Source organism: Channa argus, chromosome 10 (genome assembly GCF_033026475.1).
Source record: "Channa argus isolate prfri chromosome 10, Channa argus male v1.0, whole genome shotgun sequence".
Classification (NCBI taxonomy): domain Eukaryota; kingdom Metazoa; phylum Chordata; class Actinopteri; order Anabantiformes; family Channidae; genus Channa; species Channa argus.
Window position 1 is genome coordinate 1,342 of NC_090206.1, and position 72,089 is coordinate 73,430.

A 72,089-nucleotide genomic window follows, 5' to 3' on the forward strand; every position below is an offset into this window, starting at 1 on the left:
ACTGAGTTGTTCTGGGTCAAATATGAAGGCAAACCCACTTTCCTTTCAGTATTTTGCTGCAATTGGCAGAAATCAGCTGATTTGGCCTGAAAATGCTTTTAAGGGCATAAAAACTTACACTCTTGATTTCTGGCTAAATAAAAGCTGTTGCAATGATATTTCCATGCTGAACTGAGTTGTTCTGGGTCAAATATGAAGGCAAACCCACTTTCCTTTCAGTATTTTGCTGCAATTGGCAGAAACAAGCATATTTGCTCATTCGGCCTGAAAATGCTTTTAAGCGCATAAAAACTTACACTCTTGATTTCTGGCTAAATAAAAGCTGTTGCAATGATATTTCCATGCTGAACTGAGTTGTTCTGGGTCAAATATGAAGGCAAACCCACTTTCCTTTCAGTATTTTGCTGCAATTGGCAGAAACAAGCATATTTGCTCATTCGGCCTGAAAATGCTTTTAAGCGCATAAAATTTACACTCTTGATTTCTGGCTAAATAAAAGCTGTTGCAATGATATTTCCATGCTGAACTGAGTTGTTCTGGGTCAAATATGAAGGCAAACCCACTTTCCTTTCAGTATTTTGCTGCAATTGGCAGAAACAAGCATATTTGCTCATTCGGCCTGAAAATGCTTTTAAGCGCATAAAAACTTACACTCTTGATTTCTGGCTAAATAAAAGCTGTTGCAATGATATTTCCATGCTGAACTGAGTTGTTCTGGGTCAAATATGAAGGCAAACCCACTTTCCTTTCAGTATTTTGCTGCAATTGGCAGAAATCAGCTGATTTGGCCTGAAAATGCTTTTAAGGGCATAAAAACTTACACTCTTGATTTCTGGCTAAATAAAAGCTGTTGCAATGATATTTCCATGCTGAACTGAGTTGTTCTGGGTCAAATATGAAGGCAAACCCACTTTCCTTTCAGTATTTTGCTGCAATTGGCAGAAACAAGCATATTTGCTCATTCGGCCTGAAAATGCTTTTAAGCGCATAAAAACTTACACTCTTGATTTCTGGCTAAATAAAAGCTGTTGCAATGATATTTCCATGCTGAACTGAGTTGTTCTGGGTCAAATATGAAGGCAAACCCACTTTCCTTTCAGTATTTTGCTGCAATTGGCAGAAACAAGCATATTTGCTCATTCGGCCTGAAAATGCTTTTAAGCGCATAAAAACTTACACTCTTGATTTCTGGCTAAATAAAAGCTGTTGCAATGATATTTCCATGCTGAACTGAGTTGTTCTGGGTCAAATATGAAGGCAAACCCACTTTCCTTTCAGTATTTTGCTGCAATTGGCAGAAACAAGCGTATTTGCTCATTCGGCCTGAAAATGCTTTTAAGCGCATAAAAACTTACACTCTTGATTTCTGGCTAAATAAAAGCTGTTGCAATGATATTTCCATGCTGAACTGAGTTGTTCTGGGTCAAATATGAAGGCAAACCCACTTTCCTTTCAGTATTTTGCTGCAATTGGCAGAAATCAGCTGATTTGGCCTGAAAATGCTTTTAAGGGCATAAAAACTTACACTCTTGATTTCTGGCTAAATAAAAGCTGTTGCAATGATATTTCCATGCTGAACTGAGTTGTTCTGGGTCAAATATGAAGGCAAACCCACTTTCCTTTCAGTATTTTGCTGCAATTGGCAGAAACAAGCATATTTGCTCATTCGGCCTGAAAATGCTTTTAAGCGCATAAAAACTTACACTCTTGATTTCTGGCTAAATAAAAGCTGTTGCAATGATATTTCCATGCTGAACTGAGTTGTTCTGGGTCAAATATGAAGGCAAACCCACTTTCCTTTCAGTATTTTGCTGCAATTGGCAGAAACAAGCATATTTGCTCATTCGGCCTGAAAATGCTTTTAAGCGCATAAAAACTTACACTCTTGATTTCTGGCTAAATAAAAGCTGTTGCAATGATATTTCCATGCTGAACTGAGTTGTTCTGGGTCAAATATGAAGGCAAACCCACTTTCCTTTCAGTATTTTGCTGCAATTGGCAGAAACAAGCATATTTGCTCATTCGGCCTGAAAATGCTTTTAAGCGCATAAAAACTTACACTCTTGATTTCTGGCTAAATAAAAGCTGTTGCAATGATATTTCCATGCTGAACTGAGTTGTTCTGGGTCAAATATGAAGGCAAACCCACTTTCCTTTCAGTATTTTGCTGCAATTGGCAGAAACAAGCATATTTGCTCATTCGGCCTGAAAATGCTTTTAAGCGCATAAAAACTTACACTCTTGATTTCTGGCTAAATAAAAGCTGTTGCAATGATATTTCCATGCTGAACTGAGTTGTTCTGGGTCAAATATGAAGGCAAACCCACTTTCCTTTCAGTATTTTGCTGCAATTGGCAGAAATCAGCTGATTTGGCCTGAAAATGCTTTTAAGGGCATAAAAACTTACACTCTTGATTTCTGGCTAAAGAAAAGCTGTTGCAATGATATTTCCATGCTGAACTGAGTTGTTCTGGGTCAAATATGAAGGCAAACCCACTTTCCTTTCAGTATTTTGCTGCAATTGGCAGAAACAAGCATATTTGCTCATTCGGCCTGAAAATGCTTTTAAGCGCATAAAAACTTACACTCTTGATTTCTGGCTAAATAAAAGCTGTTGCAATGATATTTCCATGCTGAACTGAGTTGTTCTGGGTCAAATATGAAGGCAAACCCACTTTCCTTTCAGTATTTTGCTGCAATTGGCAGAAATCAGCTGATTTGGCCTGAAAATGCTTTTAAGGGCATAAAAACTTACACTCTTGATTTCTGGCTAAAGAAAAGCTGTTGCAATGATATTTCCATGCTGAACTGAGCTGTTCTGGGTCAAATATGAAGGCAAACCCACTTTCCTTTCAGTATTTTGCTGCAATTGGCAGAAACAAGCATATTTGCTCATTCGGCCTGAAAATGCTTTTAAGCGCATAAAAACTTACACTCTTGATTTCTGGCTAAATAAAAGCTGTTGCAATGATATTTCCATGCTGAACTGAGTTGTTCTGGGTCAAATATGAAGGCAAACCCACTTTCCTTTCAGTATTTTGCTGCAATTGGCAGAAATCAGCTGATTTGGCCTGAAAATGCTTTTAAGGGCATAAAAACTTACACTCTTGATTTCTGGCTAAAGAAAAGCTGTTGCAATGATATTTCCATGCTGAACTGAGTTGTTCTGGGTCAAATATGAAGGCAAACCCACTTTCCTTTCAGTATTTTGCTGCAATTGGCAGAAACAAGCATATTTGCTCATTCGGCCTGAAAATGCTTTTAAGCGCATAAAAACTTACACTCTTGATTTCTGGCTAAATAAAAGCTGTTGCAATGATATTTCCATGCTGAACTGAGTTGTTCTGGGTCAAATATGAAGGCAAACCCACTTTCCTTTCAGTATTTTGCTGCAATTGGCAGAAATCAGCTGATTTGGCCTGAAAATGCTTTTAAGGGCATAAAAACTTACACTCTTGATTTCTGGCTAAAGAAAAGCTGTTGCAATGATATTTCCATGCTGAACTGAGCTGTTCTGGGTCAAATATGAAGGCAAACCCACTTTCCTTTCAGTATTTTGCTGCAATTGGCAGAAACAAGCATATTTGCTCATTCGGCCTGAAAATGCTTTTAAGCGCATAAAAACTTACACTCTTGATTTCTGGCTAAATAAAAGCTGTTGCAATGATATTTCCATGCTGAACTGAGTTGTTCTGGGTCAAATATGAAGGCAAACCCACTTTCCTTTCAGTATTTTGCTGCAATTGGCAGAAATCAGCTGATTTGGCCTGAAAATGCTTTTAAGGGCATAAAAACTTACACTCTTGATTTCTGGCTAAAGAAAAGCTGTTGCAATGATATTTCCATGCTGAACTGAGTTGTTCTGGGTCAAATATGAAGGCAAACCCACTTTCCTTTCAGTATTTTGCTGCAATTGGCAGAAACAAGCATATTTGCTCATTCGGCCTGAAAATGCTTTTAAGCGCATAAAAACTTACACTCTTGATTTCTGGCTAAATAAAAGCTGTTGCAATGATATTTCCATGCTGAACTGAGTTGTTCTGGGTCAAATATGAAGGCAAACCCACTTTCCTTTCAGTATTTTGCTGCAATTGGCAGAAATCAGCTGATTTGGCCTGAAAATGCTTTTAAGGGCATAAAAACTTACACTCTTGATTTCTGGCTAAATAAAAGCTGTTGCAATGATATTTCCATGCTGAACTGAGTTGTTCTGGGTCAAATATGAAGGCAAACCCACTTTCCTTTCAATATTTTGCTGCAATTGGCAGAAACAAGCATATTTGCTCATTCGGCCTGAAAATGCTTTTAAGCGCAGAAAAACTTACACTCTTGATTTCTGGCTAAATAAAAGCTGTTGCAATGATATTTCCATGCTGAACTGAGTTGTTCTGGGTCAAATATGAAGGCAAACCCACTTTCCTTTCAGTATTTTGCTGCAATTGGCAGAAATCAGCTGATTTGGCCTGAAAATGCTTTTAAGGGCATAAAAACTTACACACTTGATTTCTGGCTAAATAAAAGCTGTTGCAATGATATTTCCATGCTGAACTGAGTTGTTCTGGGTCAAATATGAAGGCAAACCCACTTTCCTTTCAGTATTTTGCTGCAATTGGCAGAAACAAGCATATTTGCTCATTCGGCCTGAAAATGCTTTTAAGCGCATAAAAACTTACACTCTTGATTTCTGGCTAAATAAAAGCTGTTGCAATGATATTTCCATGCTGAACTGAGTTGTTCTGGGTCAAATATGAAGGCAAACCCACTTTCCTTTCAGTATTTTGCTGCAATTGGCAGAAACAAGCATATTTGCTCATTCGGCCTGAAAATGCTTTTAAGCGCATAAAAACTTACACTCTTGATTTCTGGCTAAATAAAAGCTGTTGCAATGATATTTCCATGCTGAACTGAGTTGTTGTGGGTCAAATATGAAGGCAAACCCACTTTCCTTTCAGTATTTTGCTGCAATTGGCAGAAACAAGCATATTTGCTCATTCGGCCTGAAAATGCTTTTAAGCGCATAAAAACTTACACTCTTGATTTCTGGCTAAATAAAAGCTGTTGCAATGATATTTCCATGCTGAACTGAGTTGTTCTGGGTCAAATATGAAGGCAAACCCACTTTCCTTTCAGTATTTTGCTGCAATTGGCAGAAACAAGCATATTTGCTCATTCGGCCTGAAAATGCTTTTAAGCGCATAAAAACTTACACTCTTGATTTCTGGCTAAATAAAAGCTGTTGCAATGATATTTCCATGCTGAACTGAGTTGTTCTGGGTCAAATATGAAGGCAAACCCACTTTCCTTTCAGTATTTTGCTGCAATTGGCAGAAATCAGCTGATTTGGCCTGAAAATGCTTTTAAGGGCATAAAAACTTACACTCTTGATTTCTGGCTAAATAAAAGCTGTTGCAATGATATTTCCATGCTGAACTGAGTTGTTCTGGGTCAAATATGAAGGCAAACCCACTTTCCTTTCAGTATTTTGCTGCAATTGGCAGAAACAAGCATATTTGCTCATTCGGCCTGAAAATGCTTTTAAGCGCATAAAAACTTACACTCTTGATTTCTGGCTAAATAAAAGCTGTTGCAATGATATTTCCATGCTGAACTGAGTTGTTCTGGGTCAAATATGAAGGCAAACCCACTTTCCTTTCAGTATTTTGCTGCAATTGGCAGAAACAAGCATATTTGCTCATTCGGCCTGAAAATGCTTTTAAGCGCATAAAAACTTACACTCTTGATTTCTGGCTAAATAAAAGCTGTTGCAATGATATTTCCATGCTGAACTGAGTTGTTCTGGGTCAAATATGAAGGCAAACCCACTTTCCTTTCAGTATTTTGCTGCAATTGGCAGAAACAAGCATATTTGCTCATTCGGCCTGAAAATGCTTTTAAGCGCATAAAAACTTACACTCTTGATTTCTGGCTAAATAAAAGCTGTTGCAATGATATTTCCATGCTGAACTGAGTTGTTCTGGGTCAAATATGAAGGCAAACCCACTTTCCTTTCAGTATTTTGCTGCAATTGGCAGAAACAAGCATATTTGCTCATTCGGCCTGAAAATGCTTTTAAGCGCATAAAAACTTACACTCTTGATTTCTGGCTAAATAAAAGCTGTTGCAATGATATTTCCATGCTGAACTGAGTTGTTCTGGGTCAAATATGAAGGCAAACCCACTTTCCTTTCAGTATTTTGCTGCAATTGGCAGAAACAAGCATATTTGCTCATTCGGCCTGAAAATGCTTTTAAGCGCATAAAAACTTACACTCTTGATTTCTGGCTAAATAAAAGCTGTTGCAATGATATTTCCATGCTGAACTGAGTTGTTCTGGGTCAAATATGAAGGCAAACCCACTTTCCTTTCAGTATTTTGCTGCAATTGGCAGAAATCAGCTGATTTGGCCTGAAAATGCTTTTAAGGGCATAAAAACTTACACTCTTGATTTCTGGCTAAATAAAAGCTGTTGCAATGATATTTCCATGCTGAACTGAGTTGTTCTGGGTCAAATATGAAGGCAAACCCACTTTCCTTTCAGTATTTTGCTGCAATTGGCAGAAACAAGCATATTTGCTCATTCGGCCTGAAAATGCTTTTAAGCGCATAAAAACTTACACTCTTGATTTCTGGCTAAATAAAAGCTGTTGCAATGATATTTCCATGCTGAACTGAGTTGTTCTGGGTCAAATATGAAGGCAAACCCACTTTCCTTTCAGTATTTTGCTGCAATTGGCAGAAACAAGCATATTTGCTCATTCGGCCTGAAAATGCTTTTAAGCGCATAAAAACTTACACTCTTGATTTCTGGCTAAATAAAAGCTGTTGCAATGATATTTCCATGCTGAACTGAGTTGTTCTGGGTCAAATATGAAGGCAAACCCACTTTCCTTTCAGTATTTTGCTGCAATTGGCAGAAATCAGCTGATTTGGCCTGAAAATGCTTTTAAGGGCATAAAAACTTACACTCTTGATTTCTGGCTAAAGAAAAGCTGTTGCAATGATATTTCCATGCTGAACTGAGTTGTTCTGGGTCAAATATGAAGGCAAACCCACTTTCCTTTCAGTATTTTGCTGCAATTGGCAGAAACAAGCATATTTGCTCATTCGGCCTGAAAATGCTTTTAAGCGCATAAAAACTTACACTCTTGATTTCTGGCTAAATAAAAGCTGTTGCAATGATATTTCCATGCTGAACTGAGTTGTTGTGGGTCAAATATGAAGGCAAACCCACTTTCCTTTCAGTATTTTGCTGCAATTGGCAGAAACAAGCATATTTGCTCATTCGGCCTGAAAATGCTTTTAAGCGCATAAAAACTTACACTCTTGATTTCTGGCTAAATAAAAGCTGTTGCAATGATATTTCCATGCTGAACTGAGTTGTTCTGGGTCAAATATGAAGGCAAACCCACTTTCCTTTCAGTATTTTGCTGCAATTGGCAGAAATCAGCTGATTTGGCCTGAAAATGCTTGTAAGGGCATAAAAACTTACACTCTTGATTTCTGGCTAAAGAAAAGCTGTTGCAATGATATTTCCATGCTGAACTGAGTTGTTCTGGGTCAAATATGAAGGCAAACCCACTTTCCTTTCAGTATTTTGCTGCAATTGGCAGAAACAAGCATATTTGCTCATTCGGCCTGAAAATGCTTTTAAGCGCATAAAAACTTACACTCTTGATTTCTGGCTAAATAAAAGCTGTTGCAATGATATTTCCATGCTGAACTGAGTTGTTCTGGGTCAAATATGAAGGCAAACCCACTTTCCTTTCAGTATTTTGCTGCAATTGGCAGAAACAAGCATATTTGCTCATTCGGCCTGAAAATGCTTTTAAGCGCATAAAAACTTACACTCTTGATTTCTGGCTAAATAAAAGCTGTTGCAATGATATTTCCATGCTGAACTGAGTTGTTCTGGGTCAAATATGAAGGCAAACCCACTTTCCTTTCAGTATTTTGCTGCAATTGGCAGAAATCAGCTGATTTGGCCTGAAAATGCTTTTAAGCGCATAAAAACTTACGCTCTTGATTTCTGGCTAAATAAAAGCTGTTGCAATGATATTTCCATGCTGAACTGAGTTGTTCTGGGTCAAATATGAAGGCAAACCCACTTTCCTTTCAGTATTTTGCTGCAATTGGCAGAAACAAGCATATTTGCTCATTCGGCCTGAAAATGCTTTTAAGGGCATAAAAACTTACACTCTTTATTTCTGGCTAAATAAAAGCTGTTGCAATGATATTTCCATGCTGAACTGAGTTGTTCTGGGTCAAATATGAAGGCAAACCCACTTTCCTTTCAGTATTTTGCTGCAATTGGCAGAAATCAGCTGATTTGGCCTGAAAATGCTTTTAAGCGCATAAAAACTTACACTCTTGATTTCTGGCTAAATAAAAGCTGTTGCAATGATATTTCCATGCTGAACTGAGTTGTTCTGGGTCAAATATGAAGGCAAACCCACTTTCCTTTCAGTATTTTGCTGCAATTGGCAGAAACAAGCATATTTGCTCATTCGGCCTGAAAATGCTTTTAAGCGCATAAAAACTTACACTCTTGATTTCTGGCTAAATAAAAGCTGTTGCAATGATATTTCCATGCTGAACTGAGTTGTTCTGGGTCAAATATGAAGGCAAACCCACTTTCCTTTCAGTATTTTGCTGCAATTGGCAGAAACAAGCATATTTGCTCATTCGGCCTGAAAATGCTTTTAAGCGCATAAAAACTTACACTCTTGATTTCTGGCTAAATAAAAGCTGTTGCAATGATATTTCCATGCTGAACTGAGTTGTTCTGGGTCAAATATGAAGGCAAACCCACTTTCCTTTCAGTATTTTGCTGCAATTGGCAGAAACAAGCATATTTGCTCATTCGGCCTGAAAATGCTTTTAAGCGCATAAAAACTTACACTCTTGATTTCTGGCTAAATAAAAGCTGTTGCAATGATATTTCCATGCTGAACTGAGTTGTTCTGGGTCAAATATGAAGGCAAACCCACTTTCCTTTCAGTATTTTGCTGCAATTGGCAGAAACAAGCATATTTGCTCATTCGGCCTGAAAATGCTTTTAAGCGCATAAAAACTTACACTCTTGATTTCTGGCTAAATAAAAGCTGTTGCAATGATATTTCCATGCTGAACTGAGTTGTTCTGGGTCAAATATGAAGGCAAACCCACTTTCCTTTCAGTATTTTGCTGCAATTGGCAGAAACAAGCATATTTGCTCATTCGGCCTGAAAATGCTTTTAAGCGCATAAAAACTTACACTCTGGATTTCTGGCTAAATAAAAGCTGTTGCAATGATATTTCCATGCTGGACTGAGTTGTTGTGGGTCAAATATGAAGGCAAACCCACTTTCCTTTCAGTATTTTGCTGCAATTGGCAGAAACAAGCATATTTGCTTATTCGGCCTGAAAATGCTTTTAAGCGCATAAAAACTTACACTCTTGATTTCTGGCTAAATAAAAGCTGTTGCAATGATATTTCCATGCTGAACTGAGTTGTTCTGGGTCAAATATGAAGGCAAACCCACTTTCCTTTCAGTATTTTGCTGCAATTGGCAGAAATCAGCTGATTTGGCCTGAAAATGCTTTTAAGGGCATAAAAACTTACACTCTTGATTTCTGGCTAAATAAAAGCTGTTGCAATGATATTTCCATGCTGAACTGAGTTGTTCTGGGTCAAATATGAAGGCAAACCCACTTTCCTTTCAGTATTTTGCTGCAATTGGCAGAAACAAGCATATTTGCTCATTCGGCCTGAAAATGCTTTTAAGCGCATAAAAACTTACACTCTTGATTTCTGGCTAAATAAAAGCTGTTGCAATGATATTTCCATGCTGAACTGAGTTGTTCTGGGTCAAATATGAAGGCAAACCCACTTTCCTTTCAGTATTTTGCTGCAATTGGCAGAAACAAGGGTATTTGCTCATTCGGCCTGAAAATGCTTTTAAGCGCATAAAAACTTACACTCTTGATTTCTGGCTAAATAAAAGCTGTTGCAATGATATTTCCATGCTGAACTGAGTTGTTCTGGGTCAAATATGAAGGCAAACCCACTTTCCTTTCAGTATTTTGCTGCAATTGGCAGAAATCAGCTGATTTGGCCTGAAAATGCTTTTAAGGGCATAAAAACTTACACTCTTGATTTCTGGCTAAATAAAAGCTGTTGCAATGATATTTCCATGCTGAACTGAGTTGTTCTGGGTCAAATATGAAGGCAAACCCACTTTCCTTTCAGTATTTTGCTGCAATTGGCAGAAATCAGCTGATTTGGCCTGAAAATGCTTTTAAGCGCATAAAAACTTACACTCTTGATTTCTGGCTAAATAAAAGCTGTTGCAATGATATTTCCATGCTGAACTGAGTTGTTCTGGGTCAAATATGAAGGCAAACCCACTTTCCTTTCAGTATTTTGCTGCAATTGGCAGAAACAAGCATATTTGCTCATTCGGCCTGAAAATGCTTTTAAGCGCATAAAAACTTACACTCTTGATTTCTGGCTAAATAAAAGCTGTTGCAATGATATTTCCATGCTGAACTGAGTTGTTCTGGGTCAAATATGAAGGCAAACCCACTTTCCTTTCAGTATTTTGCTGCAATTGGCAGAAATCAGCTGATTTGGCCTGAAAATGCTTTTAAGCGCATAAAAACTTACACTCTTGATTTCTGGCTAAATAAAAGCTGTTGCAATGATATTTCCATGCTGAACTGAGTTGTTCTGGGTCAAATATGAAGGCAAACCCACTTTCCTTTCAGTATTTTGCTGCAATTGGCAGAAACAAGCATATTTGCTCATTCGGCCTGAAAATGCTTTTAAGCGCATAAAAACTTACACTCTTGATTTCTGGCTAAATAAAAGCTGTTGCAATGATATTTCCATGCTGAACTGAGTTGTTCTGGGTCAAATATGAAGGCAAACCCACTTTCCTTTCAGTATTTTGCTGCAATTGGCAGAAATCAGCTGATTTGGCCTGAAAATGCTTTTAAGGGCATAAAAACTTACACTCTTGATTTCTGGCTAAAGAAAAGCTGTTGCAATGATATTTCCATGCTGAACTGAGTTGTTCTGGGTCAAATATGAAGGCAAACCCACTTTCCTTTCAGTATTTTGCTGCAATTGGCAGAAACAAGCATATTTGCTCATTCGGCCTGAAAATGCTTTTAAGCGCATAAAAACTTACACTCTTGATTTCTGGCTAAATAAAAGCTGTTGCAATGATATTTCCATGCTGAACTGAGTTGTTCTGGGTCAAATATGAAGGCAAACCCACTTTCCTTTCAGTATTTTGCTGCAATTGGCAGAAACAAGCATATTTGCTCATTCGGCCTGAAAATGCTTTTAAGCGCATAAAAACTTACACTCTTGATTTCTGGCTAAATAAAAGCTGTTGCAATGATATTTCCATGCTGAACTGAGTTGTTCTGGGTCAAATATGAAGGAAACCCACTTTCCTTTCAGTATTTTGCTGCAATTGGCAGAAACAAGCATATTTGCTCATTCGGCCTGAAAATGCTTTTAAGCGCATAAAAACTTACACTCTTGATTTCTGGCTAAATAAAAGCTGTTGCAATGATATTTCCATGCTGAACTGAGTTGTTCTGGGTCAAATATGAAGGCAAACCCACTTTCCTTTCAGTATTTTGCTGCAATTGGCAGAAATCAGCTGATTTGGCCTGAAAATGCTTTTAAGCGCATAAAAACTTACACTCTTGATTTCTGGCTAAATAAAAGCTGTTGCAATGATATTTCCATGCTGAACTGAGTTGTTCTGGGTCAAATATGAAGGCAAACCCACTTTCCTTTCAGTATTTTGCTGCAATTGGCAGAAACAAGCATATTTGCTCATTCGGCCTGAAAATGCTTTTAAGCGCATAAAAACTTACACTCTTGATTTCTGGCTAAATAAAAGCTGTTGCAATGATATTTCCATGCTGAACTGAGTTGTTCTGGGTCAAATATGAAGGCAAACCCACTTTCCTTTCAGTATTTTGCTGCAATTGGCAGAAATCAGCTGATTTGGCCTGAAAATGCTTTTAAGGGCATAAAAACTTACACTCTTGATTTCTGGCTAAATAAAAGCTGTTGCAATGATATTTCCATGCTGAACTGAGTTGTTCTGGGTCAAATATGAAGGCAAACCCACTTTCCTTTCAGTATTTTGCTGCAATTGGCAGAAACAAGCATATTTGCTCATTCGGCCTGAAAATGCTTTTAAGCGCATAAAAACTTACACTCTTGATTTCTGGCTAAATAAAAGCTGTTGCAATGATATTTCCATGCTGAACTGAGTTGTTCTGGGTCAAATATGAAGGCAAACCCACTTTCCTTTCAGTATTTTGCTGCAATTGGCAGAAACAAGCATATTTGCTCATTCGGCCTGAAAATGCTTTTAAGGGCATAAAAACTTACACTCTTGATTTCTGGCTAAATAAAAGCTGTTGCAATGATATTTCCATGCTGAACTGAGTTGTTCTGGGTCAAATATGAAGGCAAACCCACTTTCCTTTCAGTATTTTGCTGCAATTGGCAGAAATCAGCTGATTTGGCCTGAAAATGCTTTTAAGGGCATAAAAACTTACACTCTTGATTTCTGGCTAAAGAAAAGCTGTTGCAATGATATTTCCATGCTGAACTGAGTTGTTCTGGGTCAAATATGAAGGCAAACCCACTTTCCTTTCAGTATTTTGCTGCAATTGGCAGAAACAAGCATATTTGCTCATTCGGCCTGAAAATGCTTTTAAGCGCATAAAAACTTACACTCTTGATTTCTGGCTAAATAAAAGCTGTTGCAATGATATTTCCATGCTGAACTGAGTTGTTCTGGGTCAAATATGAAGGCAAACCCACTTTCCTTTCAGTATTTTGCTGCAATTGGCAGAAACAAGCATATTTGCTCATTCGGCCTGAAAATGCTTTTAAGCGCATAAAAACTTACACTCTTGATTTCTGGCTAAATAAAAGCTGTTGCAATGATATTTCCATGCTGAACTGAGTTGTTCTGGGTCAAATATGAAGGCAAACCCACTTTCCTTTCAGTATTTTGCTGCAATTGGCAGAAACAAGCGTATTTGCTCATTCGGCCTGAAAATGCTTTTAAGCGCATAAAAACTTACACTCTTGATTTCTGGCTAAATAAAAGCTGTTGCAATGATATTTCCATGCTGAACTGAGTTGTTCTGGGTCAAATATGAAGGCAAACCCACTTTCCTTTCAGTATTTTGCTGCAATTGGCAGAAACAAGCATATTTGCTCATTCGGCCTGAAAATGCTTTTAAGCGCATAAAAACTTACACTCTTGATTTCTGGCTAAATAAAAGCTGTTGCAATGATATTTCCATGCTGAACTGAGTTGTTCTGGGTCAAATATGAAGGCAAACCCACTTTCCTTTCAGTATTTTGCTGCAATTGGCAGAAACAAGCATATTTGCTCATTCGGCCTGAAAATGCTTTTAAGCGCATAAAAACTTACACTCTTGATTTCTGGCTAAATAAAAGCTGTTGCAATGATATTTCCATGCTGAACTGAGTTGTTCTGGGTCAAATATGAAGGCAAACCCACTTTCCTTTCAGTATTTTGCTGCAATTGGCAGAAATCAGCTGATTTGGCCTGAAAATGCTTTTAAGGGCATAAAAACTTACACTCTTGATTTCTGGCTAAAGAAAAGCTGTTGCAATGATATTTCCATGCTGAACTGAGTTGTTCTGGGTCAAATATGAAGGCAAACCCACTTTCCTTTCAGTATTTTGCTGCAATTGGCAGAAACAAGCATATTTGCTCATTCGGCCTGAAAATGCTTTTAAGCGCATAAAAACTTACACTCTTGATTTCTGGCTAAATAAAAGCTGTTGCAATGATATTTCCATGCTGAACTGAGTTGTTCTGGGTCAAATATGAAGGCAAACCCACTTTCCTTTCAGTATTTTGCTGCAATTGGCAGAAACAAGCGTATTTGCTCATTCGGCCTGAAAATGCTTTTAAGCGCATAAAAACTTACACTCTTGATTTCTGGCTAAATAAAAGCTGTTGCAATGATATTTCCATGCTGAACTGAGTTGTTCTGGGTCAAATATGAAGGCAAACCCACTTTCCTTTCAGTATTTTGCTGCAATTGGCAGAAACAAGCATATTTGCTCATTCGGCCTGAAAATGCTTTTAAGCGCATAAAAACTTACACTCTTGATTTCTGGCTAAATAAAAGCTGTTGCAATGATATTTCCATGCTGAACTGAGTTGTTCTGTGTCAAATATGAAGGCAAACCCACTTTCCTTTCAGTATTTTGCTGCAATTGGCAGAAATCAGCTGATTTGGCATGAAAATGCTTGTAAGGGCATAAAAACTTACACTCTTGATTTCTGGCTAAATAAAAGCTGTTGCAATGATATTTCCATGCTGAACTGAGTTGTTCTGGGTCAAATATGAAGGCAAACCCACTTTCCTTTCAGTATTTTGCTGCAATTGGCAGAAACAAGCATATTTGCTCATTCGGCCTGAAAATGCTTTTAAGCGCATAAAAACTTACACTCTTGATTTCTGGCTAAATAAAAGCTGTTGCAATGATATTTCCATGCTGAACTCAGTTGTTCTGGGTCAAATATGAAGGCAAACCCACTTTCCTTTCAGTATTTTGCTGCAATTGGCAGAAATCAGCTGATTTGGCCTGAAAATGCTTTTAAGCGCATAAAAACTTACACTCTTGATTTCTGGCTAAATAAAAGCTGTTGCAATGATATTTCCATGCTGAACTGAGTTGTTCTGGGTCAAATATGAAGGCAAACTCACTTTCCTTTCAGTATTTTGCTGCAATTGGCAGAAATCAGCTGATTTGGCCTGAAAATGCTTTTAAGCGCATAAAAACTTACACTCTTGATTTCTGGCTAAATAAAAGCTGTTGCAATGATATTTCCATGCTGAACTGAGTTGTTCTGGGTCAAATATGAAGGCAAACCCACTTTCCTTTCAGTATTTTGCTGCAATTGGCAGAAATCAGCTGATTTGGCCTGAAAATGCTTTTAAGCGCATAAAAACTTACACTCTTGATTTCTGGCTAAATAAAAGCTGTTGCAATGATATTTCCATGCTGAACTGAGTTGTTCTGGGTCAAATATGAAGGCAAACCCACTTTCCTTTCAGTATTTTGCTGCAATTGGCAGAAACAAGCATATTTGCTCATTCGGCCTGAAAATGCTTTTAAGCGCATAAAAACTTACACTCTTGATTTCTGGCTAAATAAAAGCTGTTGCAATGATATTTCCATGCTGAACTGAGTTGTTCTGGGTCAAATATGAAGGCAAACCCACTTTCCTTTCAGTATTTTGCTGCAATTGGCAGAAATCAGCTGATTTGGCCTGAAAATGCTTTTAAGCGCATAAAAACTTACACTCTTGATTTCTGGCTAAATAAAAGCTGTTGCAATGATATTTCCATGCTGAACTGAGTTGTTCTGGGTCAAATATGAAGGCAAACCCACTTTCCTTTCAGTATTTTGCTGCAATTGGCAGAAACAAGCATATTTGCTCATTCGGCCTGAAAATGCTTTTAAGCGCATAAAAACTTACACTCTTGATTTCTGGCTAAATAAAAGCTGTTGCAATGATATTTCCATGCTGAACTGAGTTGTTCTGGGTCAAATATGAAGGCAAACCCACTTTCCTTTCAGTATTTTGCTGCAATTGGCAGAAACAAGCATATTTGCTCATTCGGCCTGAAAATGCTTTTAAGCGCATAAAAACTTACACTCTTGATTTCTGGCTAAATAAAAGCTGTTGCAATGATATTTCCATGCTGAACTGAGTTGTTCTGGGTCAAATATGAAGGCAAACCCACTTTCCTTTCAGTATTTTGCTGCAATTGGCAGAAACAAGCATATTTGCTCATTCGGCCTGAAAATGCTTTTAAGCGCATAAAAACTTACACTCTTGATTTCTGGCTAAATAAAAGCTGTTGCAATGATATTTCCATGCTGAACTGAGTTGTTCTGGGTCAAATATGAAGGCAAACCCACTTTCCTTTCAGTATTTTGCTGCAATTGGCAGAAACAAGCATATTTGCTCATTCGGCCTGAAAATGCTTTTAAGCGCATAAAAACTTACACTCTTGATTTCTGGCTAAATAAAAGCTGTTGCAATGATATTTCCATGCTGAACTGAGTTGTTCTGGGTCAAATATGAAGGCAAACCCACTTTCCTTTCAGTATTTTGCTGCAATTGGCAGAAACAAGCATATTTGCTCATTCGGCCTGAAAATGCTTTTAAGCGCATAAAAACTTACACTCTTGATTTCTGGCTAAATAAAAGCTGTTGCAATGACATTTCCATGCTGAACTGAGTTGTTCTGGGTCAAATATGAAGGCAAACCCACTTTCCTTTCAGTATTTTGCTGCAATTGGCAGAAACAAGCATATTTGCTCATTCGGCCTGAAAATGCTTTTAAGCGCATAAAAACTTACACTCTTGATTTCTGGCTAAATAAAAGCTGTTGCAATGATATTTCCATGCTGAACTGAGTTGTTCTGGGTCAAATATGAAGGCAAACCCACTTTCCTTTCAGTATTTTGCTGCAATTGGCAGAAACAAGCATATTTGCTCATTCGGCCTGAAAATGCTTTTAAGGGCATAAAAACTTACACTCTTGATTTCTGGCTAAATAAAAGCTGTTGCAATGATATTTCCATGCTGAACTGAGTTGTTCTGGGTCAAATATGAAGGCAAACCCACTTTCCTTTCAGTATTTTGCTGCAATTGGCAGAAACAAGCATATTTGCTCATTCGGCCTGAAAATGCTTTTAAGCGCATAAAAACTTACACTCTTGATTTCTGGCTAAATAAAAGCTGTTGCAATGATATTTCCATGCTGAACTGAGTTGTTCTGGGTCAAATATGAAGGCAAACCCACTTTCCTTTCAGTATTTTGCTGCAATTGGCAGAAATCAGCTGATTTGGCCTGAAAATGCTTTTAAGGGCATAAAAACTTACACTCTTGATTTCTGGCTAAATAAAAGCTGTTGCAATGATATTTCCATGCTGAACTGAGTTGTTCTGGGTCAAATATGAAGGCAAACCCACTTTCCTTTCAGTATTTTGCTGCAATTGGCAGAAACAAGCATATTTGCTCATTCGGCCTGAAAATGCTTTTAAGCGCATAAAAACTTACACTCTTGATTTCTGGCTAAATAAAAGCTGTTGCAATGATATTTCCATGCTGAACTGAGTTGTTCTGGGTCAAATATGAAGGCAAACCCACTTTCCTTTCAGTATTTTGCTGCAATTGGCAGAAACAAGCATATTTGCTCATTCGGCCTGAAAATGCTTTTAAGGGCATAAAAACTTACACTCTTGATTTCTGGCTAAATAAAAGCTGTTGCAATGATATTTCCATGCTGAACTGAGTTGTTCTGGGTCAAATATGAAGGCAAACCCACTTTCCTTTCAGTATTTTGCTGCAATTGGCAGAAACAAGCATATTTGCTCATTCGGCCTGAAAATGCTTTTAAGCGCATAAAAACTTACACTCTTGATTTCTGGCTAAATAAAAGCTGTTGCAATGATATTTCCATGCTGAACTGAGTTGTTCTGGGTCAAATATGAAGGCAAACCCACTTTCCTTTCAGTATTTTGCTGCAATTGGCAGAAATCAGCTGATTTGGCCTGAAAATGCTTTTAAGGGCATAAAAACTTACACTCTTGATTTCTGGCTAAATAAAAGCTGTTGCAATGATATTTCCATGCTGAACTGAGTTGTTCTGGGTCAAATATGAAGGCAAACCCACTTTCCTTTCAGTATTTTGCTGCAATTGGCAGAAACAAGCATATTTGCTCATTCGGCCTGAAAATGCTTTTAAGCGCATAAAAACTTACACTCTTGATTTCTGGCTAAATAAAAGCTGTTGCAATGATATTTCCATGCTGAACTGAGTTGTTCTGGGTCAAATATGAAGGCAAACCCACTTTCCTTTCAGTATTTTGCTGCAATTGGCAGAAATCAGCTGATTTGGCCTGAAAATGCTTTTAAGCGCATAAAAACTTACACTCTTGATTTCTGGCTAAATAAAAGCTGTTGCAATGATATTTCCATGCTGAACTGAGTTGTTCTGGGTCAAATATGAAGGCAAACCCACTTTCCTTTCAGTATTTTGCTGCAATTGGCAGAAACAAGCATATTTGCTCATTCGGCCTGAAAATGCTTTTAAGCGCATAAAAACTTACACTCTTGATTTCTGGCTAAATAAAAGCTGTTGCAATGATATTTCCATGCTGAACTGAGTTGTTCTGGGTCAAATATGAAGGCAAACCCACTTTCCTTTCAGTATTTTGCTGCAATTGGCAGAAACAAGCATATTTGCTCATTCGGCCTGAAAATGCTTTTAAGCGCATAAAAACTTACACTCTTGATTTCTGGCTAAATAAAAGCTGTTGCAATGATATTTCCATGCTGAACTGAGTTGTTCTGGGTCAAATATGAAGGCAAACCCACTTTCCTTTCAGTATTTTGCTGCAATTGGCAGAAACAAGCATATTTGCTCATTCGGCCTGAAAATGCTTTTAAGCGCATAAAAACTTACACTCTTGATTTCTGGCTAAATAAAAGCTGTTGCAATGATATTTCCATGCTGAACTGAGTTGTTCTGGGTCAAATATGAAGGCAAACCCACTTTCCTTTCAGTATTTTGCTGCAATTGGCAGAAACAAGCATATTTGCTCATTCGGCCTGAAAATGCTTTTAAGCGCATAAAAACTTACACTCTTGATTTCTGGCTAAATAAAAGCTGTTGCAATGATATTTCCATGCTGAACTGAGTTGTTCTGGGTCAAATATGAAGGCAAACCCACTTTCCTTTCAGTATTTTGCTGCAATTGGCAGAAACAAGCATATTTGCTCATTCGGCCTGAAAATGCTTTTAAGCGCATAAAAACTTACACTCTTGATTTCTGGCTAAATAAAAGCTGTTGCAATGACATTTCCATGCTGAACTGAGTTGTTCTGGGTCAAATATGAAGGCAAACCCACTTTCCTTTCAGTATTTTGCTGCAATTGGCAGAAACAAGCATATTTGCTCATTCGGCCTGAAAATGCTTTTAAGCGCATAAAAACTTACACTCTTGATTTCTGGCTAAATAAAAGCTGTTGCAATGATATTTCCATGCTGAACTGAGTTGTTCTGGGTCAAATATGAAGGCAAACCCACTTTCCTTTCAGTATTTTGCTGCAATTGGCAGAAACAAGCATATTTGCTCATTCGGCCTGAAAATGCTTTTAAGGGCATAAAAACTTACACTCTTGATTTCTGGCTAAATAAAAGCTGTTGCAATGATATTTCCATGCTGAACTGAGTTGTTCTGGGTCAAATATGAAGGCAAACCCACTTTCCTTTCAGTATTTTGCTGCAATTGGCAGAAACAAGCATATTTGCTCATTCGGCCTGAAAATGCTTTTAAGCGCATAAAAACTTACACTCTTGATTTCTGGCTAAATAAAAGCTGTTGCAATCATATTTCCATGCTGAACTGAGTTGTTCTGGGTCAAATATGAAGGCAAACCCACTTTCCTTTCAGTATTTGCTGCAATTGGCAGAAATCAGCTGATTTGGCCTGAAAATGCTTTTAAGGGCAAAAAAACTTACACTCTTGATTTCTGGCTAAATAAAAGCTGTTGCAATGATATTTCCATGCTGAACTGAGTTGTTCTGGGTCAAATATGAAGGCAAACCCACTTTCCTTTCAGTATTTTGCTGCAATTGGCAGAAATCAGCTGATTTGGCCTGAAAATGCTTTTAAGGGCATAAAAACTTACACTCTTGATTTCTGGCTAAATAAAAGCTGTTGCAATGATATTTCCATGCTGAACTGAGTTGTTCTGGGTCAAATATGAAGGCAAACCCACTTTCCTTTCAGTATTTTGCTGCAATTGGCAGAAACAAGCATATTTGCTCATTCGGCCTGAAAATGCTTTAAAGCGCATAAAAACTTACACTCTTGATTTCTGGCTAAATAAAAGCTGTTGCAATGATATTTCCATGCTGAACTGAGTTGTTCTGGGTCAAATATGAAGGCAAACCCACTTTCCTTTCAGTATTTTGCTGCAATTGGCAGAAACAAGCATATTTGCTCATTCGGCCTGAAAATGCTTTTAAGCGCATAAAAACTTACACTCTTGATTTCTGGCTAAATAAAAGCTGTTGCAATGATATTTCCATGCTGAACTGAGTTGTTCTGGGTCAAATATGAAGGCAAACCCACTTTCCTTTCAGTATTTTGCTGCAATTGGCAGAAATCAGCTGATTTGGCCTGAAAATGCTTTTAAGGGCATAAAAACTTACACTCTTGATTTCTGGCTAAATAAAAGCTGTTGCAATGATATTTCCATGCTGAACTGAGTTGTTCTGGGTCAAATATGAAGGCAAACCCACTTTCCTTTCAGTATTTTGCTGCAATTGGCAGAAACAAGCATATTTGCTCATTCGGCCTGAAAATGCTTTTAAGCGCATAAAAACTTACACTCTTGATTTCTGGCTAAATAAAAGCTGTTGCAATGATATTTCCATGCTGAACTGAGTTGTTCTGGGTCAAATATGAAGGCAAACCCACTTTCCTTTCAGTATTTTGCTGCAATTGGCAGAAACAAGCATATTTGCTCATTCGGCCTGAAAATGCTTTTAAGGGCATAAAAACTTACACTCTTGATTTCTGGCTAAATAAAAGCTGTTGCAATGATATTTCCATGCTGAACTGAGTTGTTCTGGGTCAAATATGAAGGCAAACCCACTTTCCTTTCAGTATTTTGCTGCAATTGGCAGAAACAAGCATATTTGCTCATTCGGCCTGAAAATGCTTTTAAGCGCATAAAAACTTACACTCTTGATTTCTGGCTAAATAAAAGCTGTTGCAATGATATTTCCATGCTGAACTGAGTTGTTCTGGGTCAAATATGAAGGCAAACCCACTTTCCTTTCAGTATTTTGCTGCAATTGGCAGAAATCAGCTGATTTGGCCTGAAAATGCTTTTAAGGGCATAAAAACTTACACTCTTGATTTCTGGCTAAATAAAAGCTGTTGCAATGATATTTCCATGCTGAACTGAGTTGTTCTGGGTCAAATATGAAGGCAAACCCACTTTCCTTTCAGTATTTTGCTGCAATTGGCAGAAACAAGCATATTTGCTCATTCGGCCTGAAAATGCTTTTAAGCGCATAAAAACTTACACTCTTGATTTCTGGCTAAATAAAAGCTGTTGCAATGATATTTCCATACTGAACTTAGTTGTTCTGGGTCAAATATGAAGGCAAACCCACTTTCCTTTCAGTATTTTGCTGCAATTGGCAGAAATCAGCTGATTTGGCCTGAAAATGCTTTTAAGCGCATAAAAACTTACACTCTTGATTTCTGGCTAAATAAAAGCTGTTGCAATGATATTTCCATGCTGAACTGAGTTGTTCTGGGTCAAATATGAAGGCAAACCCACTTTCCTTTCAGTATTTTGCTGCAATTGGTAGAAACAACCATATTTGCTCATTCGGCCTGAAAATGCTTTTAAGGGCATAAAAACTTACACTCTTGATTTCTGGCTAAATAAAAGCTGTTGCAATGATATTTCCATGCTGAACTGAGTTGTTCTGGGTCAAATATGAAGGCAAACCCACTTTCCTTTCAGTATTTTGCTGCAATTGGCAGAAACAAGCATATTTGCTCATTCGGCCTGAAAATGCTTTTAAGCGCATAAAAACTTACACTCTTGATTTCTGGCTAAATAAAAGCTGTTGCAATGATATTTCCATGCTGAACTGAGTTGTTCTGGGTCAAATATGAAGGCAAACCCACTTTCCTTTCAGTATTTTGCTGCAATTGGCAGAAACAAGCATATTTGCTCATTCGGCCTGAAAATGCTTTTAAGCGCATAAAAACTTACACTCTTGATTTCTGGCTAAATAAAAGCTGTTGCAATGATATTTCCATGCTGAACTGAGTTGTTCTGGGTCAAATATGAAGGCAAACCCACTTTCCTTTCAGTATTTTGCTGCAATTGGCAGAAACAAGCATATTTACTCATTCGGCCTGAAAATGCTTTTAAGCGCAGAAAAACTTACACTCTTGATTTCTGGCTAAATAAAAGCTGTTGCAATGATATTTCCATGCTGAACTGAGTTGTTCTGGGTCAAATATGAAGGCAAACCCACTTTCCTTCAGTATTTTGCTGCAATTGGCAGAAACAAGCATATTTGCTCATTCGGCCTGAAAATGCTTTTAAGCGCATAAAAACTTACACTCTTGATTTCTGGCTAAATAAAAGCTGTTGCAATGATATTTCCATGCTGAACTGAGTTGTTCTGGGTCAAATATGAAGGCAAACCCACTTTCCTTTCAGTATTTTGCTGCAATTGGCAGAAACAAGCATATTTGCTCATTCGGCCTGAAAATGCTTTTAAGCGCATAAAAACTTACACTCTTGATTTCTGGCTAAATAAAAGCTGTTGCAATGATATTTCCATGCTGAACTGAGTTGTTCTGGGTCAACTATGAAGGCAAACCCACTTTCCTTTCAGTATTTTGCTGCAATTGGCAGAAACAAGCATATTTGCTCATTCGGCCTGAAAATGCTTTTAAGCGCATAAAAACTTACACTCTTGATTTCTGGCTAAATAAAAGCTGTTGCAATGATATTTCCATGCTGAACTCAGTTGTTCTGGGTCAAATATGAAGGCAAACCCACTTTCCTTTCAGTATTTTGCTGCAATTGGCAGAAATCAGCTGATTTGGCCTGAAAATGCTTTTAAGCGCATAAAAACTTACACTCTTGATTTCTGGCTAAATAAAAGCTGTTGCAATGATATTTCCATGCTGAACTGAGTTGTTCTGGGTCAAATATGAAGGCAAACTCACTTTCCTTTCAGTATTTTGCTGCAATTGGCAGAAATCAGCTGATTTGGCCTGAAAATGCTTTTAAGCGCATAAAAACTTACACTCTTGATTTCTGGCTAAATAAAAGCTGTTGCAATGATATTTCCATGCTGAACTGAGTTGTTCTGGGTCAAATATGAAGGCAAACCCACTTTCCTTTCAGTATTTTGCTGCAATTGGCAGAAATCAGCTGATTTGGCCTGAAAATGCTTTTAAGCGCATAAAAACTTACACTCTTGATTTCTGGCTAAATAAAAGCTGTTGCAATGATATTTCCATGCTGAACTGAGTTGTTCTGGGTCAAATATGAAGGCAAACCCACTTTCCTTTCAGTATTTTGCTGCAATTGGCAGAAACAAGCATATTTGCTCATTCGGCCTGAAAATGCTTTTAAGCGCATAAAAACTTACACTCTTGATTTCTGGCTAAATAAAAGCTGTTGCAATGATATTTCCATACTGAACTTAGTTGTTCTGGGTCAAATATGAAGGCAAACCCACTTTCCTTTCAGTATTTTGCTGCAATTGGCAGAAATCAGCTGATTTGGCCTGAAAATGCTTTTAAGCGCATAAAAACTTACACTCTTGATTTCTGGCTAAATAAAAGCTGTTGCAATGATATTTCCATGCTGAACTGAGTTGTTCTGGGTCAAATATGAAGGCAAACCCACTTTCCTTTCAGTATTTTGCTGCAATTGGTAGAAACAACCATATTTGCTCATTCGGCCTGAAAATGCTTTTAAGGGCATAAAAACTTACACTCTTGATTTCTGGCTAAATAAAAGCTGTTGCAATGATATTTCCATGCTGAACTGAGTTGTTCTGGGTCAAATATGAAGGCAAACCCACTTTCCTTTCAGTATTTTGCTGCAATTGGCAGAAACAAGCATATTTGCTCATTCGGCCTGAAAATGCTTTTAAGCGCATAAAAACTTACACTCTTGATTTCTGGCTAAATAAAAGCTGTTGCAATGATATTTCCATGCTGAACTGAGTTGTTCTGGGTCAAATATGAAGGCAAACCCACTTTCCTTTCAGTATTTTGCTGCAATTGGCAGAAACAAGCATATTTGCTCATTCGGCCTGAAAATGCTTTTAAGCGCATAAAAACTTACACTCTTGATTTCTGGCTAAATAAAAGCTGTTGCAATGATATTTCCATGCTGAACTGAGTTGTTCTGGGTCAAATATGAAGGCAAACCCACTTTCCTTTCAGTATTTTGCTGCAATTGGCAGAAACAAGCATATTTACTCATTCGGCCTGAAAATGCTTTTAAGCGCAGAAAAACTTACACTCTTGATTTCTGGCTAAATAAAAGCTGTTGCAATGATATTTCCATGCTGAACTGAGTTGTTCTGGGTCAAATATGAAGGCAAACCCACTTTCCTTCAGTATTTTGCTGCAATTGGCAGAAACAAGCATATTTGCTCATTCGGCCTGAAAATGCTTTTAAGCGCATAAAAACTTACACTCTTGATTTCTGGCTAAATAAAAGCTGTTGCAATGATATTTCCATGCTGAACTGAGTTGTTCTGGGTCAAATATGAAGGCAAACCCACTTTCCTTTCAGTATTTTGCTGCAATTGGCAGAAACAAGCATATTTGCTCATTCGGCCTGAAAATGCTTTTAAGCGCATAAAAACTTACACTCTTGATTTCTGGCTAAATAAAAGCTGTTGCAATGATATTTCCATGCTGAACTGAGTTGTTCTGGGTCAACTATGAAGGCAAACCCACTTTCCTTTCAGTATTTTGCTGCAATTGGCAGAAACAAGCATATTTGCTCATTCGGCCTGAAAATGCTTTTAAGCGCATAAAAACTTACACTCTTGATTTCTGGCTAAATAAAAGCTGTTGCAATGATATTTCCATGCTGAACTCAGTTGTTCTGGGTCAAATATGAAGGCAAACCCACTTTCCTTTCAGTATTTTGCTGCAATTGGCAGAAATCAGCTGATTTGGCCTGAAAATGCTTTTAAGCGCATAAAAACTTACACTCTTGATTTCTGGCTAAATAAAAGCTGTTGCAATGATATTTCCATGCTGAACTGAGTTGTTCTGGGTCAAATATGAAGGCAAACTCACTTTCCTTTCAGTATTTTGCTGCAATTGGCAGAAATCAGCTGATTTGGCCTGAAAATGCTTTTAAGCGCATAAAAACTTACACTCTTGATTTCTGGCTAAATAAAAGCTGTTGCAATGATATTTCCATGCTGAACTGAGTTGTTCTGGGTCAAATATGAAGGCAAACCCACTTTCCTTTCAGTATTTTGCTGCAATTGGCAGAAATCAGCTGATTTGGCCTGAAAATGCTTTTAAGCGCATAAAAACTTACACTCTTGATTTCTGGCTAAATAAAAGCTGTTGCAATGATATTTCCATGCTGAACTGAGTTGTTCTGGGTCAAATATGAAGGCAAACCCACTTTCCTTTCAGTATTTTGCTGCAATTGGCAGAAATCAGCTGATTTGGCCTGAAAATGCTTTTAAGCGCATAAAAACTTACACTCTTGATTTCTGGCTAAATAAAAGCTGTTGCAATGATATTTCCATGCTGAACTGAGTTGTTCTGGGTCAAATATGAAGGCAAACCCACTTTCCTTTCAGTATTTTGCTGCAATTGGCAGAAACAAGCATATTTGCTCATTCGGCCTGAAAATGCTTTTAAGCGCATAAAAACTTACACTCTTGATTTCTGGCTAAATAAAAGCTGTTGCAATGATATTTCCATGCTGAACTGAGTTGTTCTGGGTCAAATATGAAGGCAAACCCACTTTCCTTTCAGTATTTTGCTGCAATTGGCAGAAACAAGCATATTTGCTCATTCGGCCTGAAAATGCTTTTAAGCGCATAAAAACTTACACTCTTGATTTCTGGCTAAATAAAAGCTGTTGCAATGATATTTCCATGCTGAACTGAGTTGTTCTGGGTCAAATATGAAGGCAAACCCACTTTCCTTTCAGTATTTTGCTGCAATTGGCAGAAACAAGCATATTTGCTCATTCGGCCTGAAAATGCTTTTAAGGGCATAAAAACTTACACTCTTGATTTCTGGCTAAATAAAAGCTGTTGCAATGATATTTCCATGCTGAACTGAGTTGTTCTGGGTCAAATATGAAGGCAAACCCACTTTCCTTTCAGTATTTTGCTGCAATTGGCAGAAATCAGCTGATTTGGCCTGAAAATGCTTTTAAGGGCATAAAAACTTACACTCTTGATTTCTGGCTAAAGAAAAGCTGTTGCAATGATATTTCCATGCTGAACTGAGTTGTTCTGGGTCAAATATGAAGGCAAACCCACTTTCCTTTCAGTATTTTGCTGCAATTGGCAGAAACAAGCATATTTGCTCATTCGGCCTGAAAATGCTTTTAAGCGCATAAAAACTTACACTCTTGATTTCTGGCTAAATAAAAGCTGTTGCAATGATATTTCCATGCTGAACTGAGTTGTTCTGGGTCAAATATGAAGGCAAACCCACTTTCCTTTCAGTATTTTGCTGCAATTGGCAGAAACAAGCATATTTGCTCATTCGGCCTGAAAATGCTTTTAAGCGCATAAAAACTTACACTCTTGATTTCTGGCTAAATAAAAGCTGTTGCAATGATATTTCCATGCTGAACTGAGTTGTTCTGGGTCAAATATGAAGGCAAACCCACTTTCCTTTCAGTATTTTGCTGCAATTGGCAGAAACAAGCGTATTTGCTCATTCGGCCTGAAAATGCTTTTAAGCGCATAAAAACTTACACTCTTGATTTCTGGCTAAATAAAAGCTGTTGCAATGATATTTCCATGCTGAACTGAGTTGTTCTGGGTCAAATATGAAGGCAAACCCACTTTCCTTTAAGTATTTTGCTGCAATTGGCAGAAACAAGCATATTTGCTCATTCGGCCTGAAAATGCTTTTAAGCGCATAAAAACTTACACTCTTGATTTCTGGCTAAATAAAAGCTGTTGCAATGATATTTCCATGCTGAACTGAGTTGTTCTGGGTCAAATATGAAGGCAAACCCACTTTCCTTTCAGTATTTTGCTGCAATTGGCAGAAACAAGCATATTTGCTCATTCGGCCTGAAAATGCTTTTAAGCGCATAAAAACTTACACTCTTGATTTCTGGCTAAATAAAAGCTGTTGCAATGATATTTCCATGCTGAACTGAGTTGTTCTGGGTCAAATATGAAGGCAAACCCACTTTCCTTTCAGTATTTTGCTGCAATTGGCAGAAACAAGCATATTTGCTCATTCGGCCTGAAAATGCTTTTAAGCGCATAAAAACTTACACTCTTGATTTCTGGCTAAATAAAAGCTGTTGCAATGATATTTCCATGCTGAACTGAGTTGTTCTGGGTCAAATATGAAGGCAAACCCACTTTCCTTTCAGTATTTTGCTGCAATTGGCAGAAACAAGCATATTTGCTCATTCGGCCTGAAAATGCTTTTAAGGGCATAAAAACTTACACTCTTGATTTCTGGCTAAATAAAAGCTGTTGCAATGATATTTCCATGCTGAACTGAGTTGTTCTGGGTCAAATATGAAGGCAAACCCACTTTCCTTTCAGTATTTTGCTGCAATTGGCAGAAATCAGCTGATTTGGCCTGAAAATGCTTTTAAGGGCATAAAAACTTACACTCTTGATTTCTGGCTAAAGAAAAGCTGTTGCAATGATATTTCCATGCTGAACTGAGTTGTTCTGGGTCAAATATGAAGGCAAACCCACTTTCCTTTCAGTATTTTGCTGCAATTGGCAGAAACAAGCATATTTGCTCATTCGGCCTGAAAATGCTTTTAAGCGCATAAAAACTTACACTCTTGATTTCTGGCTAAATAAAAGCTGTTGCAATGATATTTCCATGCTGAACTGAGTTGTTCTGGGTCAAATATGAAGGCAAACCCACTTTCCTTTCAGTATTTTGCTGCAATTGGCAGAAACAAGCATATTTGCTCATTCGGCCTGAAAATGCTTTTAAGCGCATAAAAACTTACACTCTTGATTTCTGGCTAAATAAAAGCTGTTGCAATGATATTTCCATGCTGAACTGAGTTGTTCTGGGTCAAATATGAAGGCAAACCCACTTTCCTTTCAGTATTTTGCTGCAATTGGCAGAAACAAGCGTATTTGCTCATTCGGCCTGAAAATGCTTTTAAGCGCATAAAAACTTACACTCTTGATTTCTGGCTAAATAAAAGCTGTTGCAATGATATTTCCATGCTGAACTGAGTTGTTCTGGGTCAAATATGAAGGCAAACCCACTTTCCTTTCAGTATTTTGCTGCAATTGGCAGAAACAAGCATATTTGCTCATTCGGCCTGAAAATGCTTTTAAGCGCATAAAAACTTACACTCTTGATTTCTGGCTAAATAAAAGCTGTTGCAATGATATTTCCATGCTGAACTGAGTTGTTCTGGGTCAAATATGAAGGCAAACCCACTTTCCTTTCAGTATTTTGCTGCAATTGGCAGAAACAAGCATATTTGCTCATTCGGCCTGAAAATGCTTTTAAGCGCATAAAAACTTACACTCTTGATTTCTGGCTAAATAAAAGCTGTTGCAATGATATTTCCATGCTGAACTGAGTTGTTCTGGGTCAAATATGAAGGCAAACCCACTTTCCTTTCAGTATTTTGCTGCAATTGGCAGAAATCAGCTGATTTGGCCTGAAAATGCTTTTAAGGGCATAAAAACTTACACTCTTGATTTCTGGCTAAAGAAAAGCTGTTGCAATGATATTTCCATGCTGAACTGAGTTGTTCTGGGTCAAATATGAAGGCAAACCCACTTTCCTTTCAGTATTTTGCTGCAATTGGCAGAAACAAGCATATTTGCTCATTCGGCCTGAAAATGCTTTTAAGCGCATAAAAACTTACACTCTTGATTTCTGGCTAAATAAAAGCTGTTGCAATGATATTTCCATGCTGAACTGAGTTGTTCTGGGTCAAATATGAAGGCAAACCCACTTTCCTTTCAGTATTTTGCTGCAATTGGCAGAAACAAGCGTATTTGCTCATTCGGCCTGAAAATGCTTTTAAGCGCATAAAAACTTACACTCTTGATTTCTGGCTAAATAAAAGCTGTTGCAATGATATTTCCATGCTGAACTGAGTTGTTCTGGGTCAAATATGAAGGCAAACCCACTTTCCTTTCAGTATTTTGCTGCAATTGGCAGAAACAAGCATATTTGCTCATTCGGCCTGAAAATGCTTTTAAGCGCATAAAAACTTACACTCTTGATTTCTGGCTAAATAAAAGCTGTTGCAATGATATTTCCATGCTGAACTGAGTTGTTCTGTGTCAAATATGAAGGCAAACCCACTTTCCTTTCAGTATTTTGCTGCAATTGGCAGAAATCAGCTGATTTGGCATGAAAATGCTTGTAAGGGCATAAAAACTTACACTCTTGATTTCTGGCTAAATAAAAGCTGTTGCAATGATATTTCCATGCTGAACTGAGTTGTTCTGGGTCAAATATGAAGGCAAACCCACTTTCCTTTCAGTATTTTGCTGCAATTGGCAGAAACAAGCATATTTGCTCATTCGGCCTGAAAATGCTTTTAAGCGCATAAAAACTTACACTCTTGATTTCTGGCTAAATAAAAGCTGTTGCAATGATATTTCCATGCTGAACTCAGTTGTTCTGGGTCAAATATGAAGGCAAACCCACTTTCCTTTCAGTATTTTGCTGCAATTGGCAGAAATCAGCTGATTTGGCCTGAAAATGCTTTTAAGCGCATAAAAACTTACACTCTTGATTTCTGGCTAAATAAAAGCTGTTGCAATGATATTTCCATGCTGAACTGAGTTGTTCTGGGTCAAATATGAAGGCAAACTCACTTTCCTTTCAGTATTTTGCTGCAATTGGCAGAAATCAGCTGATTTGGCCTGAAAATGCTTTTAAGCGCATAAAAACTTACACTCTTGATTTCTGGCTAAATAAAAGCTGTTGCAATGATATTTCCATGCTGAACTGAGTTGTTCTGGGTCAAATATGAAGGCAAACCCACTTTCCTTTCAGTATTTTGCTGCAATTGGCAGAAATCAGCTGATTTGGCCTGAAAATGCTTTTAAGCGCATAAAAACTTACACTCTTGATTTCTGGCTAAATAAAAGCTGTTGCAATGATATTTCCATGCTGAACTGAGTTGTTCTGGGTCAAATATGAAGGCAAACCCACTTTCCTTTCAGTATTTTGCTGCAATTGGCAGAAACAAGCATATTTGCTCATTCGGCCTGAAAATGCTTTTAAGCGCATAAAAACTTACACTCTTGATTTCTGGCTAAATAAAAGCTGTTGCAATGATATTTCCATGCTGAACTGAGTTGTTCTGGGTCAAATATGAAGGCAAACCCACTTTCCTTTCAGTATTTTGCTGCAATTGGCAGAAATCAGCTGATTTGGCCTGAAAATGCTTTTAAGCGCATAAAAACTTACACTCTTGATTTCTGGCTAAATAAAAGCTGTTGCAATGATATTTCCATGCTGAACTGAGTTGTTCTGGGTCAAATATGAAGGCAAACCCACTTTCCTTTCAGTATTTTGCTGCAATTGGCAGAAACAAGCATATTTGCTCATTCGGCCTGAAAATGCTTTTAAGCGCATAAAAACTTACACTCTTGATTTCTGGCTAAATAAAAGCTGTTGCAATGATATTTCCATGCTGAACTGAGTTGTTCTGGGTCAAATATGAAGGCAAACCCACTTTCCTTTCAGTATTTTGCTGCAATTGGCAGAAACAAGCATATTTGCTCATTCGGCCTGAAAATGCTTTTAAGCGCATAAAAACTTACACTCTTGATTTCTGGCTAAATAAAAGCTGTTGCAATGATATTTCCATGCTGAACTGAGTTGTTCTGGGTCAAATATGAAGGCAAACCCACTTTCCTTTCAGTATTTTGCTGCAATTGGCAGAAACAAGCATATTTGCTCATTCGGCCTGAAAATGCTTTTAAGCGCATAAAAACTTACACTCTTGATTTCTGGCTAAATAAAAGCTGTTGCAATGATATTTCCATGCTGAACTGAGTTGTTCTGGGTCAAATATGAAGGCAAACCCACTTTCCTTTCAGTATTTTGCTGCAATTGGCAGAAACAAGCATATTTGCTCATTCGGCCTGAAAATGCTTTTAAGCGCATAAAAACTTACACTCTTGATTTCTGGCTAAATAAAAGCTGTTGCAATGATATTTCCATGCTGAACTGAGTTGTTCTGGGTCAAATATGAAGGCAAACCCACTTTCCTTTCAGTATTTTGCTGCAATTGGCAGAAACAAGCATATTTGCTCATTCGGCCTGAAAATGCTTTTAAGCGCATAAAAACTTACACTCTTGATTTCTGGCTAAATAAAAGCTGTTGCAATGACATTTCCATGCTGAACTGAGTTGTTCTGGGTCAAATATGAAGGCAAACCCACTTTCCTTTCAGTATTTTGCTGCAATTGGCAGAAACAAGCATATTTGCTCATTCGGCCTGAAAATGCTTTTAAGCGCATAAAAACTTACACTCTTGATTTCTGGCTAAATAAAAGCTGTTGCAATGATATTTCCATGCTGAACTGAGTTGTTCTGGGTCAAATATGAAGGCAAACCCACTTTCCTTTCAGTATTTTGCTGCAATTGGCAGAAACAAGCATATTTGCTCATTCGGCCTGAAAATGCTTTTAAGGGCATAAAAACTTACACTCTTGATTTCTGGCTAAATAAAAGCTGTTGCAATGATATTTCCATGCTGAACTGAGTTGTTCTGGGTCAAATATGAAGGCAAACCCACTTTCCTTTCAGTATTTTGCTGCAATTGGCAGAAACAAGCATATTTGCTCATTCGGCCTGAAAATGCTTTTAAGCGCATAAAAACTTACACTCTTGATTTCTGGCTAAATAAAAGCTGTTGCAATCATATTTCCATGCTGAACTGAGTTGTTCTGGGTCAAATATGAAGGCAAACCCACTTTCCTTTCAGTAATTGCTGCAATTGGCAGAAATCAGCTGATTTGGCCTGAAAATGCTTTTAAGGGCAAAAAAACTTACACTCTTGATTTCTGGCTAAATAAAAGCTGTTGCAATGATATTTCCATGCTGAACTGAGTTGTTCTGGGTCAAATATGAAGGCAAACCCACTTTCCTTTCAGTATTTTGCTGCAATTGGCAGAAATCAGCTGATTTGGCCTGAAAATGCTTTTAAGGGCATAAAAACTTACACTCTTGATTTCTGGCTAAATAAAAGCTGTTGCAATGATATTTCCATGCTGAACTGAGTTGTTCTGGGTCAAATATGAAGGCAAACCCACTTTCCTTTCAGTATTTTGCTGCAATTGGCAGAAACAAGCATATTTGCTCATTCGGCCTGAAAATGCTTTAAAGCGCATAAAAACTTACACTCTTGATTTCTGGCTAAATAAAAGCTGTTGCAATGATATTTCCATGCTGAACTGAGTTGTTCTGGGTCAAATATGAAGGCAAACCCACTTTCCTTTCAGTATTTTGCTGCAATTGGCAGAAACAAGCATATTTGCTCATTCGGCCTGAAAATGCTTTTAAGCGCATAAAAACTTACACTCTTGATTTCTGGCTAAATAAAAGCTGTTGCAATGATATTTCCATGCTGAACTGAGTTGTTCTGGGTCAAATATGAAGGCAAACCCACTTTCCTTTCAGTATTTTGCTGCAATTGGCAGAAATCAGCTGATTTGGCCTGAAAATGCTTTTAAGGGCATAAAAACTTACACTCTTGATTTCTGGCTAAATAAAAGCTGTTGCAATGATATTTCCATGCTGAACTGAGTTGTTCTGGGTCAAATATGAAGGCAAACCCACTTTCCTTTCAGTATTTTGCTGCAATTGGCAGAAACAAGCATATTTGCTCATTCGGCCTGAAAATGCTTTTAAGCGCATAAAAACTTACACTCTTGATTTCTGGCTAAATAAAAGCTGTTGCAATGATATTTCCATGCTGAACTGAGTTGTTCTGGGTCAAATATGAAGGCAAACCCACTTTCCTTTCAGTATTTTGCTGCAATTGGCAGAAACAAGCATATTTGCTCATTCGGCCTGAAAATGCTTTTAAGGGCATAAAAACTTACACTCTTGATTTCTGGCTAAATAAAAGCTGTTGCAATGATATTTCCATGCTGAACTGAGTTGTTCTGGGTCAAATATGAAGGCAAACCCACTTTCCTTTCAGTATTTTGCTGCAATTGGCAGAAACAAGCATATTTGCTCATTCGGCCTGAAAATGCTTTTAAGCGCATAAAAACTTACACTCTTGATTTCTGGCTAAATAAAAGCTGTTGCAATGATATTTCCATGCTGAACTGAGTTGTTCTGGGTCAAATATGAAGGCAAACCCACTTTCCTTTCAGTATTTTGCTGCAATTGGCAGAAATCAGCTGATTTGGCCTGAAAATGCTTTTAAGGGCATAAAAACTTACACTCTTGATTTCTGGCTAAATAAAAGCTGTTGCAATGATATTTCCATGCTGAACTGAGTTGTTCTGGGTCAAATATGAAGGCAAACCCACTTTCCTTTCAGTATTTTGCTGCAATTGGCAGAAACAAGCATATTTGCTCATTCGGCCTGAAAATGCTTTTAAGCGCATAAAAACTTACACTCTTGATTTCTGGCTAAATAAAAGCTGTTGCAATGATATTTCCATGCTGAACTGAGTTGTTCTGGGTCAAATATGAAGGCAAACCCACTTTCCTTTCAGTATTTTGCTGCAATTGGCAGAAATCAGCTGATTTGGCCTGAAAATGCTTTTAAGCGCATAAAAACTTACACTCTTGATTTCTGGCTAAATAAAAGCTGTTGCAATGATATTTCCATGCTGAACTGAGTTGTTCTGGGTCAAATATGAAGGCAAACCCACTTTCCTTTCAGTATTTTGCTGCAATTGGCAGAAACAAGCATATTTGCTCATTCGGCCTGAAAATGCTTTTAAGCGCATAAAAACTTACACTCTTGATTTCTGGCTAAATAAAAGCTGTTGCAATGATATTTCCATGCTGAACTGAGTTGTTCTGGGTCAAATATGAAGGCAAACCCACTTTCCTTTCAGTATTTTGCTGCAATTGGCAGAAACAAGCATATTTGCTCATTCGGCCTGAAAATGCTTTTAAGCGCATAAAAACTTACACTCTTGATTTCTGGCTAAATAAAAGCTGTTGCAATGATATTTCCATGCTGAACTGAGTTGTTCTGGGTCAAATATGAAGGCAAACCCACTTTCCTTTCAGTATTTTGCTGCAATTGGCAGAAACAAGCATATTTGCTCATTCGGCCTGAAAATGCTTTTAAGCGCATAAAAACTTACACTCTTGATTTCTGGCTAAATAAAAGCTGTTGCAATGATATTTCCATGCTGAACTGAGTTGTTCTGGGTCAAATATGAAGGCAAACCCACTTTCCTTTCAGTATTTTGCTGCAATTGGCAGAAACAAGCATATTTGCTCATTCGGCCTGAAAATGCTTTTAAGCGCATAAAAACTTACACTCTTGATTTCTGGCTAAATAAAAGCTGTTGCAATGATATTTCCATGCTGAACTGAGTTGTTCTGGGTCAAATATGAAGGCAAACCCACTTTCCTTTCAGTATTTTGCTGCAATTGGCAGAAACAAGCATATTTGCTCATTCGGCCTGAAAATGCTTTTAAGCGCATAAAAACTTACACTCTTGATTTCTGGCTAAATAAAAGCTGTTGCAATGACATTTCCATGCTGAACTGAGTTGTTCTGGGTCAAATATGAAGGCAAACCCACTTTCCTTTCAGTATTTTGCTGCAATTGGCAGAAACAAGCATATTTGCTCATTCGGCCTGAAAATGCTTTTAAGCGCATAAAAACTTACACTCTTGATTTCTGGCTAAATAAAAGCTGTTGCAATGATATTTCCATGCTGAACTGAGTTGTTCTGGGTCAAATATGAAGGCAAACCCACTTTCCTTTCAGTATTTTGCTGCAATTGGCAGAAACAAGCATATTTGCTCATTCGGCCTGAAAATGCTTTTAAGGGCATAAAAACTTACACTCTTGATTTCTGGCTAAATAAAAGCTGTTGCAATGATATTTCCATGCTGAACTGAGTTGTTCTGGGTCAAATATGAAGGCAAACCCACTTTCCTTTCAGTATTTTGCTGCAATTGGCAGAAACAAGCATATTTGCTCATTCGGCCTGAAAATGCTTTTAAGCGCATAAAAACTTACACTCTTGATTTCTGGCTAAATAAAAGCTGTTGCAATCATATTTCCATGCTGAACTGAGTTGTTCTGGGTCAAATATGAAGGCAAACCCACTTTCCTTTCAGTATTTGCTGCAATTGGCAGAAATCAGCTGATTTGGCCTGAAAATGCTTTTAAGGGCAAAAAAACTTACACTCTTGATTTCTGGCTAAATAAAAGCTGTTGCAATGATATTTCCATGCTGAACTGAGTTGTTCTGGGTCAAATATGAAGGCAAACCCACTTTCCTTTCAGTATTTTGCTGCAATTGGCAGAAATCAGCTGATTTGGCCTGAAAATGCTTTTAAGGGCATAAAAACTTACACTCTTGATTTCTGGCTAAATAAAAGCTGTTGCAATGATATTTCCATGCTGAACTGAGTTGTTCTGGGTCAAATATGAAGGCAAACCCACTTTCCTTTCAGTATTTTGCTGCAATTGGCAGAAACAAGCATATTTGCTCATTCGGCCTGAAAATGCTTTAAAGCGCATAAAAACTTACACTCTTGATTTCTGGCTAAATAAAAGCTGTTGCAATGATATTTCCATGCTGAACTGAGTTGTTCTGGGTCAAATATGAAGGCAAACCCACTTTCCTTTCAGTATTTTGCTGCAATTGGCAGAAACAAGCATATTTGCTCATTCGGCCTGAAAATGCTTTTAAGCGCATAAAAACTTACACTCTTGATTTCTGGCTAAATAAAAGCTGTTGCAATGATATTTCCATGCTGAACTGAGTTGTTCTGGGTCAAATATGAAGGCAAACCCACTTTCCTTTCAGTATTTTGCTGCAATTGGCAGAAATCAGCTGATTTGGCCTGAAAATGCTTTTAAGGGCATAAAAACTTACACTCTTGATTTCTGGCTAAATAAAAGCTGTTGCAATGATATTTCCATGCTGAACTGAGTTGTTCTGGGTCAAATATGAAGGCAAACCCACTTTCCTTTCAGTATTTTGCTGCAATTGGCAGAAACAAGCATATTTGCTCATTCGGCCTGAAAATGCTTTTAAGCGCATAAAAACTTACACTCTTGATTTCTGGCTAAATAAAAGCTGTTGCAATGATATTTCCATGCTGAACTGAGTTGTTCTGGGTCAAATATGAAGGCAAACCCACTTTCCTTTCAGTATTTTGCTGCAATTGGCAGAAATCAGCTGATTTGGCCTGAAAATGCTTTTAAGGGCATAAAAACTTACACTCTTGATTTCTGGCTAAATAAAAGCTGTTGCAATGATATTTCCATGCTGAACTGAGTTGTTCTGGGTCAAATATGAAGGCAAACCCACTTTCCTTTCAGTATTTTGCTGCAATTGGCAGAAACAAGCATATTTGCTCATTCGGCCTGAAAATGCTTTTAAGCGCATAAAAACTTACACTCTTGATTTCTGGCTAAATAAAAGCTGTTGCAATGATATTTCCATACTGAACTTAGTTGTTCTGGGTCAAATATGAAGGCAAACCCACTTTCCTTTCAGTATTTTGCTGCAATTGGCAGAAATCAGCTGATGTGGCCTGAAAATGCTTTTAAAGGCATAAAAACTTACACTCTTGATTTCTGGCTAAATAAAAGCTGTTGCAATGATATTTCCATGCTGAACTGAGTTGTTCTGGGTCAAATATGAAGGCAAACCCACTTTCCTTTCAGTATTTTGCTGCAATTGGCAGAAATCAGCTGATTTGGCCTGAAAATGCTTTTAAGCGCATAAAAACTTACACTCTTGATTTCTGGCTAAATAAAAGCTGTTGCAATGATATTTCCATGCTGAACTGAGTTGTTCTGGGTCAAATATGAAGGCAAACCCACTTTCCTTTCAGTATTTTGCTGCAATTGGTAGAAACAACCATATTTGCTCATTCGGCCTGAAAATGCTTTTAAGGGCATAAAAACTTACACTCTTGATTTCTGGCTAAATAAAAGCTGTTGCAATGATATTTCCATGCTGAACTGAGTTGTTCTGGGTCAAATATGAAGGCAAACCCACTTTCCTTTCAGTATTTTGCTGCAATTGGCAGAAACAAGCATATTTGCTCATTCGGCCTGAAAATGCTTTTAAGCGCATAAAAACTTACACTCTTGATTTCTGGCTAAATAAAAGCTGTTGCAATGATATTTCCATGCTGAACTGAGTTGTTCTGGGTCAAATATGAAGGCAAACCCACTTTCCTTTCAGTATTTTGCTGCAATTGGCAGAAACAAGCATATTTGCTCATTCGGCCTGAAAATGCTTTTAAGCGCATAAAAACTTACACTCTTGATTTCTGGCTAAATAAAAGCTGTTGCAATGATATTTCCATGCTGAACTGAGTTGTTCTGGGTCAAATATGAAGGCAAACCCACTTTCCTTTCAGTATTTTGCTGCAATTGGCAGAAACAAGCATATTTACTCATTCGGCCTGAAAATGCTTTTAAGCGCAGAAAAACTTACACTCTTGATTTCTGGCTAAATAAAAGCTGTTGCAATGATATTTCCATGCTGAACTGAGTTGTTCTGGGTCAAATATGAAGGCAAACCCACTTTCCTTCAGTATTTTGCTGCAATTGGCAGAAACAAGCATATTTGCTCATTCGGCCTGAAAATGCTTTTAAGCGCATAAAAACTTACACTCTTGATTTCTGGCTAAATAAAAGCTGTTGCAATGATATTTCCATGCTGAACTGAGTTGTTCTGGGTCAAATATGAAGGCAAACCCACTTTCCTTTCAGTATTTTGCTGCAATTGGCAGAAACAAGCATATTTGCTCATTCGGCCTGAAAATGCTTTTAAGCGCATAAAAACTTACACTCTTGATTTCTGGCTAAATAAAAGCTGTTGCAATGATATTTCCATGCTGAACTGAGTTGTTCTGGGTCAACTATGAAGGCAAACCCACTTTCCTTTCAGTATTTTGCTGCAATTGGCAGAAACAAGCATATTTGCTCATTCGGCCTGAAAATGCTTTTAAGCGCATAAAAACTTACACTCTTGATTTCTGGCTAAATAAAAGCTGTTGCAATGATATTTCCATGCTGAACTCAGTTGTTCTGGGTCAAATATGAAGGCAAACCCACTTTCCTTTCAGTATTTTGCTGCAATTGGCAGAAATCAGCTGATTTGGCCTGAAAATGCTTTTAAGCGCATAAAAACTTACACTCTTGATTTCTGGCTAAATAAAAGCTGTTGCAATGATATTTCCATGCTGAACTGAGTTGTTCTGGGTCAAATATGAAGGCAAACTCACTTTCCTTTCAGTATTTTGCTGCAATTGGCAGAAATCAGCTGATTTGGCCTGAAAATGCTTTTAAGCGCATAAAAACTTACACTCTTGATTTCTGGCTAAATAAAAGCTGTTGCAATGATATTTCCATGCTGAACTGAGTTGTTCTGGGTCAAATATGAAGGCAAACCCACTTTCCTTTCAGTATTTTGCTGCAATTGGCAGAAATCAGCTGATTTGGCCTGAAAATGCTTTTAAGCGCATAAAAACTTACACTCTTGATTTCTGGCTAAATAAAAGCTGTTGCAATGATATTTCCATGCTGAACTGAGTTGTTCTGGGTCAAATATGAAGGCAAACCCACTTTCCTTTCAGTATTTTGCTGCAATTGGCAGAAATCAGCTGATTTGGCCTGAAAATGCTTTTAAGCGCATAAAAACTTACACTCTTGATTTCTGGCTAAATAAAAGCTGTTGCAATGATATTTCCATGCTGAACTGAGTTGTTCTGGGTCAAATATGAAGGCAAACCCACTTTCCTTTCAGTATTTTGCTGCAATTGGCAGAAACAAGCATATTTGCTCATTCGGCCTGAAAATGCTTTTAAGCGCATAAAAACTTACACTCTTGATTTCTGGCTAAATAAAAGCTGTTGCAATGATATTTCCATGCTGAACTGAGTTGTTCTGGGTCAAATATGAAGGCAAACCCACTTTCCTTTCAGTATTTTGCTGCAATTGGCAGAAACAAGCATATTTGCTCATTCGGCCTGAAAATGCTTTTAAGCGCATAAAAACTTACACTCTTGATTTCTGGCTAAATAAAAGCTGTTGCAATGATATTTCCATGCTGAACTGAGTTGTTCTGGGTCAAATATGAAGGCAAACCCACTTTCCTTTCAGTATTTTGCTGCAATTGGCAGAAACAAGCATATTTGCTCATTCGGCCTGAAAATGCTTTTAAGCGCATAAAAACTTACACTCTTGATTTCTGGCTAAATAAAAGCTGTTGCAATGATATTTCCATGCTGAACTGAGTTGTTCTGGGTCAAATATGAAGGCAAACCCACTTTCCTTTCAGTATTTTGCTGCAATTGGCAGAAATCAGCTGATTTGGCATGAAAATGCTTTTAAGGGCATAAAAACTTACACTCTTGATTTCTGGCTAAATAAAAGCTGTTGCAATGACATTTCCATGCTGAACTGAGTTGTTCTGGGTCAAATATGAAGGCAAACCCACTTTCCTTTCAGTATTTTGCTGCAATTGGCAGAAATCAGCTGATTTGGCCTGAAAATGCTTTTAAGCGCATAAAAACTTACACTCTTGATTTCTGGCTAAATAAAAGCTGTTGCAATGATATTTCCATGCTGAACTGAGTTGTTCTGGGTCAAATATGAAGGCAAACCCACTTTCCTTTCAGTATTTTGCTGCAATTGGCAGAAATCAGCTGATTTGCTCATTCGGCCTGAAAATGCTTTTAAGCGCATAAAAACTTACACTCTTGATTTCTGGCTAAATAAAAGCTGTTGCAATGATATTTCCATGCTGAACTGAGTTGTTCTGGGTCAAATATGAAGGCAAACCCACTTTCCTTTCAGTATTTTGCTGCAATTGGCAGAAACAAGCATATTTGCTCATTCGGCCTGAAAATGCTTTTAAGCGCATAAAAACTTACACTCTTGATTTCTGGCTAAATAAAAGCTGTTGCAATGATATTTCCATGCTGAACTTAGTTGTTCTGGGTCAAATATGAAGGCAAACCCACTTTCCTTTCAGTATTTTGCTGCAATTGGCAGAAACAAGCATATTTGCTCATTCGGCCTGAAAATGCTTTTAAGCGCATAAAAACTTACACTCTTGATTTCTGGCTAAATAAAAGCTGTTGCAATGATATTTCCATGCTGAACTGAGTTGTTCTGGGTCAAATATGAAGGCAAACCCACTTTCCTTTCAGTATTTTGCTGCAATTGGCAGAAATCAGCTGATTTGGCATGAAAATGCTTTTAAGCGCATAAAAACTTACACTCTTGATTTCTGGCTAAATAAAAGCTGTTGCAATGATATTTCCATGCTGAACTGAGTTGTTCTGGGTCAAATATGAAGGCAAACCCACTTTCCTTTCAGTATTTTGCTGCAATTGGCAGAAACAAGCATATTTGCTCATTCGGCCTGAAAATGCTTTTAAGCGCATAAAAACTTACACTCTTGATTTCTGGCTAAATAAAAGCTGTTGCAATGATATTTCCATGCTGAACTGAGTTGTTCTGGGTCAAATATGAAGGCAAACCCACTTTCCTTTCAGTATTTTGCTGCAATTGGCAGAAACAAGCATATTTGCTCATTCGGCCTGAAAATGCTTTTAAGCGCATAAAAACTTACACTCTTGATTTCTGGCTAAATAAAAGCTGTTGCAATGATATTTCCATGCTGAACTGAGTTGTTCTGGGTCAAATATGAAGGCAAACCCACTTTCCTTTCAGTATTTTGCTGCAATTGGCAGAAATCAGCTGATTTGGCCTGAAAATGCTTTTAAGCGCATAAAAACTTACACTCTTGATTTCTGGCTAAATAAAAGCTGTTGCAATGATATTTCCATGCTGAACTGAGTTGTTCTGGGTCAAATATGAAGGCAAACCCACTTTCCTTTCAGTATTTTGCTGCAATTGGCAGAAATCAGCTGATTTGGCATGAAAATGCTTTTAAGGGCATAAAAACTTACACTCTTGATTTCTGGCTAAATAAAAGCTGTTTCAATGATATTTCCATGCTGAACTGAGTTGTTCTGGGTCAAATATGAAGGCAAACCCACTTTCCTTTCAGTATTTTGCTGCAATTGGCAGAAACAAGCATATTTGCTCATTCGGCCTGAAAATGCTTTTAAGCGCATAAAAACTTACACTCTTGATTTCTGGCTAAATAAAAGCTGTTGCAATGATATTTCCATGCTGAACTGAGTTGTTCTGGGTCAAATATGAAGGCAAACCCACTTTCCTTTCAGTATTTTGCTGCAATTGGCAGAAACAAGCATATTTGCTCATTCGGCCTGAAAATGCTTTTAAGCGCATAAAAACTTACACTCTTGATTTCTGGCTAAATAAAAGCTGTTGCAATGATATTTCCATGCTGAACTGAGTTGTTCTGGGTCAAATATGAAGGCAAGCCCACTTTCCTTTCAGTATTTTGCTGCAATTGGCAGAAACAAGCATATTTGCTCATTCGGCCTGAAAATGCTTTTAAGCGCATAAAAACTTACACTCTTGATTTCTGGCTAAATAAAAGCTGTTGCAATGATATTTCCATGCTGAACTGAGTTGTTCTGGGTCAAATATGAAGGCAAACCCACTTTCCTTTCAGTATTTTGCTGCAATTGGCAGAAACAAGCATATTTGCTCATTCGGCCTGAAAATGCTTTTAAGCGCATAAAAACTTACACTCTTGATTTCTGGCTAAATAAAAGCTGTTGCAATGATATTTCCATGCTGAACTGAGTTGTTCTGGGTCAAATATGAAGGCAAACCCACTTTCCTTTCAGTATTTTGCTGCAATTGGCAGAAACAAGGATATTTGCTCATTCGGCCTGAAAATGCTTTTAAGGGCATAAAAACTTACACTCTTGATTTCTGGCTAAATAAAAGCTGTTGCAATGATATTTCCATGCTGAACTGAGTTGTTCTGGGTCAAATATGAAGGCAAACCCACTTTCCTTTCAGTATTTTGCTGCAATTGGCAGAAACAAGCATATTTGCTCATTCGGCCTGAAAATGCTTTTAAGCGCATAAAAACTTACACTCTTGATTTCTGGCTAAATAAAAGCTGTTGCAATGATATTTCCATGCTGAACTGAGTTGTTCTGGGTCAAATATGAAGGCAAACCTACTTTCCTTTCAGTATTTTGCTGCAATTGGCAGAAACAAGCATATTTGCTCTTTCGGCCTGTAAATGCTTTTAAGCGCATAAAAACTTACACTCTTGATTTCTGGCTAAATAAAAGCTGTTGCAATGATATTTCCATGCTGAACTGAGTTGTTCTGGGTCAAATATGAAGGCAAACCCACTTTCCTTTCAGTATTTTGCTGCAATTGGCAGAAACAAGCATATTTGCTCTTTCGGCCTGAAAATGCTTTTAAGCGCATAAAAACTTACACTCTTGATTTCTGGCTAAATAAAAGCTGTTGCAATGATATTTCCATGCTGAACTGAGTTGTTCTGGGTCAAATATGAAGGCAAACCCACTTTCCTTTCAGTATTTTGCTGCAATTGGCAGAAACAAGCATATTTGCTCATTCGGCCTGAAAATGCTTTTAAGCGCATAAAAACTTACACTCTTGATTTCTGGCTAAATAAAAGCTGTTGCAATGATATTTCCATGCTGAACTGAGTTGTTCTGGGTCAAATATGAAGGCAAACCCACTTTCCTTTCAGTATTTTGCTGCAATTGGCAGAAATCAGCTGATTTGGCCTGAAAATGCTTTTAAGCGCATAAAAACTTACACTCTTGATTTCTGGCTAAATAAAAGCTGTTGCAATGATATTTCCATGCTGAACTGAGTTGTTCTGGGTCAAATATGAAGGCAAACCCACTTTCCTTTCAGTATTTTGCTGCAATTGGCAGAAATCAGCTGATTTGGCATGAAAATGCTTTTAAGGGCATAAAAACTTACACTCTTGATTTCTGGCTAAATAAAAGCTGTTTCAATGATATTTCCATGCTGAACTGAGTTGTTCTGGGTCAAATATGAAGGCAAACCCACTTTCCTTTCAGTATTTTGCTGCAATTGGCAGAAACAAGCATATTTGCTCATTCGGCCTGAAAATGCTTTTAAGCGCATAAAAACTTACACTCTTGATTTCTGGCTAAATAAAAGCTGTTGCAATGATATTTCCATGCTGAACTGAGTTGTTCTGGGTCAAATATGAAGGCAAACCCACTTTCCTTTCAGTATTTTGCTGCAATTGGCAGAAACAAGCATATTTGCTCATTCGGCCTGAAAATGCTTTTAAGCGCATAAAAACTTACACTCTTGATTTCTGGCTAAATAAAAGCTGTTGCAATGATATTTCCATGCTGAACTGAGTTGTTCTGGGTCAAATATGAAGGCAAGCCCACTTTCCTTTCAGTATTTTGCTGCAATTGGCAGAAACAAGCATATTTGCTCATTCGGCCTGAAAATGCTTTTAAGCGCATAAAAACTTACACTCTTGATTTCTGGCTAAATAAAAGCTGTTGCAATGATATTTCCATGCTGAACTGAGTTGTTCTGGGTCAAATATGAAGGCAAACCCACTTTCCTTTCAGTATTTTGCTGCAATTGGCAGAAACAAGCATATTTGCTCATTCGGCCTGAAAATGCTTTTAAGCGCATAAAAACTTACACTCTTGATTTCTGGCTAAATAAAAGCTGTTGCAATGATATTTCCATGCTGAACTGAGTTGTTCTGGGTCAAATATGAAGGCAAACCCACTTTCCTTTCAGTATTTTGCTGCAATTGGCAGAAACAAGGATATTTGCTCATTCGGCCTGAAAATGCTTTTAAGGGCATAAAAACTTACACTCTTGATTTCTGGCTAAATAAAAGCTGTTGCAATGATATTTCCATGCTGAACTGAGTTGTTCTGGGTCAAATATGAAGGCAAACCTACTTTCCTTTCAGTATTTTGCTGCAATTGGCAGAAACAAGCATATTTGCTCTTTCGGCCTGAAAATGCTTTTAAGCGCATAAAAACTTACACTCTTGATTTCTGGCTAAATAAAAGCTGTTGCAATGATATTTCCATGCTGAACTGAGTTGTTCTGGGTCAAATATGAAGGCAAACCCACTTTCCTTTCAGTATTTTGCTGCAATTGGCAGAAACAAGCATATTTGCTCTTTCGGCCTGAAAATGCTTTTAAGCGCATAAAAACTTACACTCTTGATTTCTGGCTAAATAAAAGCTGTTGCAATGATATTTCCATGCTGAACTGAGTTGTTCTGGGTCAAATATGAAGGCAAACCCACTTTCCTTTCAGTATTTTGGTGCAATTGGCAGAAATCAGCTGATTTGGCATGAAAATGCTTTTAAGGGCATAAAAACTTACACTCTTGATTTCTGGCTAAATAAAAGCTGTTGCAATGATATTTCCATGCTGAACTGAGTTGTTCTGGGTCAAATATGAAGGCAAACCCACTTTCCTTTCAGTATTTTGCTGCAATTGGCAGAAATCAGCTGATTTGGCATGAAAATGCTTTTAAGGGCATAAAAACTTACACTCTTGATTTCTGGCTAAATAAAAGCTGTTTCAATGATATTTCCATGCTGAACTGAGTTGTTCTGGGTCAAATATGAAGGCAAACCCACTTTCCTTTCAGTATTTTGCTGCAATTGGCAGAAACAAGCATATTTGCTCATTCGGCCTGAAAATGCTTTTAAGCGCATAAAAACTTACACTCTTGATTTCTGGCTAAATAAAAGCTGTTGCAATGATATTTCCATGCTGAACTGAGTTGTTCTGGGTCAAATATGAAGGCAAACCCACTTTCCTTTCAGTATTTTGCTGCAATTGGCAGAAACAAGCATATTTGCTCATTCGGCCTGAAAATGCTTTTAAGCGCATAAAAACTTACACTCTTGATTTCTGGCTAAATAAAAGCTGTTGCAATGATATTTCCATGCTGAACTGAGTTGTTCTGGGTCAAATATGAAGGCAAACCCACTTTCCTTTCAGTATTTTGCTGCAATTGGCAGAAACAAGCATATTTGCTCATTCGGCCTGAAAATGCTTTTAAGCGCATAAAAACTTACACTCTTGATTTCTGGCTAAATAAAAGCTGTTGCAATGATATTTCCATGCTGAACTGAGTTGTTCTGGGTCAAATATGAAGGCAAGCCCACTTTCCTTTCAGTATTTTGCTGCAATTGGCAGAAACAAGCATATTTGCTCATTCGGCCTGAAAATGCTTTTAAGCGCATAAAAACTTACACTCTTGATTTCTGGCTAAATAAAAGCTGTTGCAATGATATTTCCATGCTGAACTGAGTTGTTCTGGGTCAAATATGAAGGCAAACCCACTTTCCTTTCAGTATTTTGCTGCAATTGGCAGAAACAAGCATATTTGCTCATTCGGCCTGAAAATGCTTTTAAGCGCATAAAAACTTACACTCTTGATTTCTGGCTAAATAAAAGCTGTTGCAATGATATTTCCATGCTGAACTGAGTTGTTCTGGGTCAAATATGAAGGCAAACCCACTTTCCTTTCAGTATTTTGCTGCAATTGGCAGAAACAAGGATATTTGCTCATTCGGCCTGAAAATGCTTTTAAGGGCATAAAAACTTACACTCTTGATTTCTGGCTAAATAAAAGCTGTTGCAATGATATTTCCATGCTGAACTGAGTTGTTCTGGGTCAAATATGAAGGCAAACCTACTTTCCTTTCAGTATTTTGCTGCAATTGGCAGAAACAAGCATATTTGCTCTTTCGGCCTGAAAATGCTTTTAAGCGCATAAAAACTTACACTCTTGATTTCTGGCTAAATAAAAGCTGTTGCAATGATATTTCCATGCTGAACTGAGTTGTTCTGGGTCAAATATGAAGGCAAACCCACTTTCCTTTCAGTATTTTGCTGCAATTGGCAGAAACAAGCATATTTGCTCTTTCGGCCTGAAAATGCTTTTAAGCGCATAAAAACTTACACTCTTGATTTCTGGCTAAATAAAAGCTGTTGCAATGATATTTCCATGCTGAACTGAGTTGTTCTGGGTCAAATATGAAGGCAAACCCACTTTCCTTTCAGTATTTTGGTGCAATTGGCAGAAATCAGCTGATTTGGCATGAAAATGCTTTTAAGGGCATAAAAACTTACACTCTTGATTTCTGGCTAAATAAAAGCTGTTGCAATGATATTTCCATGCTGAACTGAGTTGTTCTGGGTCAAATATGAAGGCAAACCCACTTTCCTTTCAGTATTTTGCTGCAATTGGCAGAAACAAGCATATTTGCTCATTCGGCCTGAAAATGCTTTTAAGCGCATAAAAACTTACACTCTTGATTTCTGGCTAAATAAAAGCTGTTGCAATGATATTTCCATGCTGAACTGAGTTGTTCTGGGTCAAATATGAAGGCAAACCCACTTTCCTTTCAGTATTTTGCTGCAATTGGCAGAAACAAGCATATTTGCTCATTCGGCCTGAAAATGCTTTTAAGCGCATAAAAACTTACACTCTTGATTTCTGGCTAAATAAAAGCTGTTGCAATGATATTTCCATGCTGAACTGAGTTGTTCTGGGTCAAATATGAAGGCAAGCCCACTTTCCTTTCAGTATTTTGCTGCAATTGGCAGAAACAAGCATATTTGCTCATTCGGCCTGAAAATGCTTTTAAGCGCATAAAAACTTACACTCTTGATTTCTGGCTAAATAAAAGCTGTTGCAATGATATTTCCATGCTGAACTGAGTTGTTCTGGGTCAAATATGAAGGCAAACCCACTTTCCTTTCAGTATTTTGCTGCAATTGGCAGAAACAAGCATATTTGCTCATTCGGCCTGAAAATGCTTTTAAGCGCATAAAAACTTACACTCTTGATTTCTGGCTAAATAAAAGCTGTTGCAATGATATTTCCATGCTGAACTGAGTTGTTCTGGGTCAAATATGAAGGCAAACCCACTTTCCTTTCAGTATTTTGCTGCAATTGGCAGAAATCAGCTGATTTGGCCTGAAAATGCTTTTAAGGGCATAAAAACTTACACTCTTGATTTCTGGCTAAATAAAAGCTGTTGCAATGATATTTCCATGCTGAACTGAGTTGTTCTGGGTCAAATATGAAGGCAAACCCACTTTCCTTTCAGTATTTTGCTGCAATTGGCAGAAACAAGCATATTTGCTCTTTCGGCCTGAAAATGCTTTTAAGCGCATAAAAACTTACACTCTTGATTTCTGGCTAAATAAAAGCTGTTGCAATGATATTTCCATGCTGAACTGAGTTGTTCTGGGTCAAATATGAAGGCAAACCCACTTTCCTTTCAGTATTTTGCTGCAATTGGCAGAAACAAGCATATTTGCTCATTCGGCCTGAAAATGCTTTTAAGCGCATAAAAACTTACACTCTTGATTTCTGGCTAAATAAAAGCTGTTGCAATGATATTTCCATGCTGAACTGAGTTGTTCTGGGTCAAATATGAAGGCAAACCCACTTTCCTTTCAGTATTTTGCTGCAATTGGCAGAAATCAGCTGATTTGGCATGAAAATGCTTTTAAGGGCATAAAAACTTACACTCTTGATTTCTGGCTAAATAAAAGCTGTTGCAATGACATTTCCATGCTGAACTGAGTTGTTCTGGGTCAAATATGAAGGCAAACCCACTTTCCTTTCAGTATTTTGCTGCAATTGGCAGAAACAAGCATATTTGCTCATTCGGCCTGAAAATGCTTTTAAGCGCATAAAAACTTACACTCTTGATTTCTGGCTAAATAAAAGCTGTTGCAATGATATTTCCATGCTGAACTGAGTTGTTCTGGGTCAAATATGAAGGCAAACCCACTTTCCTTTCAGTATTTTGCTGCAATTGGCAGAAACAAGCATATTTGCTCATTCGGCCTGAAAATGCTTTTAAGCGCATAAAAACTTACACTCTTGATTTCTGGCTAAATAAAAGCTGTTGCAATGATATTTCCATGCTGAACTGAGTTGTTCTGGGTCAAATATGAAGGCAAACCCACTTTCCTTTCAGTATTTTGCTGCAATTGGCAGAAACAAGCATATTTGCTCATTCGGCCTGAAAATGCTTTTAAGCGCATAAAAACTTACACTCTTGATTTCTGGCTAAATAAAAGCTGTTGCAATGATATTTCCATGCTGAACTGAGTTGTTCTGGGTCAAATATGAAGGCAAGCCCACTTTCCTTTCAGTATTTTGCTGCAATTGGCAGAAACAAGCATATTTGCTCATTCGGCCTGAAAATGCTTTTAAGCGCATAAAAACTTACACTCTTGATTTCTGGCTAAATAAAAGCTGTTGCAATGATATTTCCATGCTGAACTGAGTTGTTCTGGGTCAAATATGAAGGCAAACCCACTTTCCTTTCAGTATTTTGCTGCAATTGGCAGAAACAAGCATATTTGCTCATTCGGCCTGAAAATGCTTTTAAGCGCATAAAAACTTACACTCTTGATTTCTGGCTAAATAAAAGCTGTTGCAATGATATTTCCATGCTGAACTGAGTTGTTCTGGGTCAAATATGAAGGCAAACCCACTTTCCTTTCAGTATTTTGCTGCAATTGGCAGAAACAAGGATATTTGCTCATTCGGCCTGAAAATGCTTTTAAGGGCATAAAAACTTACACTCTTGATTTCTGGCTAAATAAAAGCTGTTGCAATGATATTTCCATGCTGAACTGAGTTGTTCTGGGTCAAATATGAAGGCAAACCTACTTTCCTTTCAGTATTTTGCTGCAATTGGCAGAAACAAGCATATTTGCTCTTTCGGCCTGAAAATGCTTTTAAGCGCATAAAAACTTACACTCTTGATTTCTGGCTAAATAAAAGCTGTTGCAATGATATTTCCATGCTGAACTGAGTTGTTCTGGGTCAAATATGAAGGCAAACCCACTTTCCTTTCAGTATTTTGCTGCAATTGGCAGAAACAAGCATATTTGCTCTTTCGGCCTGAAAATGCTTTTAAGCGCATAAAAACTTACACTCTTGATTTCTGGCTAAATAAAAGCTGTTGCAATGATATTTCCATGCTGAACTGAGTTGTTCTGGGTCAAATATGAAGGCAAACCCACTTTCCTTTCAGTATTTTGGTGCAATTTGCAGAAATCAGCTGATTTGGCATGAAAATGCTTTTAAGGGCATAAAAACTTACACTCTTGATTTCTGGCTAAATAAAAGCTGTTGCAATGATATTTCCATGCTGAACTGAGTTGTTCTGGGTCAAATATGAAGGCAAGCCCACTTTCCTTTCAGTATTTTGCTGCAATTGGCAGAAACAAGCATATTTGCTCATTCGGCCTGAAAATTTTTTTAAGCGCATAAAAACTTACACTCTTGATTTCTGGCTAAATAAAAGCTGTTGCAATGATATTTCCATGCTGAACTGAGTTGTTCTGGGTCAAATATGAAGGCAAACCCACTTTCCTTTCAGTATTTTGCTGCAATTGGCAGAAACAAGCATATTTGCTCATTCGGCCTGAAAATGCTTTTAAGCGCATAAAAACTTACACTCTTGATTTCTGGCTAAATAAAAGCTGTTGCAATGATATTTCCATGCTGAACTGAGTTGTTCTGGGTCAAATATGAAGGCAAACCCACTTTCCTTTCAGTATTTTGCTGCAATTGGCAGAAATCAGCTGATTTGGCCTGAAAATGCTTTTAAGGGCATAAAAACTTACACTCTTGATTTCTGGCTAAATAAAAGCTGTTGCAATGATATTTCCATGCTGAACTGAGTTGTTCTGGGTCAAATATGAAGGCAAACCCACTTTCCTTTCAGTATTTTGCTGCAATTGGCAGAAACAAGCATATTTGCTCATTCGGCCTGAAAATGCTTTTAAGCGCATAAAAACTTACACTCTTGATTTCTGGCTAAATAAAAGCTGTTGCAATGATATTTCCATGCTGAACTGAGTTGTTCTGGGTCAAATATGAAGGCAAACCCACTTTCCTTTCAGTATTTTGCTGCAATTGGCAGAAATCAGCTGATTTGGCATGAAAATGCTTTTAAGGGCATAAAAACTTACACTCTTGATTTCTGGCTAAATAAAAGCTGTTGCAATGACATTTCCATGCTGAACTGAGTTGTTCTGGGTCAAATATGAAGGCAAACCCACTTTCCTTTCAGTATTTTGCTGCAATTGGCAGAAACAAGCATATTTGCTCATTCGGCCTGAAAATGCTTTTAAGCGCATAAAAACTTACACTCTTGATTTCTGGCTAAATAAAAGCTGTTGCAATGATATTTCCATGCTGAACTGAGTTGTTCTGGGTCAAAAATGAAGGCAAACCCACTTTCCTTTCAGTATTTTGCTGCAATTGGCAGAAACAAGCATATTTGCTCATTCGGCCTGAAAATGCTTTTAAGCGCATAAAAACTTACACTCTTGATTTCTGGCTAAATAAAAGCTGTTGCAATGATATTTCCATGCTGAACTGAGTTGTTCTGGGTCAAATATGAAGGCAAGCCCACTTTCCTTTCAGTATTTTGCTGCAATTGGCAGAAACAAGCATATTTGCTCATTCGGCCTGAAAATGCTTTTAAGCGCATAAAAACTTACACTCTTGATTTCTGGCTAAATAAAAGCTGTTGCAATGATATTTCCATGCTGAACTGAGTTGTTCTGGGTCAAACATGAAGGAAAACCCACTTTCCTTTCAGTATTTTGCTGCAATTGGCAGAAATCAGCTGATTTGGCCTGAAAATGCTTTTAAGCGCATAAAAACTTACACTCTTGATTTCTGGCTAAATAAAAGCTGTTGCAATGATATTTCCATGCTGAACTGAGTTGTTCTGGGTCAAATATGAAGGCAAACTCACTTTCCTTTCAGTATTTTGCTGCAATTGGCAGAAATCAGCTGATTTGGCCTGAAAATGCTTTTAAGCGCATAAAAACTTACACTCTTGATTTCTGGCTAAATAAAAGCTGTTGCAATGATATTTCCATGCTGAACTGAGTTGTTCTGGGTCAAATATGAAGGCAAACCCACTTTCCTTTCAGTATTTTGCTGCAATTGGCAGAAACAAGCATATTTGCTCATTCGGCCTTAAAATGCTTTTAAGCGCATAAAAACTTACACTCTTGATTTCTGGCTAAATAAAAGCTGTTGCAATGATATTTCCATGCTGAACTGAGTTGTTCTGGGTCAAATATGAAGGCAAACCCACTTTCCTTTCAGTATTTTGCTGCAATTGGCAGAAATCAGCTGATTTGGCCTGAAAATGCTTTTAAGGGCATAAAAACTTACACTCTTGATTTCTGGCTAAATAAAAGCTGTTGCAATGATATTTCCATGCTGAACTGAGTTGTTCTGGGTCAAATATGAAGGCAAACCCACTTTCCTTTCAGTATTTTGCTGCAATTGGCAGAAACAAGCATATTTGCTCATTCGGCCTGAAAATGCTTTTAAGCGCATAAAAACTTACACTCTTGATTTCTGGCTAAATAAAAGCTGTTGCAATGATATTTCCATGCTGAACTGAGTTGTTCTGGGTCAAATATGAAGGCAAACCCACTTTCCTTTCAGTATTTTGCTGCAATTGGCAGAAACAAGCATATTTGCTCATTCGGCCTGAAAATGCTTTTAAGCGCATAAAAACTTACACTCTTGATTTCTGGCTAAATAAAAGCTGTTGCAATGATATTTCCATGCTGAACTGAGTTGTTCTGGGTCAAATATGAAGGCAAACCCACTTTCCTTTCAGTATTTTGCTGCAATTGGCAGAAATCAGCTGATTTGGCATGAAAATGCTTTTAAGGGCATAAAAACTTACACTCTTGATTTCTGGCTAAATAAAAGCTGTTGCAATCATATTTCCATGCTGAACTGAGTTGTTCTGGGTCAAATATGAAGGCAAACCCACTTTCCTTTCAGTATTTTGCTGCAATTGGCAGAAACAAGCATATTTGCTCATTCGGCCTGAAAATGCTTTTAAGCGCATAAAAACTTACACTCTTGATTTCTGGCTAAATAAAAGCTGTTGCAATCATATTTCCATGCTGAACTGAGTTGTTCTGGGTCAAATATGAAGGCAAACCCACTTTCCTTTCAGTATTTTGCTGCAATTGGCAGAAACAAGCATATTTGCTCATTCGGCCTGAAAATGCTTTTAAGCGCATAAAAACTTACACTCTTGATTTCTGGCTAAATAAAAGCTGTTGCAATCATATTTCCATGCTGAACTGAGTTGTTCTGGGTCAAATATGAAGGCAAACCCACTTTCCTTTCAGTATTTTGCTGCAATTGGCAGAAACAAGCATATTTGCTCATTCGGCCTGAAAATGCTTTTAAGCGCATAAAAACTTACACTCTTGATTTCTGGCTAAATAAAAGCTGTTGCAATGATATTTCCATGCTGAACTGAGTTGTTCTGGGTCAAATATGAAGGCAAACCCACTTTCCTTTCAGTATTTTGCTGCAATTGGCAGAAATCAGCTGATTTGCTCATTCGGCCTGAAAATGCTTTTAAGCGTATAAAAACTTACACTCTTGATTTCTGGCTAAATAAAAGCTGTTGCAATGATATTTCCATGCTGAACTGAGTTGTTCTGGGTCAAATATGAAGGCAAACCCACTTTCCTTTCAGTATTTTGCTGCAATTGGCAGAAACAAGCATATTTGCTCATTCGGCCTGAAAATGCTTTTAAGCGCATAAAAACTTACACTCTTGATTTCTGGCTAAATAAAAGCTGTTGCAATGATATTTCCATGCTGAACTGAGTTGTTCTGGGTCAAATATGAAGGCAAACCCACTTTCCTTTCAGTATTTTGCTGCAATTGGCAGAAACAAGCATATTTGCTCATTCGGCCTGAAAATGCTTTTAAGCGCATAAAAACTTACACTCTTGATTTCTGGCTAAATAAAAGCTGTTGCAATGATATTTCCATGCTGAACTGAGTTGTTCTGGGTCAAATATGAAGGCAAACCCACTTTCCTTTCAGTATTTTGCTGCAATTGGCAGAAACAAGCATATTTGCTCATTCGGCCTGAAAATGCTTTTAAGCGCATAAAAACTTACACTCTTGATTTCTGGCTAAATAAAAGCTGTTGCAATGATATTTCCATGCTGAACTGAGTTGTTCTGGGTCAAATATGAAGGCAAACCCACTTTCCTTTCAGTATTTTGCTGCAATTGGCAGAAACAAGCATATTTGCTCATTCGGCCTGAAAATGCTTTTAAGCGCATAAAAACTTACACTCTTGATTTCTGGCTAAATAAAAGCTGTTGCAATGATATTTCCATGCTGAACTGAGTTGTTCTGGGTCAAATATGAAGGCAAACCCACTTTCCTTTCAGTATTTTGCTGCAATTGGCAGAAACAAGCATATTTGCTCTTTCGGCCTGAAAATGCTTTTAAGCGCATAAAAACTTACACTCTTGATTTCTGGCTAAATAAAAGCTGTTGCAATGATATTTCCATGCTGAACTGAGTTGTTCTGGGTCAAATATGAAGGCAAACCCACTTTCCTTTCAGTATTTTGCTGCAATTGGCAGAAACAAGGATATTTGCTCATTCGGCCTGAAAATGCTTTTAAGGGCATAAAAACTTACACTCTTGATTTCTGGCTAAATAAAAGCTGTTGCAATGATATTTCCATGCTGAACTGAGTTGTTCTGGGTCAAATATGAAGGCAAACCCACTTTCCTTTCAGTATTTTGCTGCAATTGGCAGAAACAAGCATATTTGCTCATTCGGCCTGAAAATGCTTTTAAGCGCATAAAAACTTACACTCTTGATTTCTGGCTAAATAAAAGCTGTTGCAATGATATTTCCATGCTGAACTGAGTTGTTCTGGGTCAAATATGAAGGCAAACCTACTTTCCTTTCAGTATTTTGCTGCAATTGGCAGAAACAAGCATATTTGCTCTTTCGGCCTGAAAATGCTTTTAAGCGCATAAAAACTTACACTCTTGATTTCTGGCTAAATAAAAGCTGTTGCAATGATATTTCCATGCTGAACTGAGTTGTTCTGGGTCAAATATGAAGGCAAACCCACTTTCCTTTCAGTATTTTGCTGCAATTGGCAGAAATCAGCTGATTTGGCCTGAAAATGCTTTTAAGGGCATAAAAACTTACACTCTTGATTTCTGGCTAAATAAAAGCTGTTGCAATGATATTTCCATGCTGAACTGAGTTGTTCTGGGTCAAATATGAAGGCAAACCTACTTTCCTTTCAGTATTTTGCTGCAATTGGCAGAAACAAGCATATTTGCTCTTTCGGCCTGAAAATGCTTTTAAGCGCATAAAAACTTACACTCTTGATTTCTGGCTAAATAAAAGCTGTTGCAATGATATTTCCATGCTGAACTGAGTTGTTCTGGGTCAAATATGAAGGCAAACCCACTTTCCTTTCAGTATTTTGCTGCAATTGGCAGAAACAAGCATATTTGCTCATTCGGCCTGAAAATGCTTTTAAGCGCATAAAAACTTACACTCTTGATTTCTGGCTAAATAAAAGCTGTTGCAATGATATTTCCATGCTGAACTGAGTTGTTCTGGGTCAAATATGAAGGCAAACCCACTTTCCTTTCAGTATTTTGCTGCAATTGGCAGAAACAAGGATATTTGCTCATTCGGCCTGAAAATGCTTTTAAGCGCATAAAAACTTACACTCTTGATTTCTGGCTAAATAAAAGCTGTTGCAATGATATTTCCATGCTGAACTGAGTTGTTCTGGGTCAAATATGAAGGCAAACCCACTTTCCTTTCAGTATTTTGCTGCAATTGGCAGAAACAAGCATATTTGCTCATTCGGCCTGAAAATGCTTTTAAGCGCATAAAAACTTACACTCTTGATTTCTGGCTAAATAAAAGCTGTTGCAATGATATTTCCATGCTGAACTGAGTTGTTCTGGGTCAAATATGAAGGCAAACCTACTTTCCTTTCAGTATTTTGCTGCAATTGGCAGAAACAAGCATATTTGCTCTTTCGGCCTGAAAATGCTTTTAAGCGCATATAAACTTACACTCTTGATTTCTGGCTAAATAAAAGCTGTTGCAATGATATTTCCATGCTGAACTGAGTTGTTCTGGGTCAAATATGAAGGCAAACCCACTTTCCTTTCAGTATTTTGCTGCAATTGGCAGAAATCAGCTGATTTGGCCTGAAAATGCTTTTAAGCGCATAAAAACTTACACTCTTGATTTCTGGCTAAATAAAAGCTGTTGCAATGATATTTCCATGCTGAACTGAGTTGTTCTGGGTCAAATATGAAGGCAAACCCACTTTCCTTTCAGTATTTTGCTGCAATTGGCAGAAACAAGCATATTTGCTCATTCGGCCTGAAAATGCTTTTAAGCGCATAAAAACTTACACTCTTGATTTCTGGCTAAATAAAAGCTGTTGCAATGATATTTCCATGCTGAACTGAGTTGTTCTGGGTCAAATATGAAGGCAAACCCACTTTCCTTTCAGTATTTTGCTGCAATTGGCAGAAACAAGCATATTTGCTCATTCGGCCTGAAAATGCTTTTAAGCGCATAAAAACTTACACTCTTGATTTCTGGCTAAATAAAAGCTGTTGCAATGATATTTCCATGCTGAACTGAGTTGTTCTGGGTCAAAAATGAAGGCAAACCCACTTTCCTTTCAGTATTTTGCTGCAATTGGCAGAAACAAGCATATTTGCTCATTCGGCCTGAAAATGCTTTTAAGCGCATAAAAACTTACACTCTTGATTTCTGGCTAAATAAAAGCTGTTGCAATGATATTTCCATGCTGAACTGAGTTGTTCTGGGTCAAATATGAAGGCAAACCCACTTTCCTTTCAGTATTTTGCTGCAATTGGCAGAAACAAGCATATTTGCTCATTCGGCCTGAAAATGCTTTTAAGCGCATAAAAACTTACACTCTTGATTTCTGGCTAAATAAAAGCTGTTGCAATGATATTTCCATGCTGAACTGAGTTGTTCTGGGTCAAATATGAAGGCAAACCCACTTTCCTTTCAGTATTTTGCTGCAATTGGCAGAAACAAGCATATTTGCTCATTCGGCCTGAAAATGCTTTTAAGCGCATAAAAACTTACACTCTTGATTTCTGGCTAAATAAAAGCTGTTGCAATGATTTTTCCATGCTGAACTGAGTTGTTCTGGGTCAAATATGAAGGCAAACCCACTTTCCTTTCAGTATTTTGCTGCAATTGGCAGAAACAAGCATATTTGCTCATTCGGCCTGAAAATGCTTTTAAGCGCATAAAAAGTTACACTCTTGATTTCTGGCTAAATAAAAGCTGTTGCAATGATATTTCCATGCTGAACTGAGTTGTTCTGGGTCAAATATGAAGGCAAACCCACTTTCCTTTCAGTATTTTGCTGCAATTGGCAGAAACAAGCATATTTGCTCATTCGGCCTGAAAATGCTTTTAAGCGCATAAAAACTTACACTCTTGATTTCTGGCTAAATAAAAGCTGTTGCAATGATATTTCCATGCTGAACTGAGTTGTTCTGGGTCAAATATGAAGGCAAACCCACTTTCCTTTCAGTATTTTGCTGCAATTGGCAGAAACAAGCATATTTGCTCATTCGGCCTGAAAATGCTTTTAAGCGCATAAAAACTTACACTCTTGATTTCTGGCTAAATAAAAGCTGTTGCAATGATATTTCCATGCTGAACTGAGTTGTTCTGGGTCAAATATGAAGGCAAACCCACTTTCCTTTCAGTATTTTGCTGCAATTGGCAGAAATCAGCTGATTTGGCCTGAAAATGCTTTTAAGCGCATAAAAACTTACACTCTTGATTTCTGGCTAAATAAAAGCTGTTGCAATGATATTTCCATGCTGAACTGAGTTGTTCTGGGTCAAATATGAAGGCAAACCCACTTTCCTTTCAGTATTTTGCTGCAATTGGCAGAAACAAGCATATTTGCTCATTCGGCCTGAAAATGCTTTTAAGCGCATAAAAACTTACACTCTTGATTTCTGGCTAAATAAAAGCTGTTGCAATGATATTTCCATGCTGAACTGAGTTGTTCTGGGTCAAATATGAAGGCAAACCCACTTTCCTTTCAGTATTTTGCTGCAATTGGCAGAAACAAGCATATTTGCTCATTCGGCCTGAAAATGCTTTTAAGCGCATAAAAACTTACACTCTTGATTTCTGGCTAAATAAAAGCTGTTGCAATGATATTTCCATGCTGAACTGAGTTGTTCTGGGTCAAATATGAAGGCAAACCCACTTTCCTTTCAGTATTTTGCTGCAATTGGCAGAAACAAGCATATTTGCTCATTCGGCCTGAAAATGCTTTTAAGTGCATAAAAACTTACACTCTTGATTTCTGGCTAAATAAAAGCTGTTGCAATGATATTTCCATGCTGAACTGAGTTGTTCTGGGTCAAATATGAAGGCAAACCCACTTTCCTTTCAGTATTTTGCTGCAATTGGCAGAAACAAGCATATTTGCTCATTCGGCCTGAAAATGCTTTTAAGGGCATAAAAACTTACACTCTTGATTTCTGGCTAAATAAAAGCTGTTGCAATGATATTTCCATGCTGAACTGAGTTGTTCTGGGTCAAATATGAAGGCAAACCCACTTTCCTTTCAGTATTTTGCTGCAATTGGCAGAAACAAGCATATTTGCTCATTCGGCCTGAAAATGCTTTTAAGCGCATAAAAACTTACACTCTTGATTTCTGGCTAAATAAAAGCTGTTGCAATGATATTTCCATGCTGAACTGAGTTGTTCTGGGTCAAATATGAAGGCAAACCCACTTTCCTTTCAGTATTTTGCTGCAATTGGCAGAAACAAGCATATTTGCTCATTCGGCCTGAAAATGCTTTTAAGCGCATAAAAACTTACACTCTTGATTTCTGGCTAAATAAAAGCTGTTGCAATGATATTTCCATGCTGAACTGAGTTGTTCTGGGTCAAATATGAAGGCAAACCCACTTTCCTTTCAGTATTTTGCTGCAATTGGCAGAAACAAGCATATTTGCTCATTCGGCCTGAAAATGCTTTTAAGGGCATAAAAACTTACACTCTTGATTTCTGGCTAAATAAAAGCTGTTGCAATGATATTTCCATGCTGAACTGAGTTGTTCTGGGTCAAATATGAAGGCAAACCCACTTTCCTTTCAGTATTTTGCTGCAATTGGCAGAAACAAGCATATTTGCTCATTCGGCCTGAAAATGCTTTTAAGCGCATAAAAACTTACACTCTTGATTTCTGGCTAAATAAAAGCTGTTGCAATGATATTTCCATGCTGAACTGAGTTGTTCTGGGTCAAATATGAAGGCAAACCCACTTTCCTTTCAGTATTTTGCTGCAATTGGCAGAAACAAGCATATTTGCTCATTCGGCCTGAAAATGCTTTTAAGCGCATAAAAACTTACACTCTTGATTTCTGGCTAAATAAAAGCTGTTGCAATGATATTTCCATGCTGAACTGAGTTGTTCTGGGTCAAATATGAAGGCAAACCCACTTTCCTTTCAGTATTTTGCTGCAATTGGCAGAAATCAGCTGATTTGGCATGAAAATGCTTTTAAGGGCATAAAAACTTACACTCTTGATTTCTGGCTAAATAAAAGCTGTTGCAATGATATTTCCATGCTGAACTGAGTTGTTCTGGGTCAAATATGAAGGCAAACCCACTTTCCTTTCAGTATTTTGCTGCAATTGGCAGAAACAAGCATATTTGCTCATTCGGCCTGAAAATGCTTTTAAGCGCATAAAAACTTACACTCTTGATTTCTGGCTAAATAAAAGCTGTTGCAAGGATATTTCCATGCTGAACTGAGTTGTTCTGGGTCAAATATGAAGGCAAACCCACTTTCCTTTCAGTATTTTGCTGCAATTGGCAGAAACAAGCATATTTGCTCATTCGGCCTGAAAATGCTTTTAAGCGCATAAAAACTTACACTCTTGATTTCTGGCTAAATAAAAGCTGTTGCAATGATATTTCCATGCTGAACTGAGTTGTTCTGGGTCAAATATGAAGGCAAACCCACTTTCCTTTCAGTATTTTGCTGCAATTGGCAGAAACAAGGATATTTGCTCATTCGGCCTGAAAATGCTTTTAAGGGCATAAAAACTTACACTCTTGATTTCTGGCTAAATAAAAGCTGTTGCAATGATATTTCCATGCTGAACTGAGTTGTTCTGGGTCAAATATGAAGGCAAACCCACTTTCCTTTCAGTATTTTGCTGCAATTGGCAGAAACAAGCATATTTGCTCATTCGGCCTGAAAATGCTTTTAAGCGCATAAAAACTTACACTCTTGATTTCTGGCTAAATAAAAGCTGTTGCAATGATATTTCCATGCTGAACTGAGTTGTTCTGGGTCAAATATGAAGGCAAACCTACTTTCCTTTCAGTATTTTGCTGCAATTGGCAGAAACAAGCATATTTGCTCTTTCGGCCTGAAAATGCTTTTAAGCACATAAAAACTTACACTCTTGATTTCTGGCTAAATAAAAGCTGTTGCAATGATATTTCCATGCTGAACTGAGTTGTTCTGGGTCAAATATGAAGGCAAACCCACTTTCCTTTCAGTATTTTGCTGCAATTGGCAGAAATCAGCTGATTTGGCATGAAAATGCTTTTAAGGGCATAAAAACTTACACTCTTGATTTCTGGCTAAATAAAAGCTGTTGCAATGATATTTCCATGCTGAACTGAGTTGTTCTGGGTCAAATATGAAGGCAAACCCACTTTCCTTTCAGTATTTTGCTGCAATTGGCAGAAATCAGCTGATTTGGCCTGAAAATGCTTTTAAGCGCATAAAAACTTACGCTCTTGATTTCTGGCTAAATAAAAGCTGTTGCAATGATATTTCCATGCTGAACTGAGTTGTTCTGGGTCAAATATGAAGGCAAACCCACTTTCCTTTCAGTATTTTGCTGCAATTGGCAGAAATCAGCTGATTTGCTCATTCGGCCTGAAAATGCTTTTAAGCGCATAAAAACTTACACTCTTGATTTCTGGCTAAATAAAAGCTGTTGCAATGATATTTCCATGCTGAACTGAGTTGTTCTGGGTCAAATATGAAGGCAAACACACTTTCCTTTCAGTATTTTGCTGCAATTGGCAGAAATCAGCTGATTTTGCATGAAAATGCTTTTAAGGGCATAAAAACTTACACTCTTGATTTCTGGCTAAATAAAAGCTGTTGCAATGATATTTCCATGCTGAACTGAGTTGTTCTGGGTCAAATATGAAGGCAAACCCACTTTCCTTTCAGTATTTTGCTGCAATTGGCAGAAACAAGCATATTTGCTCATTCGGCCTGAAAATGCTTTTAAGCGCATAAAAACTTACACTCTTGATTTCTGGCTAAATAAAAGCTGTTGCAATGATATTTCCATGCTGAACTGAGTTGTTCTGGGTCAAATATGAAGGCAAACCCACTTTCCTTTCAGTATTTTGCTGCAATTGGCAGAAACAAGGATATTTGCTCATTCGGCCTGAAAATGCTTTTAAGGGCATAAAAACTTACACTCTTGATTTCTGGCTAAATAAAAGCTGTTGCAATGATATTTCCATGCTGAACTGAGTTGTTCTGGGTCAAATATGAAGGCAAACCCACTTTCCTTTCAGTATTTTGCTGCAATTGGCAGAAACAAGCATATTTGCTCATTCGGCCTGAAAATGCTTTTAAGCGCATAAAAACTTACACTCTTGATTTCTGGCTAAATAAAAGCTGTTGCAATGATATTTCCATGCTGAACTGAGTTGTTCTGGGTCAAATATGAAGGCAAACCCACTTTCCTTTCAGTATTTTGCTGCAATTGGCAGAAACAAGCATATTTGCTCATTCGGCCTGAAAATGCTTTTAAGCGCATAAAAACTTACACTCTTGATTTCTGGCTAAATAAAAGCTGTTGCAATGATATTTCCATGCTGAACTGAGTTGTTCTGGGTCAAATATGAAGGCAAACCCACTTTCCTTTCAGTATTTTGCTGCAATTGGCAGAAATCAGCTGATTTGGCATGAAAATGCTTTTAAGGGCATAAAAACTTACACTCTTGATTTCTGGCTAAATAAAAGCTGTTGCAATGATATTTCCATGCTGAACTGAGTTGTTCTGGGTCAAATATGAAGGCAAACCCACTTTCCTTTCAGTATTTTGCTGCAATTGGCAGAAACAAGCATATTTGCTCATTCGGCCTGAAAATGCTTTTAAGCGCATAAAAACTTACACTCTTGATTTCTGGCTAAATAAAAGCTGTTGCAATGATATTTCCATGCTGAACTGAGTTGTTCTGGGTCAAATATGAAGGCAAACCCACTTTCCTTTCAGTATTTTGCTGCAATTGGCAGAAACAAGCATATTTGCTCATTCGGCCTGAAAATGCTTTTAAGCGCATAAAAACTTACACTCTTGATTTCTGGCTAAATAAAAGCTGTTGCAATGATATTTCCATGCTGAACTGAGTTGTTCTGGGTCAAATATGAAGGCAAACCCACTTTCCTTTCAGTATTTTGCTGCAATTGGCAGAAACAAGCATATTTGCTCATTCGGCCTGAAAATGCTTTTAAGCGCATAAAAACTTACACTCTTGATTTCTGGCTAAATAAAAGCTGTTGCAATGATATTTCCATGCTGAACTGAGTTGTTCTGGGTCAAATATGAAGGCAAACCTACTTTCCTTTCAGTATTTTGCTGCAATTGGCAGAAACAAGCATATTTGCTCTTTCGGCCTGAAAATGCTTTTAAGCACATAAAAACTTACACTCTTGATTTCTGGCTAAATAAAAGCTGTTGCAATGATATTTCCATGCTGAACTGAGTTGTTCTGGGTCAAATATGAAGGCAAACCCACTTTCCTTTCAGTATTTTGCTGCAATTGGCAGAAACAAGCATATTTGCTCTTTCGGCCTGAAAATGCTTTTAAGCGCATAGAAACTTACACTCTTGATTTCTGGCTAAATAAAAGCTGTTGCAATGATATTTCCATGCTGAACTGAGTTGTTCTGGGTCAAATATGAAGGCAAACCCACTTTCCTTTCAGTATTTTGCTGCAATTGGCAGAAATCAGCTGATTTGGCATGAAAATGCTTTTAAGGGCATAAAAACTTACACTCTTGATTTCTGGCTAAATAAAAGCTGTTGCAATGATATTTCCATGCTGAACTGAGTTGTTCTGGGTCAAATATGAAGGCAAACCCACTTTCCTTTCAGTATTTTGCTGCAATTGGCAGAAACAAGCATATTTGCTCATTCGGCCTGAAAATGCTTTTAAGCGCATAAAAACTTACACTCTTGATTTCTGGCTAAATAAAAGCTGTTGCAATGATATTTCCATGCTGAACTGAGTTGTTCTGGGTCAAATATGAAGGCAAACCCACTTTCCTTTCAGTATTTTGCTGCAATTGGCAGAAACAAGCATATTTGCTCATTCGGCCTGAAAATGCTTTTAAGCGCATAAAAACTTACACTCTTGATTTCTGGCTAAATAAAAGCTGTTGCAATGATATTTCCATGCTGAACTGAGTTGTTCTGGGTCAAATATGAAGGCAAACCCACTTTCCTTTCAGTATTTTGCTGCAATTGGCAGAAACAAGCATATTTGCTCATTCGGCCTGAAAATGCTTTTAAGCGCATAAAAACTTACACTCTTGATTTCTGGCTAAATAAAAGCTGTTGCAATGATATTTCCATGCTGAACTGAGTTGTTCTGGGTCAAATATGAAGGCAAACCCACTTTCCTTTCAGTATTTTGCTGCAATTGGCAGAAATTAGCTGATTTGCTCATTCGGCCTGAAAATGCTTTTAAGCGCATAAAAACTTACACTCTTGATTTCTGGCTAAATAAAAGCTGTTGCAATGATATTTCCATGCTGAACTGAGTTGTTCTGGGTCAAATATGAAGGCAAACCCACTTTCCTTTCAGTATTTTGCTGCAATTGGCAGAAACAAGCATATTTGCTCATTCGGCCTGAAAATGCTTTTAAGCGCATAAAAACTTACACTCTTGATTTCTGGCTAAATAAAAGCTGTTGCAATGATATTTCCATGCTGAACTGAGTTGTTCTGGGTCAAATATGAAGGCAAACCCACTTTCCTTTCAGTATTTTGCTGCAATTGGCAGAAATCAGCTGATTTGCTCATTCGGCCTGAAAATGCTTTTAAGCGCATAAAAACTTACACTCTTGATTTCTGGCTAAATAAAAGCTGTTGCAATGATATTTCCATGCTGAACTGAGTTGTTCTGGGTCAAATATGAAGGCAAACCCACTTTCCTTTCAGTATTTTGCTGCAATTGGCAGAAATCAGCTGATTTGGCCTGAAAATGCTTTTAAGGGCATAAAAACTTACACTCTTGATTTCTGGCTAAATAAAAGCTGTTGCAATGATATTTCCATGCTGAACTGAGTTGTTCTGGGTCAAATATGAAGGCAAACCCACTTTCCTTTCAGTATTTTGCTGCAATTGGCAGAAACAAGCATATTTGCTCATTCGGCCTGAAAATGCTTTTAAGCGCATAAAAACTTACACTCTTGATTTCTGGCTAAATAAAAGCTGTTGCAATCATATTTCCATGCTGAACTGAGTTGTTCTGGGTCAAATATGAAGGCAAACCCACTTTCCTTTCAGTATTTTGCTGCAATTGGCAGAAATCAGCTGATTTGCTCATTCGGCCTGAAAATGCTTTTAAGCGCATAAAAACTTACACTCTTGATTTCTGGCTAAATAAAAGCTGTTGCAATGATATTTCCATGCTGAACTCAGTTGTTCTGGCTCAAATATGAAGGCAAACCTACTTTCCTTTCAGTATTTTGCTGCAATTGGCAGAAATCAGCTGATTTGGCCTGAAAATGCTTTTAAGGGCATAAAAACTTACACTCTTGATTTCTGGCTAAATAAAAGCTGTTGGAATGATATTTCCATGCTGAACTGAGTTGTTCTGGGTCAAATATGAAGGCAAACCCACTTTCCTTTCAGTATTTTGCTGCAATTGGCAGAAACAAGCATATTTGCTCTTTCGGCCTGAAAATGCTTTTAAGCGCATAAAAACTTACACTCTTGATTTCTGGCTAAATAAAAGCTGTTGCAATGATAATTTCCATGCTGAACTGAGTTGTTCTGGGTCAAATATGAAGGCAAACCCACTTTCCTTTCAGTATTTTGCTGCAATTGGCAGAAACAAGCATATTTGCTCATTCGGCCTGAAAATGCTTTTAAGCGCATAAAAACTTACACTATTGATTTCTAGCTAAATAAAAGCTGTTGCAATGATATTTCCATGCTGAACTGAGTTGTTCTGGGTCAAATATGAAGGCAAACCCACTTTCCTTTCAGTATTTTGCTGCAATTGGCAGAAACAAGCATATTTGCTCATTCGGCCTGAAAATGCTTTTAAGCGCATAAAAACTTACACTCTTGATTTCTGGCTAAATAAAAGCTGTTGCAATGATATTTCCATGCTGAACTGAGTTGTTCTGGGTCAAATATGAAGGCAAACCCACTTTCCTTTCAGTATTTTGCTGCAATTGGCAGAAACAAGCATATTTGCTCATTCGGCCTGAAAATGCTTTTAAGCGCATAAAAACTTACACTCTTGATTTCTGGCTAAATAAAAGCTGTTGCAATGATATTTCCATGCTGAACTGAGTTGTTCTGGGTCAAATATGAAGGCAAACCCACTTTCCTTTCAGTATTTTGCTGCAATTGGCAGAAACAAGCATATTTGCTCATTCGGCCTGAAAATGCTTTTAAGCGCATAAAAACTTACACTCTTGATTTCTGGCTAAATAAAAGCTGTTGCAATGATATTTCCATGCTGAACTGAGTTGTTCTGGGTCAAATATGAAGGCAAACCCACTTTCCTTTCAGTATTTTGCTGCAATTGGCAGAAACAAGCATATTTGCTCATTCGGCCTGAAAATGCTTTTAAGCGCATAAAAACTTACACTCTTGATTTCTGGCTAAATAAAAGCTGTTGCAATGATATTTCCATGCTGAACTGAGTTGTTCTGGGTCAAATATGAAGGCAAACCCACTTTCCTTTCAGTATTTTGCTGCAATTGGCAGAAACAAGCATATTTGCTCTTTCGGCCTGAAAATGCTTTTAAGCGCATAAAAACTTACACTCTTGATTTCTGGCTAAATAAAAGCTGTTGCAATGATAATTTCCATGCTGAACTGAGTTGTTCTGGGTCAAATATGAAGGCAAACCCACTTTCCTTTCAGTATTTTGCTGCAATTGGCAGAAACAATTCATTCGGCCTGAAAATGCTTTTAAGCGCATAAAAACTTACACTATTGATTTCTAGCTAAATAAAAGCTGTTGCAATGATATTTCCATGCTGAACTGAGTTGTTCTGGGTCAAATATGAAGGCAAACCCACTTTCCTTTCAGTATTTTGCTGCAATTGGCAGAAACAAGCATATTTGCTCATTCGGCCTGAAAATGCTTTTAAGCGCATAAAAACTTACACTCTTGATTTCTGGCTAAATAAAAGCTGTTGCAATGATATTTCCATGCTGAACTGAGTTGTTCTGGGTCAAATATGAAGGCAAACCCACTTTCCTTTCAGTATTTTGCTGCAATTGGCAGAAACAAGCATATTTGCTCATTCGGCCTGAAAATGCTTTTAAGCGCATAAAAACTTACACTCTTGATTTCTGGCTAAATAAAAGCTGTTGCAATGATATTTCCATGGTGAACTGAGTTGTTCTGTGTCAAATATGAAGGCAAACCCACTTTCCTTTCAGTATTTTGCTGCAATTGGCAGAAACAAGCATATTTGCTCATTCGGCCTGAAAATGCTTTTAAGCGCATAAAAACTTACACTCTTGATTTCTGGCTAAATAAAAGCTGTTGCAATGATATTTCCATGCGGAACTGAGTTGTTCTGGGTCAAATATGAAGGCAAACCCACTTTCCTTTCAGTATTTTGCTGCAATTGGCAGAAACAGGCATATTTGCTCATTCGGCCTGAAAATGCTTTTAAGCGCATAAAAACTTACACTCTTGATTTCTGGCTAAATAAAAGCTGTTGCAATGATATTTCCATGCTGAACTGAGTTGTTCTGGGTCAAATATGAAGGCAAACCCACTTTCCTTTCAGTATTTTGCTGCAATTGGCAGAAACAAGCATATTTGCTCATTCGGCCTGAAAATGCTTTTAAGCGCATAAAAACTTACACTCTTGATTTCTGGCTAAATAAAAGCTGTTGCAATGATATTTCCATGCTGAACTGAGTTGTTCTGGGTCAAATATGAAGGCAAACCCACTTTCCTTTCAGTATTTTGCTGCAATTGGCAGAAATCAGCTGATTTGGCCTGAAAATGCTTTTAAGGGCATAAAAACTTACACTCTTGATTTCTGGCTAAATAAAAGCTGTTGCAATGATATTTCCATGCTGAACTGAGTTGTTCTGGGTCAAATATGAAGGCAAACCCACTTTCCTTTCAGTATTTTGCTGCAATTGGCAGAAACAAGCATATTTGCTCATTCGGCCTGAAAATGCTTTTAAGCGCATAAAAACTTACACTCTTGATTTCTGGCTAAATAAAAGCTGTTGCAATGATATTTCCATGCTGAACTGAGTTGTTCTGGGTCAAATATGAAGGCAAACCCACTTTCCTTTCAGTATTTTGCTGCAATTGGCAGAAATCAGCTGATTTGGCCTGAAAATGCTTTTAAGGGCATAAAAACTTACACTCTTGATTTCTGGCTAAATAAAAGCTGTTGCAATGATATTTCCATGCTGAACTGAGTTGTTCTGGGTCAAATATGAAGGCAAACCCACTTTCCTTTCAGTATTTTGCTGCAATTGGCAGAAACAAGCATATTTGCTCATTCGGCCTGAAAATGCTTTTAAGGGCATATAAACTTACACTCTTGATTTCTGGCTAAATAAAAGCTGTTGCAATGATATTTCCATGCTGAACTGAGTTGTTCTGGGTCAAATATGAAGGCAAACCCACTTTCCTTTCAGTATTTTGCTGCAATTGGCAGAAATCAGCTGATTTGGCATGAAAATGCTTTTAAGGGCATAAAAACTTACACTCTTGATTTCTGGCTAAATAAAAGCTGTTGCAATGATATTTCCATGCTGAACTGAGTTGTTCTGGGTCAAAAATGAAGGCAAACCCACTTTTCCTTCAGTATTTTGCTGCAATTGGCAGAAATCACCTCATTTAGCCTGAAAATGCTTTTAAGCGCATAAAAACTTACACTCTTGATTTCTGGCTAAATAAAAGCTGTTGCAATGATATTTCCATGCTGAACTGAGTTGTTCTGGGTCAAATATGAAGGCAAACCCACTTTCCTTTCAGTATTTTGCTGCAATTGGCAGAAACAAGCATATTTGCTCATTCGGCCTGAAAATGCTTTTAAGCGCATAAAAACTTACACTCTTGATTTCTGGCTAAATAAAAGCTGTTGCAATGATATTTCCATGCTGAACTGAGTTGTTCTGGGTCAAATATGAAGGCAAACCCACTTTCCTTTCAGTATTTTGCTGCAATTGGCAGAAATTAGCTGATTTGCTCATTCGGCCTGAAAATGCTTTTAAGCGCATAAAAACTTACACTCTTGATTTCTGGCTAAATAAAAGCTGTTGCAATGATATTTCCATGCTGAACTGAGTTGTTCTGGGTCAAATATGAAGGCAAACCCACTTTCCTTTCAGTATTTTGCTGCAATTGGCAGAAACAAGCATATTTGCTCATTCGGCCTGAAAATGCTTTTAAGCGCATAAAAACTTACACTCTTGATTTCTGGCTAAATAAAAGCTGTTGCAATGATATTTCCATGCTGAACTGAGTTGTTCTGGGTCAAATATGAAGGCAAACCCACTTTCCTTTCAGTATTTTGCTGCAATTGGCAGAAATCAGCTGATTTGCTCATTCGGCCTGAAAATGCTTTTAAGCGCATAAAAACTTACACTCTTGATTTCTGGCTAAATAAAAGCTGTTGCAATGATATTTCCATGCTGAACTGAGTTGTTCTGGGTCAAATATGAAGGCAAACCCACTTTCCTTTCAGTATTTTGCTGCAATTGGCAGAAATCAGCTGATTTGGCCTGAAAATGCTTTTAAGGGCATAAAAACTTACACTCTTGATTTCTGGCTAAATAAAAGCTGTTGCAATGATATTTCCATGCTGAACTGAGTTGTTCTGGGTCAAATATGAAGGCAAACCCACTTTCCTTTCAGTATTTTGCTGCAATTGGCAGAAACAAGCATATTTGCTCATTCGGCCTGAAAATGCTTTTAAGCGCATAAAAACTTACACTCTTGATTTCTGGCTAAATAAAAGCTGTTGCAATCATATTTCCATGCTGAACTGAGTTGTTCTGGGTCAAATATGAAGGCAAACCCACTTTCCTTTCAGTATTTTGCTGCAATTGGCAGAAATCAGCTGATTTGCTCATTCGGCCTGAAAATGCTTTTAAGCGCATAAAAACTTACACTCTTGATTTCTGGCTAAATAAAAGCTGTTGCAATGATATTTCCATGCTGAACTCAGTTGTTCTGGCTCAAATATGAAGGCAAACCTACTTTCCTTTCAGTATTTTGCTGCAATTGGCAGAAATCAGCTGATTTGGCCTGAAAATGCTTTTAAGGGCATAAAAACTTACACTCTTGATTTCTGGCTAAATAAAAGCTGTTGGAATGATATTTCCATGCTGAACTGAGTTGTTCTGGGTCAAATATGAAGGCAAACCCACTTTCCTTTCAGTATTTTGCTGCAATTGGCAGAAACAAGCATATTTGCTCTTTCGGCCTGAAAATGCTTTTAAGCGCATAAAAACTTACACTCTTGATTTCTGGCTAAATAAAAGCTGTTGCAATGATAATTTCCATGCTGAACTGAGTTGTTCTGGGTCAAATATGAAGGCAAACCCACTTTCCTTTCAGTATTTTGCTGCAATTGGCAGAAACAAGCATATTTGCTCATTCGGCCTGAAAATGCTTTTAAGCGCATAAAAACTTACACTATTGATTTCTAGCTAAATAAAAGCTGTTGCAATGATATTTCCATGCTGAACTGAGTTGTTCTGGGTCAAATATGAAGGCAAACCCACTTTCCTTTCAGTATTTTGCTGCAATTGGCAGAAACAAGCATATTTGCTCATTCGGCCTGAAAATGCTTTTAAGCGCATAAAAACTTACACTCTTGATTTCTGGCTAAATAAAAGCTGTTGCAATGATATTTCCATGCTGAACTGAGTTGTTCTGGGTCAAATATGAAGGCAAACCCACTTTCCTTTCAGTATTTTGCTGCAATTGGCAGAAACAAGCATATTTGCTCATTCGGCCTGAAAATGCTTTTAAGCGCATAAAAACTTACACTCTTGATTTCTGGCTAAATAAAAGCTGTTGCAATGATATTTCCATGCTGAACTGAGTTGTTCTGGGTCAAATATGAAGGCAAACCCACTTTCCTTTCAGTATTTTGCTGCAATTGGCAGAAACAAGCATATTTGCTCATTCGGCCTGAAAATGCTTTTAAGCGCATAAAAACTTACACTCTTGATTTCTGGCTAAATAAAAGCTGTTGCAATGATATTTCCATGCTGAACTGAGTTGTTCTGGGTCAAATATGAAGGCAAACCCACTTTCCTTTCAGTATTTTGCTGCAATTGGCAGAAACAAGCATATTTGCTCTTTCGGCCTGAAAATGCTTTTAAGCGCATAAAAACTTACACTCTTGATTTCTGGCTAAATAAAAGCTGTTGCAATGATAATTTCCATGCTGAACTGAGTTGTTCTGGGTCAAATATGAAGGCAAACCCACTTTCCTTTCAGTATTTTGCTGCAATTGGCAGAAACAATTCATTCGGCCTGAAAATGCTTTTAAGCGCATAAAAACTTACACTATTGATTTCTAGCTAAATAAAAGCTGTTGCAATGATATTTCCATGCTGAACTGAGTTGTTCTGGGTCAAATATGAAGGCAAACCCACTTTCCTTTCAGTATTTTGCTGCAATTGGCAGAAACAAGCATATTTGCTCATTCGGCCTGAAAATGCTTTTAAGCGCATAAAAACTTACACTCTTGATTTCTGGCTAAATAAAAGCTGTTGCAATGATATTTCCATGCTGAACTGAGTTGTTCTGGGTCAAATATGAAGGCAAACCCACTTTCCTTTCAGTATTTTGCTGCAATTGGCAGAAACAAGCATATTTGCTCATTCGGCCTGAAAATGCTTTTAAGCGCATAAAAACTTACACTCTTGATTTCTGGCTAAATAAAAGCTGTTGCAATGATATTTCCATGGTGAACTGAGTTGTTCTGTGTCAAATATGAAGGCAAACCCACTTTCCTTTCAGTATTTTGCTGCAATTGGCAGAAACAAGCATATTTGCTCATTCGGCCTGAAAATGCTTTTAAGCGCATAAAAACTTACACTCTTGATTTCTGGCTAAATAAAAGCTGTTGCAATGATATTTCCATGCGGAACTGAGTTGTTCTGGGTCAAATATGAAGGCAAACCCACTTTCCTTTCAGTATTTTGCTGCAATTGGCAGAAACAGGCATATTTGCTCATTCGGCCTGAAAATGCTTTTAAGCGCATAAAAACTTACACTCTTGATTTCTGGCTAAATAAAAGCTGTTGCAATGATATTTCCATGCTGAACTGAGTTGTTCTGGGTCAAATATGAAGGCAAACCCACTTTCCTTTCAGTATTTTGCTGCAATTGGCAGAAACAAGCATATTTGCTCATTCGGCCTGAAAATGCTTTTAAGCGCATAAAAACTTACACTCTTGATTTCTGGCTAAATAAAAGCTGTTGCAATGATATTTCCATGCTGAACTGAGTTGTTCTGGGTCAAATATGAAGGCAAACCCACTTTCCTTTCAGTATTTTGCTGCAATTGGCAGAAATCAGCTGATTTGGCCTGAAAATGCTTTTAAGGGCATAAAAACTTACACTCTTGATTTCTGGCTAAATAAAAGCTGTTGCAATGATATTTCCATGCTGAACTGAGTTGTTCTGGGTCAAATATGAAGGCAAACCCACTTTCCTTTCAGTATTTTGCTGCAATTGGCAGAAACAAGCATATTTGCTCATTCGGCCTGAAAATGCTTTTAAGCGCATAAAAACTTACACTCTTGATTTCTGGCTAAATAAAAGCTGTTGCAATGATATTTCCATGCTGAACTGAGTTGTTCTGGGTCAAATATGAAGGCAAACCCACTTTCCTTTCAGTATTTTGCTGCAATTGGCAGAAATCAGCTGATTTGGCCTGAAAATGCTTTTAAGGGCATAAAAACTTACACTCTTGATTTCTGGCTAAATAAAAGCTGTTGCAATGATATTTCCATGCTGAACTGAGTTGTTCTGGGTCAAATATGAAGGCAAACCCACTTTCCTTTCAGTATTTTGCTGCAATTGGCAGAAACAAGCATATTTGCTCATTCGGCCTGAAAATGCTTTTAAGGGCATATAAACTTACACTCTTGATTTCTGGCTAAATAAAAGCTGTTGCAATGATATTTCCATGCTGAACTGAGTTGTTCTGGGTCAAATATGAAGGCAAACCCACTTTCCTTTCAGTATTTTGCTGCAATTGGCAGAAACAAGCATATTTGCTCATTCGGCCTGAAAATGCTTTTAAGGGCATATAAACTTACACTCTTGATTTCTGGCTAAATAAAAGCTGTTGCAATGATATTTCCATGCTGAACTGAGTTGTTCTGGGTCAAATATGAAGGCAAACCCACTTTCCTTTCAGTATTTTGCTGCAATTGGCAGAAATCAGCTGATTTGGCATGAAAATGCTTTTAAGGGCATAAAAACTTACACTCTTGATTTCTGGCTAAATAAAAGCTGTTGCAATGATATTTCCATGCTGAACTGAGTTGTTCTGGGTCAAAAATGAAGGCAAACCCACTTTTCCTTCAGTATTTTGCTGCAATTGGCAGAAATCACCTCATTTAGCCTGAAAATGCTTTTAAGCGCATAAAAACTTACTCTCTTGATTTCTGGCTAAATAAAAGCTGTTGCAATGATATTTCCATGCTGAACTGAGTTGTTCTGGGTCAAATATGAAGGCAAACCCACTTTCCTTTCAGTATTTTGCTGCAATTGGCAGAAACAAGCTTATTTGCTCATTCGGCCTGAAACTGCTTTTAAGCGCATAAAAACTTACTCTCTTGATTTCTGGCTAAATAAAAGCTGTTGCAATGATATTTCCATGCTGAACT